The sequence below is a fragment of the Bidens hawaiensis genome, unplaced genomic scaffold (genome assembly GCF_021521415.1).
Source record: "Bidens hawaiensis isolate Kalapana, Puna unplaced genomic scaffold, B.hawaiensis_p1.1 tig00007049_1, whole genome shotgun sequence".
In the NCBI taxonomy this organism is placed as follows: Eukaryota; Viridiplantae; Streptophyta; class Magnoliopsida; order Asterales; family Asteraceae; genus Bidens; species Bidens hawaiensis.
In genome coordinates, this window is record NW_027491485.1 from 322,481 (window position 1) to 394,569 (window position 72,089).

The following is a 72,089-nucleotide window of genomic DNA, read 5'->3' on the forward strand; positions in this document are numbered from 1 at the left end:
CATTGCAAACATTTAAGAAAAATAAAATTTCCATTGCGCATGAAATGTCTAGTACAAAATACACTACATTGTTTAGAATTACATAAAAACATCCAAGTATGAAAATCATTGAAGATTTCCGCGCCATATCCCCTTACGTGGCGGGAACATCCGCGCGCGTCGAAGGGATAGAACCAAAATCTTCCAAAAAGCTAATTTTAGATGTTCTGCGTGAGGTGCTCTATGTGTGACTCCATGCGCTACCTAGTTGTCTCCTGAAAGACACGTAAAAACATTTGAATCAGTATAAACTGAGTGAGTTCACAAGTTTTAGTAACTTGATAAATCGTATTGCATCATAATCTTGATACAACCATACTAAAACATATTTCTGATAACATCATAAAACACATGCTTTGTGAATTCGTATTGAAACATAGTTCTGATAACATATTCCTGATAAAACCGTTCCGCGGGTTACGCGCGAACATTTCTGGAAAACGTGCTCGTCTATGCAAAGTGGCGCTGCCACTACGAGCAAAATAGAGTAATACCGTCCCGCGGGTTACGCGCGGACATCTCTGAAAACCGTGCTCGTCTATGCAAAGTGGCGCTGCCACTACGAGCAAAATAGAGTAATACCGTCCCGCGGGTTACGCGCGGACATCTCTGAAAACCGTGCTCGTCTATGCAAAGTGGCGCTGCCACTACGAGCAAAATAGAGTAATACCGTCCCGCGGGTTACGCGCGGACGTTGTGCCGGAAAAACAAGGCGCTCGTCCATGCAAAGAGGTGCGACCCCTACGAGCGGGCTCAATCCCATAGTACTGCCCCATGACCATACTAGGCACTCGTCCATGCAAAGAGGTGCGACCCCTACGAGTGGGTTGATCAAACCAGCAGTCCCTACCCTTAGAGTTCCAATGGTAAAGTGATCACTTACTCGAATCTTGCGCACTTACATCGAAAACCATAGATAACCGTTTGCATTACTCGTAAATATACCATGATAAAACATAATTTAAACACGTGTCCCTCGCCCCGAAAACAGTTTTAAAATAGTGAAAATAGTGAAAATAGGGGCTGTGAGACTCACCTGTGGTTCTTGTTAAGAGACTAATCGAGATTCGGGTTTCTTGGTGTTAGGCTCGAAATTGAAAGTCTAGAATATGATTAAATAACAAGAAATACATATATTATGATCAAGAAATCGGAGAATATAAGGGTTGGAAAGTAGATCTCAAGGTTATAATCTCGGCTTACCTAGTACAGGAACGGAAATGAAACGGATGCTGATTTGCAGTTTTAAGAGTTTGTAGTGTGTTTGGGTGATAATTTAGGTTACATATTTATAGGCAAACTCAAAGGAACACAATCCCTTGCTTTAGGGGATCGTAATCTTTTCATATCTAGGTGTAATGATGATAAAGTATGGAAATTATTATTATAAATTTAAAAGAATGGAGGTGATTGGTCCTAGGGAGTGGTTAGAAAGATTCTGATTGATTTTGACAGGACATGCAGGACTGTGGTTGGTGGGAGTAGGTACGGCTGACAGCTGACATTTCGTGTTACAGTATACTTTTCCTGGTACTGTTGTCAGTGTGCAGTCAAAAGGTAAAAATCTCTGAAACACGTAACTGGTTCCTTCTGGGCGGGGGAAATCCCCATACATTTGAGAAATAGACTGTGTTTTGTGCGTGTAGCCTTGCGCGTATAGCCTTCTGCGTGTAGGTTATTTCTTTGCTGCGGGTAGGTGTGTAACCTTCTCGCAGTCAAGTTTCATTTGTAGATTCTCCATGAGGCCTTGGTATTTCAACATAGTGATCAGTTATGTTGAAGTCAATTCCATCCTGGAGCTTCAGACAAACTAGCTCTCAATGTTCCCGCCATGCGGGGAGGTTAGTTCCCTTTCCGCACGCGCATAAATGATTTGGGATGCACCCGCCTTAGCATCAAGCGGAGTGGTCAACCCATTAGACTATGAAATTAAGTTATGAAAACATAAAGCCAAAACATTCGCGCATGGCGCATATAACATATGCCCGCGCTGATTCTAACATGGCGCGCTCGCGCAGGGCGCATACAACATATGCACGCGCTGATTCTAACATGGCGCGCTCGCGCAGGGCGCATACAACATATGCACGCGCTGATTCTAACATGGCGCGCTCGCGCAGGGCGCATACAACATATGCACGCGCTGATTCTAACATGGCGCGCTCGCGCAGGGCGCATACAACATATGCACGCGCTGATTCTAACATGGCGCGCTCGCGCAGGGCGCATACAACATAATTACCTAATAATTAGGTTGATTACTTGGTTTATGGGACTGGGAAATTACCGGGTGTCACACAAGTCACCCAAGTGATGCGCGTCACAGAAAATCCTCACTAGCGTTCTAAAACAACAATGAGATTTTCTAAGTGTTGGAACTACTATCGAGTCTCTAGACTCGGCACATAACACCTATGCATAAGATACGTTTCGTGTTTCGTTTGTGAATTGTGTGTGTCTCAACAAACACATTGGTGATACGTTACATGTGTGAACAACTACTTACGTGTCAAGTATTAATATTGTACATTACTAGCAATTATCCCCACAAGGGCAATTTAGTCAAAAACATAGCAATTATCTAGCAACAAGCACGTTTCATGTATTTTCATATAGTTCAGCAGCTAGTTCTATCAAGACAGATTTCTACTCGAAAGATTACTCTATTCAACAGATCATAACATATCAATTAATTCACCAAAAATCGTCACAGAAGCACACATGAGTTAGGTTTCCATAACTATTTTTATTCCACATAGTTTACTCACAATGATCAAAACATCACAGTAAACTCACAACAGTCAAAATCATGCGCAACAGAATGTTTTTGTTATTCCCATTAAATGAAAAATCCAATTAATGCAAGACCAACTAGGTTAGGTTCTTAACTCAACATGTTAACTTCCAGAAGTGGAACCAACCCATTTGGTCTTGTAGTTCATGAGATATGATAATTACAAAACAGCCTAACAGCAGGTCTCACAATTCAGATTTGCACTTCAGTTTTGTAAAATAATAAAAGTTAACTTTTACCCGTCCAAAAATTACAAACTTGGACTTTATGGAAACTAGACTCAACCCAGTATACTGTAGTGTTAACAATCTCGACCAATTACCACATTAACATTTAGTTACAGTTGTCTAAACATAACTTACAATCTGTCCAGTACCAGTTTTGAACTTTGATCACATTTAAATCGTTTGAGCAACCAAAACACCTCCAAATCAAGCGTGGTTGGGTTTTCTGGAAACTAGACTCAGAGTACTACCTTTTAGACTCATAAATAGCTCAGTTTGGTTTTATATTTAACAAGTTACATGTCGTTCAAGTTTAACTATCTCTGCTGTCAAAACTCAGCAAGCACAAACAATCGTCTAACATGCATCCTAAGCATACGACATATCTCCAAACATGCAATAAACATAATTATCCATAAAATCAGTAGTAAACCCTCTAGGGTTTATAAACAATCAATGATCTAACAATCTTTCACCGTTCAAAATCACATATGATCATCTAAATCAATAACCGAAGCATAATCAATCATCATCTAATCAAAACAAAGCATATGAACACTTAACACATGAATTACAAAATTAGGGTTTTATGTTTATACCTTAAAAACGCAAAAACGAGCAAAAGGAAGATGAGAGATGCCTAGAAACAAGTGTGAGATGCTCCGATTATGAAAAACAAGGCCAAAACGGAAGTGATATGGTGGTGGTGATGGCTGCCGTCGCAAGAGAGGGGGGGGAAGGGGGCCGATCGGGTGAGAGGGAGAGGGAGGGAGTTAGGGTTTTGTTAATATTATATAATAACATGTTACACAAAGGCCCCTCAACTTCTAATTATTACTTTTCTAGCATAAAGTAACTTGTTTGCATCTTAAGTTAATGTTCTATACAATATTATCAAATAGCACATAAGCCTAACACATAATTATCAAATAATTATTGTTTGGATGTTTTTCGTTTATTCACCAATGGTTTGCGTCAACTCGTTTGCGTTTCGGTGCAATCCCGAAAGACTACATATGTAGTGATTGTCAAGCGTCATTTAAAACCCTAGTTTAAATGTAATGAGATGTGCATTATAGATCAAGTGATCTTAGGTTTGAATTGACAGAGTTTGAATTAACGGAGTTAACCTGAAATTGACGAGTATCACAGTATGTGTGTGTGATATGTTATGTATAAAGGGAATTGTAAATATTTTTAAAGTTAATTATGAAAGTGTTTGTGTAAGAAATTAAATAGCTAATGAATAATAAACGAGCTAAGCACGAGTTTGGAAAAATATTCACGATCCCGACACGAGTTATGGGGAAAAAAACTCTAAACAAGTAGAGCTCGAGCTCTCTTAAATGAAAATGCGTTGAGCTTGAGTTTGACACTTTGACTTGACTTGTTTACGCATTTAAATATGATTGTCACTATACATTTCTAGTATCTAAATGAAACTGATTCACTTTTATTCATAACAACGTTTTGTATATTTTTGCTTTCAGTAAGTTGATATTAAAAATAATCATCTTAAAAGGTACTTGTGAACATAAGAATTTTACAAGTTAGTTTCTTCATGCTAAAATAATTAATGATAATAAAAAAATGATCAAAATTGTTGAATTCTAGTCGAAATAATACATAATTAAAAAACACAATTTATGTTTTCATTGGCAGTATTAGTCATAACGAGAACACGAAGACTTAGAATTAGGCATATTGTTAAAATTTCCTATATTAATAGAAATAAATAGAAATTAAGAATAATAAAATCAATTATTATTGGAAACTCTTATTCAAAACGACATACTTTTGATGGTTTTGCATGTAAGCTTATATGTCTAACGGTCCCATATTCACTTTTCCCTTTATATAATTATAATAAATCCCTATTGTGCAAATAAATTATAGATGGAACCATAAATTTATAGCTAAAAATACAACAAACAATTTTAGATAAGAAAAACATAGTGAAAAAGAGGAATTCAATAGCCGTAAAAGAAGGTATCGTTTTGTTGTTTCTGTTTGAAACTTTGAACAACCGTATTTCGCATTTACGCCAACCATCCACATTATTTACTCCATTGGAAAGTAATATTATCGTTTCTAAAAAAATCAGCGTAATGCTTTACTTTTTATTGCTATTTTTATGAAAATGTATTTATTTGTTGTTTGGATAAGTATAACTACTTTGACGCGTCAACGATACTTGTAACCATTAGGTATTCCAACCGGAAAAAAGTTACATTTATTTGTATATATACTGCTAAATAGGCTAAACATTAAAGTACGTACATGTAGACCCTCAGACTCCGTCATGTATTTGAAACATTGATGTACAAAGTTTTAACTTTGCTATACTATTATTTAAAGATTCAAAATCTGCTACTGCTAGAGACTACCAAACTCAATTTTGATGTTCAGATATTTATGATTAGTAGCAATTTACTCTTGATTTTCATTTGCTACCATTCATAAACATGACTGACAAATCAGTTTTCAAACGATTTTTCGTCAATGATACGAATCCTATGAAACTTCAAAACAACTTTGCATTTAATAAGCGAGACTTCCATCATGGGCGTTGCCCCTAGACTTGTAAATGCCAGAGTGTGCAAAGTGCAAACTCCTTGGTTTCAATAGTACATACTGGCCTAGTGTTCTTATAAAAAAACAATAAACGCGTCAAAATAAGTATATCATTTAAGATTTGTAATAAACTAATAATTCTAGTATCATATGTATTTATACTATATGTAATAATATAAACTTTAGTAAATTCAGTATAGTTGAATCTTGTACTTGTATAAGTGTTTTGTGTGATCCATTTTTTTGGTTATGATATAGAGTTACTGAAATATATGCTAAAATTTAGTTATGACTTATGGTTCATTTTTTTAAACAACACTTTTAATCGTGTAAGGGTGTTAATAAAATATTAAAATTTTCTCTTTTTAAGACTCAAACTAAGGAAACCACTCAAATCACCAATTGTGGTTTGGTTTTAGTTATGACTCAGCTCGGAAAATCAGTAGAATGATGAAAAATGTCAATAGATAGCGTATTAATAACAAACCGGAGAAATGGGTTTCGACGTCAGTGTAAACATGCAAATGGAAAGTAGAGGCAACTGTTCAAACACAATAGGTAACTTTTGTGGCCTTTGTATTCCCAGCATTTATTTATCTAGAGAAAAGGACGGAAATAAAGTAATTAAATAAAAAGTATGTTTATATCTTTTAAATTAAATATATATTTTATGTGTTTTTTACCTTAATTGACATTAAGCTTTGTACTAGAAGTAATGTGTTCTTTACAAATTAAAATTTTTTAAGTGGAAATTGTGATTTATGCAAATCAAGTTTTCTTTTTTTCTTTTTATTTTCTTAACGACAAACAAATTGAGCTCGTAGCTGACAACTTTGCATCCAATAGCTTTTAAATTCTTTATAATATATAAGGCCTAACCAAACAGTCTTTGGCTTAATAATATTAAGGTGTAATGTAATGTGACTTATTCTCAAAAAGTTATAAATTCTAGTCTCATGATGAACACATTGTATAGATTTTAAACGCGTGTAATTTCGTTGTAAAATATAAATACATCATAGGTTTCTTTACAAACCTCCATGTGCATTATAAAAGATCATAAAAGCACAATAATTACGTTAATCCATAGATAATGGATTGCCACTTGTCATAACTATTAGCCAAATAAACTTGGCTTCCATTCCACACTAAACCTTAATTTCCATCCCACATTTATTATACCAATAGACCTCACCTAACTAAAGAAACACTTACACCCATGCACTCCACAAACTCTTGTATAAAACACCACCACTAACCACCATCTTCACCACCAAAACATGGCTACATACTCCTACCTTTCCTCTAACACCACCACCCTTTTGCCACTAGCTGCCATCCTAACGGTAATTCTACTACTTGTAGCCTTGCCAAATAAGGCTCATGGAGCCCCTGCTTTCTTCGTGTTTGGTGACTCGTTAGTTGACAATGGCAACAATAACTACCTCCTCACTAGTGCCCGAGCCGACTCGCCACCCTATGGCATTGATTACCTGACCCATCGACCCACGGGCAGATTCGCTAATGGACTTAACATCCCCGACCTTATTAGTAAGCTATTTATGTTGCATTTGTATTTTTGTCACTTTTGTCACATTATGCTTTTGGCATACGTAACACAAGTCATTATGGTTATATTGAAATGTTATAACTTTTGTTTTTGTAGGCCAAAAGATTGGGGCCGAACCCACTTTGCCGTACTTAAGCCCGGAGTTGACCGGAAACAAGTTATTGGTCGGAGCAAACTTTGCTTCCGCCGGGATCGGTATACTCAACGACACCGGAATTCAGTTTATAAGTTGTTTTTTTTAATTCAACTTTTTACATGAAATTCACCATAAAAATACAAAAGTATCAATGTTTTCATAATCGGACATGTTAGAAACCGTCAACCTTACTGGTTCACTAGTCGAAATGATTATAAAACAAGTTAACGCCATAAATAATTATAAATATACACATATAAGTATATAACGAATTTCAAATAAAATATAACAGTACATTAGTTAAATTATTTTTTTTATTGAATTTACAATATTAATACACACATACATTATAACGTTGTAAATACTAAATAGACACAATATAGAGTGCAACGTACTAAATAGATCACCAAAATGATATTTTAGAAAAAAAAATTAAAATAATTATGATTAGCCAACTGGCTCAAATGAAAGCGATTAAAATACACAAAACCAGACCAGTTACTTGTGTTATTTTGTGTCCGATCCTGAATATAATGATCTTTATCAAAAGACAAAAGGACATCTTACGGATGTTGACCTTTGACTTTGATCATTTCCACTAGATGTCATTTAGATGTCCTTTTATCATAAGGCTGCAGAATTCTATTGCATGGTTATTTTGTTAAAGAAACATGGCCAATACGACATTACGTGATAATTAATTAAATTCCAATTCAAGCATACAATTATTTTATAAAAAAAAGTAAAAGGTTATTTTGACCTTCACTCATATAAGCTTTAAAGGCACTCACTTAATAATGTGACGTCCTTTTTTCATAATAACCGTTTTTGGGCAGGCAAGTATTATAAGGATATCTCAACAACTACGAAATTTTCAAGCCTACCAATCTAGAGTAAGTGCATTGATTGGTCCGGACCAGGCTCAACAGCTCGTTAACCAAGCTTTGGTTCTCATCACACTCGGAGGCAACGACTATGTTAACAACTACTTCTTGGCACCTATTACCGCAAGAAGGCTACAATACACCAATCCTCAGTTTACCAAATACATTATCACCGAGTATCGCAAGATCCTTATGGTAAAACGTATATCAAACACTATTTATGTTGAGTTATAATTCACCGTTGGACACGCAAATACGTAATGTTTAAGAGAAAATAATCAAAATAGCCATTTTGACCAATAAATTTTAATTAATAGCTATGATTTTTTTTTTACAAAAATATTATTTGTAAAACCTCAACTTTGTTATACAATTCAATCTTACTAACTATTAGTACAATGAACGTGTAAATACGTAAAATTTAACATGCCACATTTTGTTGTGTTGCTCAACAAATTTTTTTTTGTCATAGCACAATAGATTTTTTTAATTGTCACAAGAAAAGAATCTATTGCGCCAACAAAGAAATCTGTTGTGCCAAAATTAAAATATGAGGGAAAGCTTGTCGTACTATTTGGAATTTAAAAGAAAAACTATTTTGTTAAAGTCATTGGTCAAGATGGTCACTTTAGTGATTATCTTGATGTATAATTACTAATGGCAAAATTTATTACAGAAATTATTCAATTTGGGAGCTAGACGAATCCTAGTGACGGGATCGGGGCCTTTAGGATGTGTGCCATCCCAACTAGCCGCGAGGGCAGCAAACGGGCAATGTGCATATGAGCCACAACAGGCTGCAGCCTTATTCAACCCTCAACTAGTGCAAATGATCCAAAGTCTCAACCAAGAGCTCGGGTCAGACCACTTTGTCGCGGTCAACGCAATGCATATGCAAAATGACTTCATTGATGACCCTAGAGCCTTTGATGAGTTCCAAACATGAGACTCACATATGCACTATGTCTCTTGTTTATGAGTTTAACTTTGTTGACCTTTTAATTAGGTTTCATAACATCAAAAGTGGCGTGTTGCGGACAAGGACCGTATAATGGAGTTGGAATTTGTAACCCGACATCAAATATCTGTCCCAATAGAGACTTGTATGTGTTCTGGGATCCGTTTCATCCAACTGAACGTGCAAACAAGCTCATCGTTGAGACGATTTACACTGGTTCCGAGAAGTACATGCATCCGATGAACCTAAGCACCATCATGGCCTTGGACTCCATGGTTTAGCACACCAAGCTTAATTAGTATATCTTAAGATTTTATTAATTAATCTAATTATCTGTCCTAATCAAAATGATTTGGGTTACCCGTGGCCCAAGTTCATGTCAGGAAATTGTAATTGTGGTTGTTTAGTAATTATATTGTAACTTCCTAGCGAGAAACATATTCTTAAATGAAGGAACATATGATGTTGTGACATATGTTGGCCATGTTATAATGTGGTTGACATATGTACGATGAAATGCCATCATAAAGTACATCACATCACATGATTTGAACTTGACTTTCGGTAATGTAAATTGATGCAAGGTGACATGAAATTAAAGCACAATACGATTAGTCATAAAAGTTGGTACAATGAAAGCTTGAGGCCCACGTTTCCCTTTTAGGATAGAGAGGAAAATCTAAGTAACATGGTATCATAAATGCATGTTTTCATACATAAGTTGTGGTTGATCAAATTAAATTCGTCAAACGTTAACAAGAAGACGATAAAATTACGAATGTGTCCATTTTTCCGGCTCAGCATACCTATGTAGTCATGTTAAAAATCAACTACGCTTATAGCTATATGATACACAAATCTATGATCGCGTATTAACTTCTGGTCACGTATTTCTTTATTATGACACCGCACAAACATAACATGAAATTCATTATTTGCTATTTTTTCGTGTTAACGAGTGAATACATGTACGTATAATGTTTGTGTGAATATGTGGCACAGTTTTAAGGTTCTTGTAGTATAAAATTTTTGTGTTCATATGTGGTTTGACACGAAAAAACATAAACATGTGTTGAAATTATAGCATCATTAAACAATTTAATACCCATTTATGATACTAGCAAAAGTGCCCGCGCGTTGCTGCGGGTTCACGCAAATTATCTTCTCGTATTGGTTTGCAGTGTTTGGTGTTGTGTGTAATGGGCTATCCGTGCGAGCGAGCTGCCACTTGTGCATATGGTTTGGTGGATTTTTTTTGGGAGGGGTTGCACACAAAAATTTGAACATATCCATACGCATTGGATACATCGTGTTTTGTGAAATATTTGCTAATAAAGTAGGTTTTTATTAGTTTTGTGAATTTTAATCAACATAAAGGATTAAATGTGTGTTAATTGGTGAGTAGTTAGAGTTGAAATTTAATCGGCAGATAAATAAATGCCAAATTAAGACCACTAAATTGTCGTCAACGAATTGTAAAAAAAGGTAAAGTGGTGGGCATATGTGATTTTATTGTGCACATGCATACTGGCATATGCATATATATTAGATCAATGGTGTTATGAATTACTGGGTACTTAGGTTCTAGAAACAAAACTTTTTATTTGGGGCATCACAAACTGACAAGTAGGAATGTGATGAGAATTAAGAAAACGATATGATATTAACAAACTTCTATAGTGTGAGAGACAAGGGTCTCAGTGAAGATTGCCCCCTTTTCGCCCGTAAACCAATTAATGTAGTAGGTCTTCCTAACAGTTTGTTGACGATCGCAATCTCATATAGTTTTGTTGTGCCAACCATAGCAAACAATTTATGTTTGTAACGTAATGGGTAATGGGGATCCAAGAGTGCAAGGATATATAGATGCGATTGCGGGGGTTGTGAATATGGGGGTCCACTTATCTCGAAGTACGGACCATAGGTTGTACGATATTTTGTGCCTTCCCAGAGTATAATGGAGTTGTCAATGTTTCCCAAATGGGCCATAAAAGTTGATTTGATGGAACATGAGGGAAGACCATCTCTTTAACTTGTTTCATTCTCGTTTGAAACTTAATAACAACATTCATAAACACAGACCAAGCCTCTTAATCGACGAAGTGCAACGCATGTTGACATGGAGTTTCGTTTCCCACATAAGTCGTTCTTACATGTTCCCTATCTGTGTTGAAGGGCATTTGTGTTCATGTTGTTGTTTGTGTTAAATAAATGTGTCCTGTAAGGACACCTGTGATACGTTTAATATGCGAAACTCTGTGTCATTGGAATGGTCATTCTATAATCCCAAAGGGTTTCTTATAGTGTTATAAAGGCCATGAGATTCATTTGTTGGTAGACGTTTGTATGCCATGGCTGTGGGTTCTAGAGAAGCAACTCATTGGTTTGTAGAAACGTATGACATAGCAGGTCATCCAAGTGTGCAAATATATTGGTGGTCATGGTTAGTGGTTGGATGGGAAAGCAAATTATTGATCGAGGGCTATAATAAGTTGTTTGCATCAATCAGATAAGAATACCATTCATTCTTGCGTACCAATGCATTGATTTAATCTCATCAATTAAAACCTTATTATGAATCTAAATGTTGTATTGTGATGCTTCAAATGCAAATAAGTGGCTAAGTTTTTTTCAAATTTCAAACTGATATTTTAGGGTTTTTGATCGACATAAGAATACGAGTCGATTGATGTAAACCTTACCTCAAAACGGCGATCCAGTGAAAACAAATAGTGTGAAAGTTGAGACCAGTGACAACTATTTTCAAATTTGGGATTAATATTGACCAACTGTATTGATTTAAGATTATTAAATTCCAAGTTTCCATACTTTTATTATGTTATGTTAATAATTTGGATGGTTGGATGATGGGTTTAAACTAAGCCTGGTAAAACATTCAGGTTGAGTTAGATTGCTTGACTGGTTAAACAAGTTTATGTTAAAACACATTTTAACAAAATGAATTTGGGTTAAATTGTATAATTTCAAAAAGTTTAAATTGTTTTCATGAAGGTGGTGATTTTATTTATATATATAAAAGCACAACTAAATGCCAATGTAACATTTGTTTTATTTATTTATTTTTGTCACAAAATTTTCTAGATGTTTACATTAGCCCCACCAAAGTTTCATTGTTTTAATTTGTGCTCTCTTCATCATTGTTATATACCATTCAAACTTTTCATGGTTTAATTTAGGTTTATTGGATTTTAATAATCCTTATTGACTGGTATTGGCCGATAATAACCCTTATTTATTTTATCACTACTTACGGTCCCAAATTTTAAAAAGTTGGCCCCCAATGGTCCTCCGTTAAAAATGACTTAACGACGTTATACGTTTTCCCGAATTTCAAAATTATTTTTAGAGCTTTTGATCGGAAGGAGGATACGAGTCAATTGATGTAAAATTGATCTCGAAAAGGTGATCCAAAACGACTTGATTTTTGTTAATTGAAAGTTTAAACACCCGAATTAATGCACTGTATCGTCATTTTGGAAGACCCTTTCAAACTAAGTTTTACAACAATTAACCTGTATTATCATTCTGATCGAAAGCCCTAAAACATGAGTTTGGAATTTGAGTATGATGAGTTATTTAATTTAATATGACTTTAAGGCATAAATTTAAATACATACGAAGTTGAGAGTTAAAAATCGTAAACCCTCCATTAAGAGCAAATAGAAAATAAGTGTGAATTATGTATTATCTTATTATCCATTTTTTAAATACTAAAAACATGGCACTTTTGGTATCATATCCTTTGTTTTATTCATATGATCAGAAACTCGTGGTTGTTCGTTAGCTTGTTTAAAGGTGAATCTTATGGCTGCTCGTTAGCTTGTTTAATAATTTGCATGCGAATAGCTTACAATCATATTATTCGAAGTTAAAAGTGAAGCAAGTCTACCTAAAACATATTGCATATTCATAGCATTTTGTGCAACATTGTTCTTTTGTTTAGATGATTGATATTATAAACTTTGAGCATGTTACCTTGTCATCTACATGTTGCGTAGCATTGTTCGTACATATTTAACTTCAAAGCTCAAATGTTTCAAATACCTATAACAGATGTATATTATGAATTGGTTAGTTAAGACAATACAAACTAAATATCAAGAATTAAAGGTGTGCATGATTTACTTTTATTCATTTTTTTGCTAAAATCGAACAAAATATCGGTACTTCGGTTTTTGAATTTTTGAAAACCATTCGAGATTGGTTTTTCGATTCAAAAATTTTGGGCCACAAAAAAGAAAGTTGGCCCAAAAATGTAAAGTTAGCCTAGATCATTTTGTTAATTGATAACTAATTGATTATTATACATTTATGCCAAAGTATTCGTGCTACATATTTGTAATATAATTCTTTTAAATTACTTAAAATAAAAAATAACAACTAAAAATTGAAATCATATGCTGCCATTAATGGTGACATTTATTTAACATTATTGGTACCAAAAATATTTCCTGCAATTTTCTAGAAGAATTTATGCAAGCCGTTTATGGTGGCCGATAAAAACAGTTCATCTTTTGAACCAAATTGAACAGTTGCATTACATCTATGTACAAATGATTGACCTACAATCACATGTTTAAGGGAAAAACAAATTTACTATAAGTGTAACAAAAAAAATTGGTGTTTCTCTTGGTAGTGACAAAGTCCAGGTTTATTGACTTTTTGACAAATAAAATTACAAAACATTAGTTGAAGCATTATTTGGTTATTTTTTATTTTTTGGACAAAAAGTGTCAAATAATTTGTTTTCCAAATTTGTTAATGTTATAATGTTGGGGTAAATGTAATCGGTTTGTTTACGGGTCACGGATCGGCATCTTATCGGGTCACATAGGTTAGATGGGTCAACCTCATTTCGAGTCATCGGTGGATAAATGTGCTAACACCAATTAAAGGAAAAAAGGTCTTGTCCTAATATGTTACTAAAAACTTATATATATTTAAAAAAAAACCGTACTCAAATGCTCATGATTTGCTACAAGATTTGTATTTTAAACAAACAACGATGTTTTGTCTAAAATTAAAATGAAATTAAAATTTTTCCCTTTTAAAAGTAAAAAATGATGGAAAGTAACATATACTTTGTTAAATCCAAGGTAAATAAAATCAACTCAGGATTTGGAAGGAGTAATATACAAACTTTGAAAAGAAAAAATATTCTCTTATATTCAAATCATTGTGTTTTTATTTTATTTGTTTATTACAAAGAAGATGTTTTAATATAAGCTTTTAACAATCTTAGAATTTTCAGTAGTGCTCGTGTATAAAATATATGATAAATAATTAACCAATTACTTTGACCAAATCTTACTTTAGAATTTTATATTTGTCTTACACTGATTTCGTTTATTTTCAAATATTAGTTTTTCAATAAATTTTGATAGTTTCGTATATAAATTCATGCTCTCCTACAGTTTTAGAGTAAATTGAAAATTTCGTACTTATTCATTAAGCATATTTCAAGCTCTATTCTTTAGCTAACGTATTTATATTTTATTTTTTAATCGATTTTTGTCCTTATGCCCAGTAACATATCCATAAATTTGTTCATGAGGGTGCACTGTTTTTATATGCTCCAATTTCAAGGAATCGAATATAAAAAAGTTGGGTCGGTTTTGATGGTTCGTTTTGGTAAGGTTCATCACATAATAAAATTACGAATGCATCCAATTTGATTATGAATTTTTTTAACCGACAAATCCTTCAGAAACCTAGATAACGTTTGAATCTTTTTAAACTTGGACTAAACTAACAAATAGAACCATTATGTTAAAAAAAACATCATAGTTTAAACAAAACCTAGTAACTATTAAAAGCCACAACTAATTAGAAAAGTGTTTCTATTAACTTTGTTACCCTATATATAGTGGCGTCTTGTGCTTGTATTAGACATACATACATACATACATACATACCAATGAATAATAACCTCTCTTAACGGATCGTCAATTGAATTAGGTTTCGGTCATCTCTAATCCCTACCTCATATGTTGGTCAACTTAGACTTCTTACACACACATGTCATGTTAAATATTTGATGATATCACATATACCAACCGATGACTCGGAATGAAGTTGACTATCTGACCTTGTGACCCGATAAGATGCCGATCCGTGACCCGTAAACAAACCGATTACATTTAACCCAACATTATAACATTAAGAAACTTGAAAAACAAAACCTGGGAGTTAAGAACGTGGATAGTCACCATAATAATAGCATATTTAAATCATAACCTTTTGTTTTTTAACTTATTTAGACTCTTTATTTATTATAGAAATCTGAATTTTATATTAATAATCATAATTACTAAAACTATATAAAATCTGACCTTGTGACCCGATAAGATGCCGATCTGTGACCCCTAAACAAACCGATTACATTTAACACAACATTATAACATTAAGAAACTTGAAAAACAAATCATGGGAGTTAAGAACGTGGATAGTCACTATAATAATAATTACATATTTAAACCATAACATTTTGTTTATTAACTTAGATTTAGACTCTAAATTTATTATAGAAATATGAATTTTATATTAATAATTACAATTAGTAAAACTATATAAAATCTGAACATATATTGTGGCTGTTATTACTCCTTATGCCCAATTCATGTTACGATTTGTATCAGACTGCGGAGTACTGCCCAGTCCCTTGCTATATAAATAAAAATACATGAAAAAGAAAATTTAACATTATTGTCTTTTAATTTCGTTGTGTGGTAACGTGTTATTTATCATGCAAATTAATTCTTTTTTTTTACTTTGCACTTTTGAAGTAAAACCGTCAGCATAAGGTTTGCGAGAAGGATAGATGTAATGCATGAGTTCCTCTTGAAACAAAGTACCATCCATCGGTTGTGCTTCTCATTAAACGTTAAGCAGTTAATGCGGAAAAATATCGGATATCGGTCAAGGGTCGATATTTGAGATATCGGTTATTGCGGTGGTAATTCGGTGAGATATCGGTAATTTTAAATCATGCGAAATTTATATATATGCAATGTATTAATAATTAGGAGGTCATCTTAAAGTTATGTTAATAAATATTATTAGGAATTAAAAATGGAATTTAACAATTAGGAATACTAAAAGGTTAAAATAAATTAAAAACTGAAAATTACATCTTTCCATCCACGTTCTCTTCAACAGTTTAACACTTGGGAATACTAAAAGGTTAATATTTTAACTTATTGTATTCTCTTTTCACCCGACCATCTCTCAACAATTACCTTCTTCGTCGTCATTACATCTTCTCCGACATGAAGTCCCAAACAAATTAGGGTTGCGTCCAGGTTAGTTCATTTTTTACCTCAATCGATATTGTGAAAGTTTAATTATGCATACAAGTAAAAATTGGTTTCTATTATGTGTGTTTAATGGAGTTTTTTTTTTGCCTTAGGTGGTTTGAGAGACAGACAAAATAATTGTTTATATTCCTTCAAATCCATATAAAGATGCAAACAGTTCGTTTGGTTATTGATCAACATTATATAGCCCACATTGTGATCGTGTATACTTTGTTATATATTTGACTGATCTTTTTCTTTATTTACTTTGTTAGTTTTTCTGATGAAACCGCAGCTATTATCTCTGTTCTTCAGTATTTTCGTGATGGATACAACATTAATCTTCGTTATGCTTTCTGCAATTCAAGCAGGCACAAATGCAAATCCAACATATTTGGTTAAGGTATGCACTTGACCTAAGAAGTTGACTTAAAAATATTTCAAAGTTTTCTAAAATAAGATTATTTTTTTTCTTATTATGCTGATTTATGCATCATGCACATGGGATGCAGATGCAGCTGTAAAAGTTGGAATCATCCAACATTTAGCTTTGGGCTTACTATAGAATGGTATTAAATTCCTCAACCTACCATTCCATATTCTATTCTTCATTAACTGTCAACCAAACATGCACTTAGAAGCACCAAATTTCATTACAATGCACAACAAATATAAACAACACACAAAACCGATTTATAACAAAAAGATGAGAGAATCTTGTTAAAAAGTTTGACTCCGGTACAACTTCCTTATCCAAAAGCAGATATGTGTTGCTCTTTTCAAGTAACATCAACATTATTTTTTCGTACAAAAACATCAAAACATTCTAATTTCTACACATCATTCCCCCAAATGAGAACCAACAATGATTAGTCCACCATTCTAAATCCAAATCCGGACCATGCTTTACGTTAGTTGTGGTTGTCGTTTTGAACAGTGTATAGAGAGCATAATAAGTAGAGAAAGAGAGTTTCTTCTTCATTGGTATGTGTGTATGTATACACAAGAAGCCACTATATATAGGCTAACAAAGTTAGTAGACATATAATAACACATGAGAGTTAAGAATATGAATAGTCACCATAATAATAATAATAATAATAATAACATATTTAAACCATAACTTTTTGTTTTCTAAAGGATTGAAAAGTAATGTCACAAAAAATGAAGCTTCATGATGTTGTACCAAAAGCTTTGAGAGTTGATGTATATGTTGGCAAATTACTTTTCTTGCCCTATTATGTAATGACTATTTTGTCATTGTCATGAAATTGTGAAATTACCTCCATTGCCCATCACTGTTCCTTTATATATAATATAGATTAAAGGTTTACTTCAGAAATTTGTAATGTTAAAAAGAATGGGAGGACTAAATATAACAATATTGACCAGAGGATCTTCAACCTAGTGGTATCAAGGTGTTAGATAAGACTTTATCTTTTCAAACATTGAGAGATGTCAAATCTCATAGGTGTCAAAAAGTAAATGAAAAAGTGTTCAAAACATACGTAGCAACGTTGATTTTTAAGGGACCGATGATGAATGCGTTGGGCAAAATGAAAGGATTGCTAGAGTTGAGCTGTTTGGGTTACAAGGAGTGACAATGTAACTTCATTTTGACCCAAGTATAAAAAAGAACTCTGAGTTCATCATTCCGAACATAATTCACTCTTTTTTCAGTACATCTATCAGATTTCTTTCTAAATATAGATTTTCATTCACTATGTTTCATTGTATTCTTTTTGTATTGTTGAGTTTTGCTGGAGGACTAGAAGTATCAGAATTCAGTATAGTTTTATTTTCTAGGGTCAAGATACTGTACAATAATGTCTTAACATACGATAGGTACGCGAGACGCTCAAAGGCAAAAAACAAAGGCAAAAATACTAAAACGCTCAATCAAAAATTAAAACGCTCAAAAACATGTTTCGTGAAAAAAAGTAAAAAATTGATCGATTAACGATCCAAATCTGTTTTTTTTTCAGTGAATCGATGATTAATTGGGTATGTATTGATGATTCCGATATGTTGAGATATGATTGTTGGATCAATTTCGTAAATATAGAATTCTTGTACGTTAAGGTACGTTAAAAATTATTATATTGCATCTTTTCTCTTATTTTTTTTAATGTAATCTATTTTTAAGTTAAGTTTTGATTTTAACAAATTGTGTAGAGTTCCACATCTACAATTTTTTATAACATCATCATTCACCGGTTTAGCATTGGGCTCATGTGACATGTCACACGGACTTGATTCAAAATATAACCCTTTAGCCCACAAGTAAACTGGTGGTCCCCACCCACCCCTTGACTTGACCCCCACACCACCATCTTCTTACAACTTATTATTTTCAGTCGGGTCAGAAACCGGGTTGAAATCAGCGTACCACCAATTCACTTCAACCTCCTGATCAACTGCTGCACACCATTCAATTACGATTACTGCACTCGAATTCATCTCAATTAGACGCATTTTGTTACTTGCATGGCTTAATTGAACCACAATCTTTGCAATCGGAGGTCCGTAAACAATGCGTCAAGTCCCCTCGTTGATCAATTTATGCATCGGCGCAATCAAAGATGCAATCCTTGACGGTAAATTTAATCAATTGAGGTTAAATTTTCTTAATTTTGCATGTTCAATTTTATTGCTAGTATCTGCATATTATTAATTGATTTTTTATTGTGATTATTATTATTATTATTATGAAAAGCAATTGATGAATCTGATTGTGTGCAGAAAATGGGAATATATCATATGTTTATCAACTTCCATCAGAGTTGTTTGATAAGCTCTTACCTAACTTACCTCCACTCGCTTTGCAGAATCTACAGGATGCAATGTTTGTTCTTTTCATATATAATATTATATATATTTTATTTCTCTTATTTATTCTTTTTTTTTTTGCTGATATGTTGTTATTGATATATTTTTAGGCCATCTTCTAGCTCTGATGATAGCTCGTTTTCGGATACTTGTATCGCACCATCACGTAAACGAAAAAGGTTTTTAATTTTTTTATATTTGGTTTTGAATGGTGTGTTTGTTTGAAACTTTTAATGTCTAATTTGAACTGAAATGGCGTATGGATTTGTAGATGTGAAAGCTTCGATATGATATGGAAAGAGTTGTATAAATCAAGATGGTCGATCGTTAAACAGGACGAGTTAACCACCGATTGGCAGCAGAGTTACTGGGAAAAACATCTGCAGAAGTATGCAACCTTTTTGAGTTCAAATTTATATTTATTTGTTTGATGTTCTGTTGTATCGTCTTAATTTGGCGTGTTAGCAGTTGCCTTGATGCTACGGCGGAGACGGTTTCAGTCACTTTGTTTGATGGCTTTCTCGGCGACGTCGAGATTCCAGGTAATTGTAGTTAATAATGGCGTGAAATCTCTTTTGGATATATGTTATAATTTTAGTGTTTCTTTTTATAATTTCCACAGATGCTTTGCTAAAATATGTTAGTTATGAGGGGCACATAAACAAGTCAAGAAGTTACTCAAAGTTGGCTTATCATTGTGAACGGTTTGGTCTATATACAAGGTAAAAATCTTAATTTTCATTATCTTATTAGCATAAGCGCGTGCAGTTTACACATGATTGTTTTAAAGCATTCTTTTTGGCTGTATTCAAATGCAGACGTCTGAGACTCCATAGTGTTCATTGTGTTGCGGCCATTGGTGTAAGATGACATCAGAATTATTTGCACTCATTTATTGTATTATTTACTAATGTTTGTACATACGTGGCAGTCCTTATTAAAGAATAGTCGATTGGAATATTTGGAAGTACAATGGCTCAAGTCTAAGGAACAGGTAATCAGTTTATTTCCATGTGTCTTCAATATTGTTTTATTCTTCAATTTTTAATTTATATTTCAGGTTGAGGGTCTCTGCCAACTTCTAGAACAAAACAAGGAAACTTTGGCATCTATTGAATTCGCTCATTGCAAGCTTCCTGCAAATCTTGTGACGGCAATATGTGAGTCACTGCACGAGAAGGGATTTGAGACAAATGTGGTAAACAGTTTCTCATTTAAGAGATCAAGCTTTCTAGACGCCTCACAATTTCCTTTACCTCTTGGTTTTAAGATAACCGAAGGCTTGTGATTTTTTTTTTCTTTTTTTTCACCACAATCGAAGTTTTATATAATTTACTATAAAACGATTACAATAAAGTGGCAGGCAAACAGGCAACAAGCTGCGCCACAAGGTGTGTAATGGCAACAAGGTGTGTAACCATCAGTATACATGTTTTAATACATCATTATTGTTTGTTGTTGTACACTTAATTGTTGCATTTTTGTAGCAGTGCTTTAACTTCATTGGTACTCTCCGACAATCACATGTGGTGGAAAACTGCAAAATTGGTATTTGACACACTGCTTGAAGCTGAATCTTGCTTACAAGTGCTTGATCTCTCAGAAAACAACGTGAGTGCCTTGATACATATATATGATTTCTTTTATAATATGTAGATTTTTTATTACAATTTTCAACATTTCAGATTGCTGGTTGGCTTTCACATTTTAAATGGGGATCTCCAAGTTGTATTAATCCAGGTCGACAGATTAGCAAATCATTGAGATCGTTACGTGTGCTGAATCTGAGGTATTTAAAATGCCATTAACATTTATATGAAAGTACACGGCGACTCTTAACATAAGAATAATGATGTTTGCAGATGCAATAATTTGGAAAAAGATGATGCAGATTGCCTTAAATATGCTATGGTTTATATGCCGAATTTAGAGGTGTTAAACTTAAGTGAAAATCCTCTTTTAGATGAAGGAATCAAGTCAGTACATTTTGCATTTTTAATAAATGATGACTCATATATACACTATATAAAGTCTAATCTGACACGTCGTCTTGTAACTGTAGGGTTCTGGTTCCTTATTTGGTTGAGAAATCTAAATGTGGCACTCCCCTTGTTGAGCTGAACTTGGAAAGTTGTGAGCTTACCTGTCGTGGCGCAAGTCAGCTATTAGAAGCTCTTGGTGCATTAAAGGTCCCACTGAAATCTCTGTTTATTGGTGATAATCATCTCACCAGGTTAGTGTCTTGTGAAGTAGAGGTGGAAAAATGGCAGGTGGGTAATAGCTTGTATTTCATGGGTATTGAAAATTGTAAAATGACAAAAATGCCCTAACCGAGGAAAATTGTATGTGTTTCTCTGAAGTACACAAACAAATTGATGTGGTAAAAAGCCCTAGTTTTTACTTCACGAGAAAATAACAAGTAACTGTTACTTGTATTGTATGTTTTATGATAACCTATAAGATATGCACGCCTTTTTGAAGTTCAAAGGGCGCTTCTGTTATATGGCAATTTTTTGACGGGAATTGACATAAACGAAACAAAATTGATATTTAGGTGGCATGTGTTTTTAGTTAAACATTTTGGATACTTGGGTGGCCTATTTATGCATCATCTAAAACTTATATTATTAAAATGATAAATGAACTTTTCTCAAATAAAATGATTTAGGAGGTTTTATGCATTAAAAATAACTCTAGGCAGGTATATATCCATTTGATTTATTTTCTTATAAAACTACTAATCATTTTAACCAAGAGCAAATATAACCTAACTCAATCTGTTCATTATTGCCACTTTTATCCGGACCCTTTTTAATTTAATATATGTTTAAAAGTTTATTGTGTTTTACAGCAAATTCGGGGCATCTCTGGGAAAATTCTTGCATTCAGGTATTAAAACCCTTTGTATTAAGGGAATTGGATTGGGTTCAACTGGATTTTCAGATGCACAGAAGGAAATTAGTCAAGACCTCCGTATCGTCCGCATCAATATAAGGTTCACCTCATTAATATTTTTATCTATAGTTATCATCATTATTATATTCAAAAGATACAAAAAAAAACTCACATTGATGAATCTTGCATAGTGGAAATGCCGGTGGAGCTGGAAGTGCAGAGTTTTTGTCAAAGATGTGCTCGCATGCTCCAAATCTTGTTTCAGTCGGTGCAAGCAGTAACTGGATACCTGTTGAATCACTACCCGCTATTTGCTCGTTTCTGAAAGCCGGTAAAGGTAAGAATTTTATGTCCCTTTTTGTAAACATTTTTATAAAAAATATTTTAGAAGTTGAAAATAAAATTAAAATACTGTTTAGGAATACTGGCGTATGTTAATTTGAGGCAGAATCCGTTGTGTGATAAACCCGACATTGCTTCCCTGCTGGCTGAATTTCAAGTGGATGGAAAACCAAATATCTTACTTTCATCACCTGTTGCCGCGCTTTATGATAATGATCCGTAGTTGATGTGTATCGAAAAGGTGAGATAAGTGTATGATTGTTGTGTAAATATGATTGATTTGTTATAGGATTAAATAAAGTATGGTAATGATTTGTTATAGGATTAAATAAATTATGGTAATGATATGGTATTATTAGATCTAGACTTGTTGTGTTGTTGGATTTGTTGACAAAGACATGACATATTGATTCATTAATCTCCTAAAAAGGATGGGTTGGTGGGTTGGCTTTATCATGAAGTTATTATAACCTTTCGTTTTTGTCTACACTAATAATACTCATTTTTGGATTATAAGTGAAATGATTTCGGGTGTCTACTTTATATCATCATAAATATCTAGGAATATACCAGCATAACAAGCTTTTAACCATCCGAAGTGATTTTTATTTTGTATAGTATCTATTTTACATTTTTTTAAAGCAGGTCATGCTTGTACATTTCAAAACGTTTCGCATGGTGCGTGAATATAAATGGTTCTCTAGTTTGTTTGCACATTTCAAAATTGTCTCCCTTTTGATTGTGTGGTAGTTCACAAATTTGGGTTTATAACAACATTCATGAATCTTGGTTGTTACAAAACATGTAATATCAAATGACAAATGTCGTTAAAGATATATTAGCTCTACATATTATTTTACTATATTTTTACAGTTAAAGAAATATCTATGACCCTTTTAACCACCGAAGGTTATTTATAATTTTTTTAGTTATAACTAATAGCTTTCGATGCTCACTTTTATAACCATGGACATTATTTTTTTAAATAGGGATTATTTCATAGAATAGTAACCAATTTTAAAAGTTATTTTGGAGTCTAATAACAGTCAACCACTTATCGTTAAGTTGTAATGTGATGGTTAGCCTCTTAATCTATTTATGCGTGTTTCATTGTTTTTTGAAATCATGTGAGAATATGTAATCATGTTAACATCAAATTCTTCTTTTATGCATGTCTTTCATCAATTATTGTTATTGAACATTTCCAAAACACCAAACATTTTTTATTGTTTTGCTAGTAAAGAACATCAGTTTGTCTTTTTAGCAGTGTCTCGACCAAATGCGTGTACATTTTATGTTTCGTACAAGAACTTATAATTTTTTTTATGTAAATAATTTTGTCTAATAAGTTTCATTGTACATAGACAAAAATATGATTATGTGTTGGTGATTTGTTATTGATAACATTTGGATAATTTGAGAGTCATGTTACACGTTCAGGTCTGGTCGAATTAATATGTTGGTTCGCCTAAGTATTCGATTGGATATCTCATAAGACTAGAATTACGTATGTGTTTAACAATTGTCTTTGCCAGTTTCATTTTGAAATTTAAACTGACATTAAAATGTGTCATGTTTTGACCACGGATTTCACATGTGAAAAATTCAATCTAACTTCAAGTTGAAATTGACTTAGCAGAAACGCCTAATTTGATCGATTATTGTTCGTCATGAATTATAATCCGGATGGAAATCGATGTCTGACGATTGCACATATCTAACCTAGATTTACAACAAAAGTTTTTCATGGATTACAAAAACAAGTTCTAATTACATCTTCTAGAAGCCATTAACTCGTAGAACAAGTAGATGCCATTGAAGTTGCACTTCCTGAATTAGATAAGGCTATATAGGCACAAAAACAAAGTGATTGAATTAAAAAAAGGCTAATGGTGAGATAATATTCATTAAATTTGATTATCAACAAAGCTTTACAGTTCAATTTCCTCAAGATGAAAGTAGACACATCAATTGGTACATTTTTCAAGTTGTCTTCCATTTTCAGCTTGTAAACATATAAACCCTAGGTATGTTTTACATGTAAAAGTGAGTTTTTTTATACTTGTAAAAATGTTTTTTGTGATGAATATACACTAAATTTTAAGGCTAAGAGCATTTATCCTAGTCTTAGTTTTGTTTCGTTGCTCTTTACCTTTTTACATGTAAAACATATATGGCTTACATGTAAAATTGATATGTTTTACATTTAATACTAAAAATTAGCTTTACATTTAAACTATATCGGTTTTGAAGTTAATCTGGTTAAATGTAAGTGTTTTCGTAATCCCAATATACTTTTCGTCTCGGTTTTCATCATCCATGATCATATGTATTAATGGTAAATCAACTCCAACATCTAAAGGTAGTGTTTACCTCTATTCAACATTATCCCTAAATATGTTCTAAAATCATATAGATATAAGTGTGCATTGGTGTAATTCTGTCACCCTAGATAAATAATAATAAAAGATTTTATTATGTCTAGATTCCCAAAATAACCCATTAAATATGTACAGGGCCGACACTTTAGTAATATAAACGACGAGATTTTTCAACCAATCAAAAGTTAACATGTGGAAAGCATCTGACATTTCTGACGGGATTTTTAAAAATCTCGGGGTTTCCGTCCATATTTTAAAGTTAAACCATTTTTTAAAAAACAGTCTCTTCAGACGGTTTTTTTATGTTTGTTGTCTAATCCGTTCAAATTATTATTATTCTTGACTTCATCTTCATCTTCTTCATCATTAATTCTTTCCAAATTCATAAACCGATCTTAAACGGAACTTCCACCACCGAACAACTCGCCTTAATTCATCAAAACACACTGAAAATCAAAACTTTAACCAAAATCGTAGAATCTTGAAACCAAGAAAATTGAACAAAACAGTAACTTACATTAAGAACCCTTGAAATCCCAAGTGTTTTAAGCAGCTCTGACCGTGAGGCGTTGTCATAGCTGCCAAGATACAAGAACTCCGGCAATATTTCCGACTGAAAGGCACTAATTTGGACGGTGGTTTTCTCAACTCCGACAGCCGGTGGCCACAAATCCCACAAACTTCACCTTCTTCATACTTGTGATAGTGCCCACAAATCCCACATGGATTTTCTCTCTCTCGCTTCCTCGTGCTTAAATCTTGAATCTTGATGCAAGTTTTCAAGGGTTTTGATTGAAATTGGTGAACACCCAGATGGGTATGAACTGGGTAAGAGTAGAATAGTAAATAATAATAATATTCACTTTTCTGAAGAAGTAAATCAGAAACAAATATAATCCCTTTTTGGCATTACCGAATGATATTGAGTGAGGGTTTAATTGGGTATTTATTTTGGCAAAAATCTAATCTTTATCTTCTTTATCTTCATCTTTAATTCTCCTTAAATTCATAAACCGATCTTAAAGATGAATGATAAAGAAAACGATGAAGAAGATGAAGAAGGTAAAGTTAAGAATAATGATAATTTGAACGGACCATACGAGAAATATAAAAAAAACCGTTTGGAGAGACGGATTTTTAAAAAGTTAATTAAGTTAAAAATATGGTTGGAACAGACGAGATTTTTAAAAATCTCGTCTGGTGTGTCAGAATCTTTACACGTGTCAACTTTTGTTTGGTTAACAAATACCGTCGTTTATTTCTCCAAGATGTCGCCTAAGTACATATTTTTTGGATTGTTTTTGGAATCTTGACTTAAATAGGATCTTTTTTTTCTCTCTTTCTCTTCTTTAGGGTCATTTAGGGAATTTTCTATTTTATTATTATTATTATTATTGTGTGTTATTATTTATTTATTTTAAATAATTTTGGTTTTGAAGTAAATCTGGTTACATGTGCACCCCACACCTCCTCGCTTATTTGATGAATATTATGATACACATTGATTGACAAGTATATCGAATCACACTTAAATATATCTAACATTATGAACGTTAGATTCTCTCAAAACATTCTTGCTATAACATGTATAAAAGTTTCTATGCCATCATATACTATTTTACCATTTTTCATTGAGCCAGGTTGCCTCGAAAGCATGCCAAGGGGGCAGACTATTTTAAAAGTTGCTTTATGCAATATGATCAAACATAAAATGACAATCAAAATAAGTGCTTATTCCTTTTAGATTTGATACTTTAGGGTTTCTCGCGTTTAAGGCTGTGGAGCTATTTAGCCAAGTTTAACGGGTCATACATAGTATTGTTATGACTTCAAGATCAATCAATATAGTTTATTAATGCCTTGGTTTTACAATATAAAAGGGATTGCACAATTTGGTTTTGAAATTACCACATTTTATCTTTTATTCTTTATAAAATAATTTGAGTTGAATATGTTACCCTTATTTATCATTTCAATATAACTATGATTACACGTGCTTATAATATTCTTATTATTTTTGTACAAAACAGTTTCTTAAAAAAATAACACATTGCTTATACAATTTGTAATTTGTAACAAAACTCACTAATAAACGTCATATACAATACAACTCTAGTCGGCTCCATGCCATGCCATCTCGTATATTTATTCAAGTGCATGTTCCACAAACTAATTATGTTTCATAATTGCAACATAAAGAAAAAGGTAAAAAAGAAAATGTTTGTTAAAAAAAGACTATCAATTATTGTAACTAACATTTGATACGATGGAAATCATGGAATGTTCAATCATTGTACAAACAATCATATTAGTATGTAGCTTATCATTCTATATTCCATAAAAATACAATAAAATCACAAACCTCAAAAGATACATTATCCCCTTCTTCTACAACTATTCACCATATTACAAATTTCAATTTCAACTAAAACATAAAAAATAAACTCTTAACATCATATTAAAAACAGTACATAAATAACACACACTTACGTAAGGATCTTTCATGAACAAGAACTCAAGAAGTAGTGGGCTTTAGCTATCTAGGTTTTATTGCTGCGGGCTTTCGGATGACACGTTTTACAGTTGGTTATATGATAGTCTTTTACCATTTGTTTACCCAAACATCCAAACTTTATCCGTTCATCATTTACTAAAAAACAATACCAAATATTTCGATTTTGACTAAAACATATTGAAAAAAAAAACTCAACAGACAATTGAAAAAGTTGGTCTAGTGATATAGTGGTAAGAGTAAGAGGCTTGCCCTCTTAAAGTGGTGATGCATGTTTGATTCTTCTTTAGACCAGCTTGAAAGACATATAAATGAATGGACAAGAGTTTATAAATTTCATCCGGTTTTTACGTATAAGAAGATACAATCTCACTACGGTCGAGAAGTAGAAATTATAAATAACCTTGAAAAATAAAAAAAAACTGTGACATAAATCATAAATGTAACATTTACGTAACAATATATTCAACACCTCTCTTGTCCGTCGATCTAGCGAAAAGCTTTTCACGGTTCTCTCTCTTCTCCGCTGTCTCCGTCACTCTCCATCCAATTCCAACCACCACCGGAGTTGAGAGGCTTCACGAACTTCTAGAAGCTTCCAGAAAGAGTTTAACTTCCACAGAAGCCACTTCGCTAGTCGATTGCTGCCTGGATCTCTTGAAGGATAACAATTTTAGGGTTTCGCAAGGCGGATTACAGGCGCTGGATTCGGCTGCCGTGCTGTCTGGTGAGCATTTGAAGCTTCATTTTAATGCGCTTGTTCCGGCTACTGTGGAACGGTTAGGTGATGCTAAGCAGCCGGTTCGGGATGCCGCGAGGCGACTGCTGCTTACTCTCATGCAGGTACTGTGTCGGTGTGTGTAATTTATTGTTAATTTGAAGTCAAATTTAATTATATTATATTGATTTTATGAATATTGATTGTATGCCAGAATACTCTAGACTGTGAATTGCCCTAATTCATCATTTAGGCAGGTTTATTTGGGGATGATTACTATTTAACATGACTTGCGGTTAACTTTTGGCAAGGTTTATTTGTGCTTATAGGAGTGGATTGATAGATATATTAAGGTTAGGTTAAGTCACGATGTACTATTTTGCTCATGAGGATCTGTTGATTCGAGAGCCGTATCTATATTAGTACTTTTCGTGCTTACAACTTACACACTGTTATCTTACACTAACTTTCTTACATGTGTAACTATTGAACTACATCGAGTTTGTTTGCAAAGATTGTGCTCTTGTTTTGTTAATTAGCTTAAGATGTAGAATACTGAGTTATTGGATTCTTCTGTATCCTCAGTGTAGTTCATTTGCCCCAACTTTATAGTGTCTATGTAGTTTTTTGTTTCACAGTACCTATTGTAGATTTGTAGCTAGATTAGTGGTACAGGAAACAGACAGCTGAAAAAAGTTATAAGCATGTAATATTGGTTGTGTTGCAGGTATCTTCTCCAACTCTTATTGTTGAAAGAGCTGGATCTAATGCTTGGAATCACAAAAGTTGGAGGGTTAGAGAAGAGTTTGCAAAAACTGTTACATCTGCCATTGGTCTATTCGCATCCACGGAGCTACCGCTGCAACGTGCTATTCTTCCTTCTGTATGTTTTCTGGCTAGTGTTTGTTGAGGTTTTCTGTTTTATAGTTTCAACTGTGAAAATCATACTAATTGTTACATTATCTCTGTCTCAATTTCAAATGTCAGATATTAAAGATGTTATATGATCCTAATCCAGGTGTGAGAGAAGCCGCTATTTTATGCATCGAGGTTAGTGAACTGTTTATACTATAGTATGTAAGTGTTATGAAGTGCATACATTTAAGTTGGCATTTCAATTCTGCAAATTTTGATGTCTTGTTGTTGCGTACTTGTATAGAGATTGAAGTTTAGTCTCTCTTTTTTTGTGTAAATATTATTTAAATGAGTTTTGTTTTGAAATTTCTTCTCTGCTGCAGGAGATGTATGCACAAATTGGGCCTCAATTCCGTGAAGAACTCATGCGCCATCAGCTTCCATCATCAATGGTGATTATATTAGGGCTAGGATTTCCATTCATTTCTTATATTTGTTCTTCTACACACCATGTATCTTGATTATGTGTGCAACTGTGCATATAGCAGGGCCTGTTTTGTTATAGTCAGCAGACAATATCTTTTAATATTTGACTATATAAGCAACCATGTTATGGCATTATATAACTAAATTAAAGATCTACATGAGATGGGGTGCACGACAAAGTAGTTTTTTTAGTTTTATGGCACTTCTGATAAAATGTTGAAGTTTTATAAACAAATTCCTGTTTATCACTTTATTGACATAAAAAGGCTGGAAGATATTTTATGCTACAGTGTTTTCACCTATCTATTAGATTACTATTCTGCTAATTATTTTCATCTTTATGTTTTGGTTTGAGTTGATTTCAGGTAAAGGATATCAATGCCAGACTTGAAAGAATTGAACCCAAACAACGTTCTTCAGATGTTCGAGAAAATACTTATGCTCCTGCTGCTGTCAAGCACTCTAATCATAATCCCAAAAGAAGCAGCCCAAAAGCCAAGACCTCCTCTCGTGAAGGATCCCTTTTTGGAGGTTTGATATTTTTATATCTAATGGAAAGTATCATCGGCAAAATTTCACTGATACTGATAATTATATATTTCAGGGGAACATGATGTTACTGAAAAGCCCATAGACCCAATCAAAGTGTACTCAGAAAAGGAATTAATCCGTGAGTTTGAGAAGATCGCTTCAACCCTTGTTCCTGAGAAAGATTGGTCCCTCCGCATTGGAGCCTTGCAAAGAGTTGAAGGCCTTGTTCTTGGAGGTACGCATCATCTTTTATTTTTTTAATTTTTGTACAAAAATACACTTTTGCTCTCATTCCCTTCATTGTGCGACATCAGGTGCAACCGATTATCCCTCTTTTCGTGGACTTTTAAAGCAGCTTGTTGGTCCTCTAAGCACACAGTTGGCTGATAGAAGATCTAGCATAGTTAAGCAGGTATGCTGCAATCCTGTTAGAATAAGGAATTAAGGATTGAATTGTTGGATTATAAAAACAATTTGATTTTTTTTGTCACTACTGTTGCTAGGCTTGCCACTTATTGAACTTTCTATCCAAAGAGCTGTTAAGAGATTTTGAGGCGTTTGCAGAGATTTTCATTCCTGTGAGTACAAAGCTTTATCTTATCCTTTGAGAAATCCATATTCAGCACCTTTCTGACACATGATTTGACCTTCAGGCCCTTTTCAAACTTGTTGTGATCACTGTACTTGTAATTGCAGAGTCTGCAGATAACTGCATAAAAACGGTATTTACTTATTTACTCGTTTTGTTAATTCTTTATTCTATTCCTTCTGCAAGTTTATTTCTTACACACTATTTTATGCAGATGTTGCGTAACTGTAAAGTTGCCCGGATACTTCCTCGTGTTGCTGAAACTGCAAAACATGACCGAAGCTCGATTCTTCGTGCCAGGTTCTAATTTCAACTTCTAAGCAAGGTTAATTCAGTATATATCATATATTGGCGCTAATATCACGTTTTAATTCTATACAGATGTTGTGAATATGCATTGCTGATACTGGAATGTTGGGCTGATGCACCTGAGATACAGCGGTCAGCCGACCTTTATGAGGACCTTATTAAATGCTGTGTGGGAGATGCAATGAGCGAGGTTTATTATTGTTATTGTTAGTCTTATTGTTATGATTATACATGTTTATGGCTATAGGCAATTTAACGTGTAATCGTATCAGGTGCGTTCAACTGCTAGAGCATGCTACCGTATGTTCTCAAAAACGTGGCCTGATCGTTCCAGACGTTTGTTTTCATCGTTTGATCCTGTCATTCAAAGGGTATGTTTTCTCCTATTTCTAAATTCTAACAGTAACACATAAAAAATCAATAATATCGCTAATGTGGCAATGCTGTATGCACAGATAATAAATGACGAGGATGGCGGCATGCACCGGCGGCACGCACCGGCGGCACGCGTCACCCTCACTTCGTGACAGGAATCCACAAACATCGCTTAATACTCAAAATCCATCTTCTTCAAGTTTAGCCGGATATGGTACTTCAGCCATTGTTGCAATGGACAGAAATGCAAGCTTACCATCTGTTACCTCTCACTCATCTGGGCTGTTTTCTTCACAATCCAAGCCCGTTAACAAGAGTACAGAACGCAGCTTAGAAAGCATGTTGCATTCTAGCAAACAAAAGGTCACAGCCATTGAAAGCATGCTTAAAGGTTTAAATTCTGGTAGAGTTAGATCATCAAGTCTCGATCTTGGTATAAGTTTTGAAATCATTATACATAATTTTTTTAATTTTCTTTGAATGGCTGACTTTATCTTTTATTACCCCTAGTACAGGAGTGGACCCACCTTCATCTCGTGACCCGCCATTCCCTCTTGCTGCGCCTGCTTCCAATAGTCTCGCCAGTTCATTATCATTAGATTCAACCGCTTCTGGTATTTCAAAACCTAACAATCGTAATGGTGGTTTGGTATTATCTGACATCATCACTCAGATTCAAGCTTCACGTGATTCTGCTAAAAACACGTATCGTGGTAATCTTGGAAATGAAACTCTGTCATCACATTCATCCTACTCAGGAAGACGAGCTCCTGAGAAACATCTTGGAAGAAGCTCGTTTGAAGATCATAATGAAATTAGAGAGGCTCGAAGATCGGTTAATTTGCATACAGATAAACATTATCTAGACACACCTTACAGAGATTCACATTCACATAACAGTCATCATGTACCCAATTTTCAGAGACCGTTATCAAGAAAGAATGTAACTGGGAGAACGGCTTCAAGCAGGAGAAGAAGCTTTGACGAGAGTCAATTTTCACCTGGTGAAATGTCAAGTTATACCGAGGGACCCACTTCTCTAAATGATGCTTTAACTGATGGTCTTAGTTCTGGTTCTGATTGGAATGCGAGAGTTTCTGCATTTAATTATCTTCGTTCGTTACTCCAACAAGGTCCGAAAGGCGTTCAAGAAGTTACACAAAGTTTTGAAAAAGTAATGAAGTTATTTTTCCTACATTTAGATGATCCACATCATAAAGTGGCACAAGCGGCTCTAACATCACTCGCTGACATCATCCCAGCTTGTAGAAAACCGTTTGAAAGTTACATGGAGAGAATATTACCGCACGTGTTCTCTCGGTTAATTGATCCAAAGGAGTTAGTAAGGCAACCGTGTTCATCCGTTTTAGAAATTGTCGGTAAAACATACGGCGTTGACTCTCTGTTGCCAGCTTTGCTTCGCTCTTTAGATGAACAAAGATCCCCTAAAGCAAAACTTGCTGTAATCGAGTTTGCAATTGTTTCGTTTAATAAACACGCTGTAAACTCTGAGGGTGCCGCGAATATTGGGATCTTGAAACTATGGCTTGCTAAATTAGCACCATTGGTTCATGATAAAAACATGAAGTTAAAAGAAGCGGCTATAACATGCATCATATCTGTTTATACTCATTTTGATCCAACATCGGTTTTGAATTATATTCTTAGTTTATCAGTTGAAGAACAGAATTCTTTAAGACGAGCACTTAAGCAACACACGCCTCGTATCGAAGTCGACTTGATGAATTACTTGCAGCAGAAGAAAGACAGACAACGTTCAAAATCATCACATGACCCGTACGATGTTGCCGGGACATCTTCTGAAGAAGGATATATTGCAGTGTCGAAAAAGACTCCTATGTTTGGAAGTTATTCTGGTAGTTCTGTTGATAGTGATGGTGGTAAAAAATGGAGTTCAGGTCCCACCCAAGAATCGGTCCAGATCACTAGTGATGATAATTTATATCAGGGTCTTGATATTGGCTCCAATAATGGTGGACATGGTTCAAATGCTAAGGATACTGTGGCATCATGGTCCATTCGATCAGAAAATTTGGAGGGAAATAGTAACGTGGAGATTGTGTCAAATTCAACACCTCGGCTCAATGGACTCGTGAGCTCTGATAACAACCAACTGGATGGTTCAAGTTCAACACCTGATTTGGAACTTAGTCTTTCAAAACTTGCAGCTTTGAAGATCAGTTCATCTCCTGATGTTAAACCTAGCATCCCTCAAATCCTTCATCTAGTGAGTTCAAATTTTATAACAAGACTTGGTTTACTGTTTTCATACACTTAACATTGTTAATAATATAACCCCATGCTCTTATTTGTTTGATTAGATTTCTAATGGGACCGATAAGCGTACTGCACTTCAGCAGTTAATTGATACTTCTGCCGCCAATGATTCTTCTGTGTGGACCAAGGTTATTTAATCTGTTATTATTAATGCATGGAATTTAATTAGTATCAAATGGCAACGTGCAGAAGAAAACCATTTACTGATATAGTTCTGGTGTTTGGTATATGTGTGCAGTATTTTAATCAAATTTTGATGGTTGTGCTTGAGGTATTGGATGATTCGGACTCATCAATTCGGGAGCTTGCTCTTTCATTAATAGCTGAAATGTTGAGGAACCAGGTATTTTTGTTTGATTTTTAAACTTGTGGTGTTCTTTACAAACTGGTTTGTTTGACTTTTAATTTTTCTGTTTACCGTTTGTTACAGAGAGATGCGATGGAAGATTCTGTTGAGATTGTAATCGAAAAGTTACTAAATCTTACAAAGGACACAGTCCCAAAAGTAAGCTTCTGTCTAATCATTATCTTTCAATGAAGATTCCCAATATTATTGTCAGATTCTTGTCCTTTTTTTTCTAAAAAAAGATTCTATCTACATATGTTAAACCTGTGAGTTTTAAATGCAGGTGTCAAATGAAGCAGAACATTGCTTAACTGTTGTTCTGTCTCAGCATGATCCTTTCAGATGTTTAAGTGTAAGTTCTTCTATAGTTCGATGCCATTTTAATCAAATTTCACACTAGTTTATATATTTGCATCATTTCTTATTCATCTCTCTTGTTCTAACCTTGTAGGTTATTGTCCCATTATTGGTTACCGAAGATGAGAAAACTCTTGTTACGTGTATAAACTGTTTGACAAAGGTATATTCTCACTAAATCAGATGTTCTTACTGAAAATTCCATTTTTGTTTTTATACACAATCCAATGCACACAAATGTTGTGATCTGAACTCTACTGACCATGTCCTGTATTCTTCAGCTTGTGGGTAGGTTTTCTCAGGAGGAATTAATGGGCCAGTTACAATCTTTTTTGCCTGCTCTTTTTGATGCTTTTGGCAACCAGAGTGCCGATGTTCGCAAGGTAAATTCATAATTATTATTACTTTTTTAGCAAACACCAAACTGAAATGGTATTTTGTTGGTTGGTACTGGCAGACTGTTGTGTTTTGTCTGGTAGATATCTACATAATGCTTGGAAAAGCCTTTTTGCCATATTTGGAAGGACTTAACAGCACACAGTTGCGGTTAGTAACTATTTATGCAAACCGTATATCACAAGCAAGAACTGGAACTCCTATCCAAGATTAGTACTGGCATAACGATGAAAGATAAAGAGCGTGATTATTTTGGCTGTGAATCTTGTATATTTGTATGGCTGTGTGATGTGTGCAAAGCTTGAGGCTGGTTTTCTGTGTGGCTTTAATTTGTTAAATTCTTTTTCTAACACTTAGTTTTGTTGGAGTCGAGGCTAAATGTGTGTTTTTATATTCAAAAAATGATTACAACACCAGTGATGTATCTTCTGAGTTTCTTGTGTTCATAATACATATTTTGGTTATTGCTGATTGATGCTTCAAATGGTTTATATTTATAAGATTTAGTGTTAAATCCAGGCAATATAATAAGTAACAAAGATTAAAGTGTATGAGCTGAATCAATTGATTCTATTTTAAACCCAACTGCTAATAGTTTGTATGCATATTTAATGCTATTGTTGGTAAATAAGAATTTGCTCTTAGTTTATTGTTAATTGTATTTAGTTAGGGTTTTAGCCCATATAGTTGGCTAAAGCCCATAGGCCTTTTATGGGTTGTTAGCTAGGGTTTAGTTGTGTATATATAGATGTTGTTGCTTATGTATTTCTTACACCTTCAAGTAATAAACATTACTTCACTACAACCATTTCTTTACATGGTATCAGAGCTATGGCTCTCGATCCAAACCCTAGCCGCCACTTAATCTGAACCGAACCAGCCGGCCCTAGATCCGAAACCGAACCCGTCTACCTCCTGTCCAGATCTCGTAAGCTTCGCACTATGTTTCCACCCACTACTGATTTGAAGATTCAGGAGGAGCGAAACGCCAAGATGGATGTCATGACCTTCATTGCCGGGATATTACCTAAGTATTCAAGCGCCCGACCCCTACTGTTGAGCAACTCCGCTGCTACATCTTCAGTTGCATCAACCTTTCACCTGTTACGGGAAATATATGGTCCTGGTGCAACTCTACCTCCTACTGATACATCGGCTATGTATACATCTACTGGTCGGGGTACTGGTCGAGGTTCTCATATGACCCACAAAAAGAGTATTGGACGGGGCGGTGGTCTTGTTTGTCATTATTGCAAGGAACCAGGTCATACGAAATGAGACTGCCCGAACCGCCCTCCTGGAAGTCAGCCACCTCCTTGTCCCAAAGCTCGTTTGGCTGCCGCTGGTGAGACTTCAGGTCCAACCGCCACTCCCACCTACACAGTTAGCGAAGAAGACTATTGTCGTCTCCAGCAGCTTCTAGCCTCTCAGACTCCTGCTCCTGTTCCTGCTCCATGTGCCAATACGGCCGATTCAGGTACGCTTCCTAGTCCTTCTTCATCTTGGATTATTGATTCGGGTGCCACTCATCACATGACTGGGAACTCGGGTATTCTGTCCAACCTTAATAAAATCTCCCACCAACCTGTTCGACTGGCTGATGGGTCTTCCTGTCCTGTACTGGGGGTTGGATCCATTAACACCTCATCCAACTTAAACCTCTCGTCTATTCTATATGTTCCTAAATTTCCCGATAACCTTTGTTCGGTAAGCCAACTTACTAAACAACACAATTGCTCTGCTAAATTTTATCCTACTCACTGTATCTTTCAGGAACTAGGGACGAACCGTCTGATTGGCACATGTTTTGAATCTGGAGGCCTCTACCGTTTAATCTTCCCGTCAGGTCCTACATGTTCTACAGCAACTGCCTCAGTCAAGGAGGACCACTGTCGATTAGGTCATCCCTCTACAGCGGTTATGAGGCAAATGCGTCCAGATTTACCACTTTCGTATTTTAATTTTCATTGTGAGTCGTGTCAACTTGGTAAACATACCAAGCGTCTTTATCCCCCTAGAGTGTCTAATCGAGTCAGTTTTTGTTTTGAACTTTTGCATTCTGATGTATGGGGGCCTTGCCCTACCAAATCTACTTTGGGTTTTGAATATTTTGTTAGCTTTATTGATGACTATTCTCGCACTACTTGGATTTATTTGATGAAATCTCGTAGTGAAATTTTTTCCATATTTCAAGAATTTAATGCTTATGTTCAAAACCAATTTAACACCACCATTAAAACTTTCCGATCCGATAATGCTAATGAATATTTTTCCACCGACTTTTCTTCGTACTTGAAAAACAACGGTATTATTCATGAATCATCATGTGCATATACATCTCAACAAAATGGTGTGTCCGAACGCAAAAATCGTCACCTATTGGATGTTGCTCGCACACTCATGATCCAATCACGTGTCCCTCATCGTTTTTGGGGAGATGCCGTTCTTATAGCTGCATATCTGATTAACCGTATGCCCACACCCGTTCTTCACGGTAAAACACCTTTTTCTGTACTATGTCCCACTGGTACTCCTTTTCCTCTCGCACCTAAAGTCTTTGGTTGCGTTGCCTATGTTCATGACCATCGTCCGAAAACAATCAAACTTGATCCCCGAGCCCTTCGTTGTATCTTTGTTGGTTACTCACGGGTTCAAAAAGGGTATCGGTGCTATAGCCCATCTCTTCACCGATACTTTACTAGTGGCGATGTCACTTTTAATGAGCTCTGTCCTTACTTTCCTGAGTGTTCCACTCCTGTTTCTGACCCATTTCCTGACCTCGATATACCCACATCTCCCTTCATCCCCACCATTCCTGTGTCAGTTCCTTCTACCGATCCAATCTCTACTGATTCTGACCTACCGACAGAATCTCCGCCACTGCTTTTCACATATGCTAGGCGAGGTAGGGGTCAAACATCTGCGACTCCTGAATCACACCCTGGCCACGACCCCGAAATACCCTCCGATACTCCGCCTACATCTGAGCAATCCACACTTCTCACTACTACATCCTTACCCGATCCACCAACCTCTGATACACCCGTTTATGATCCTCCTGGTGCCCCACTTCCCGATATACCTATTTCCTTTCGCAAGGAACCCCAGACATGTACTCGTTACCCAATTCAGGACTATGTTGCCTACACCCACCTATCTCCTGAATCTCATGCGTACACCACTACCCTTGATTCCTACCCGATTCCCAAAAATGTGACGAGCGCTCTCGCTCACCCAGGATGGAGACAGGCTATGGAAGATGAAATTGGGGCTCTAAAGTCCAATCATACATGGGATCTTGAAACACTTCCTAAAGGAAAGCGTATTGTTGGTTGTCGTTGGGTGTTTACGGTTAAACTACACCCGGATGGCTCCCTACACCGCTTAAAGGCTCGGTTGGTTGCAAAAGGGTATTCTCAGGCATATGGCATTGATTACGATGAAACTTTCTCTCCGGTTGCTAAAATGCCATCTGTCCGTATTTGTATCGCTCTTGCTGCCATTAATCATTGGCCGCTCCACCAGCTTGATGTCAAGAACGCCTTTCTTAATGGTGTTCTTGAGGAGGAGGTATATATGGAGCAGCCCCCAGGGTTCGTCGTTGAGGATGAGGCCTCGAAAGTTTGTAGACTACGTCGTTCTCTATATGGTCTTAAACAGTCTCCCAGGGCATGGTTTGGTCGATTCTCTAGTGTTAGGGGACAGTTTGGGATGACTCGGAGTGCCTACGATCACTCTGTCTTCTTTAGACACCAGAAAGGGAAGAGGATTATCGTAGTTGTTTATGTGGATGACATTATAATCACAGGTGATGACGAGGTCGGGATTTCCGAACTCAAGCAGTTTCTTCAGTCTCAGTTTCAGGTCAGCGACTTAGGTCGATTGAGGTATTTCCTTGGCATAGAAGTATCCCGCTCTCCACAAGGAATACTTCTCTCCCAACGAAAGTATGTTCTTGATATGTTAACTGAATGTGGCTTACTGGGTTGTAAACCTGTTGATACCCCAATGCTTCCTACAAAGAAACTCCTCCCAAAGGAAGGAGATCCAATGAAAGATCCTGAGCGATACAGACGGTTGGTTGGTAAACTTAATTATTTAACAGTCACACGACCGGATATCTCCTTTACTGACAGTGTTCTGAGCCAATTTATGGCTACACCATACACCGGTCACTGGGATGCTGCCCTTCGTGTCTTAAGATATCTTAAGACCTCACCTGGCTTGGGTATATTATACTCCGATCAGGGTCATTGTCGTGTAGGTGCCTTCACGGACGAAGGAGATGGTCGGATATCAGGGTTCTCAGATGCAGATTGGGCAGGTTGTCCAATTTCTCGACGATCTACCACCGGATATTGTGTGTTTGTTGGAGGAAACCTTGTATCATGGAAGAGTAAGAAGCAACACACGGTTTCCCGGTTGAGTGCCGAATCGGAGTATAGAGCCATGGCAGATGTAACATCAGAGATGACATGGGTTCGTCGTCTTCTCAGAGAGCTCGGGGTTGTTTCTAATGACTTGATGAGGTTATACTGTGATAATCAGTCAGCTATTCACATAGCCAAGAATCAATTATTTCATGAGAGGACAAAACATATTGAGGTCGACTGCCACCTTATCAGAGATCGGGTAGTAGGCACACAAATTGATCCTCCTTCCATTCAACCAGTTCATGTGAAGACAAATTTTCAGCTAGCAGACATTCTAACTAAACTGCTCCAGAAAGCTCAGATAGATTTTATTTGTAACAAGTTAGGCATGATTAACATCTATGCTCCAACTTGAGGAGGAGTGTTAATTGTATTTAGTTAGGGTTTTAGCCCATATAGTTGGCTAAAGCCCATGGGCCTTTTATGGGTTGTTAGCTAGGGTTTAGTTGTGTATATATAGATGTTGTTGCTTATGTATTTCTTACACCTTCAAGTAATAAACATTACTTCACTACAACCATTTCTTTACATTTATTAACAGAACAAAGTATGATCGGAATGGTTTAGTAATATACTAATCTTGTTTGAGTAGTTGGCTTTGCATTTGTTTTGTCAGATAAGATGTGAGTATTAACCTTAGCTTTTGCTACACACTTGACAAGTCTTCAACTGATTTTGCTTTGGTAAGGACATTGGTTTATAGCTCGTCTCTACTTACAGCGCTTGATCTTCACGAGCTCTTTCTCGACACATACTTGAAGGAAGTTGACTAAATTCAGGTGCAAGGGGTTTGTCAATAAGATGGAAGAATGCATGGGTGCTTGTGATTGTATTATTACATAACTAAATAGTTACTTCATATTGCTTACAAAAAACAATCCCCTTGTAAATCTCGCAATATTTAAATTTGTTAGTTCACTAATCAAATTGTGATGGCGATAAAATAAGTATTTTTTTCGTCTATAGAATGGCCGATTGGAGGATCTCCCATAAGGGTGTGCGTAGTGGGCGAGGCATCTGGGCGATAAGGAGGAACACTAAGAGAACATGGTCGGAGTCACACGTCTCATGAATCACCATGACTTGCGTGACATCCTTAATACTTAGAAGTGTAACCATATTATTTTCACAAAGAGAACATGGTCACGTTGAAAACTTAAAGTTGTGATTCATATGGCGTTTAAGGTGGTATGCTTTGGCCTAATAGGTTTCACGCCCTTTCCGAACTCTTCAGGTAAGCAACCGGGCCCCGCGTCTAATTGAGATTTATACGCATTACTTATCCTTAGGTTTCAATAACCTTGGTGTCAAGAGTTAGGAAAACAAGCACGTCCCCCTTACTGTTACTATATACCCGTCACATAGAACCATCTTTAAGAAGAAAAACTATCGGAAAACCGAAAAAAAAATCTATTATTGAAAATCTTTGTGTACATGAGGCGTAAAATTGATAATAAAATAATAAACAAGCGCATTGAACAATCAAATAAGGCCCACATAATTTCTAATCATGCAACCTAAATAATTAAGCAAATAAACTATAACTAACTAGAACACTACGTCTAATGTCCTATCATATAGTCACGGCTCTGATACCCGTCTGTAACACCCCGGCTTAAGCGGAAACGCCTGAGCGTAACGTACAGATTGCTCAAAACACATGTGACACTATTAAGTGACAATAATATCATAAATTCATTCAAATCTCAAGTACACAAGTTGATCAAATAAACAAATACAAAGAAAGGAAATAAAACGAACATCAACTTTGTTTATTATTTTGTTGGTACATGATGTCAGTAGTTCAGTATATAGTGTCTGTAATCGAGTTAGTATGTTTTATATTTTGTATTAAGCGAAGTTAGCTCACAAGTTCGCTTATATAGGCGAACTTGTGGAACAAGCGAAGTTAGGGACAACTTCGCCTAAACATGTTAGGCGAAGTTGTCGTCTAATATAAACATATAGCTGCGGCTAGGTTTAGAAATCGATAGTTTACGAGTTGTTTAGAGTTTGTGTAATCGGTGATCAGAGAATCACGTGTTTCCAGTTGCAATACAACGTGTCTTTGTTTATTGTAACGTGTGTTTGTTTGTGTGTAATCGTGTTCTTCGTCTTCTACACCATAAACGAGTCTAGGAGGATTCCGCACTCCTAGACCTCGTGCGGATCTCGTATCGATCAGCGACGCCCCGGGGGGACTTACAAGTGGTATCAGAGCCTTAGGCTCTTATGCTATGGTTCGAGATCTGCGTTTTGGTGTTTCTGGCACGTTTCTGATGCGTTTTTGGCCGAACAGCCGCCGCAGGCGAAGTTATGGGGTTCAGGCGAAGTTGTCGCTTAAATTTTAGGGTTTAGGCGAAGTTATCAGTCAGGCGAAGTTATGGACAGGCGAAGTTAAGGAGGGGCGAAATTGACTTTTAGGCGAAGTTGACTTTTAGGCGAAGTTGACTTTAGGCGAAGTTAAAAAAAAAAAATTGTTTGGAGTTTTTGTCTGTATGGCCAGGTGTACACGATTATTGTGAGACCGAAGACGTTGTTCCGTCAACGAGTGAAACTTGTTATCTCTTGGTCTTACGTGTGAACAAATACGTGTCAACTCTGGATATGGAGTTGAGGTTGTGAATGGGATATTGATTGAAACTGGATATTGACACATATTTGGGTGTTTGTGGGCAATGAAATAGTTGTTGTTCGAGGTTGACCAACTGAAGAAAGTCAAATTGAACTGAAGGTTTTCGTCATTACTGGATTGCGGTCAGAGCATATTATTTATGTTATTTTCAAGGCGTTCGAGAATTGGATCCTGAAACGTGATGCTTATTTATTAAAGTGAAAATTCTGGAACAAGTTGGATTTAATCGGGAATTAAAGTGTTTATGTTCTTGATCGTTATCCCTGGTGATTGAAGATGCTTCGGATTAATTAATGGTCATGTGTGTTAGATTCTGTCAAGGTGGTTTTGTGATGAAATTGATCACTTGATGTTGAGTAGTTGAAGATTAAACCTTATCGTATGCCGACATGTTGGTGAAGTTAGAAGAACTTCACGTGTTGGTGAAGTCAGAAGGACTCACGTGATTGGTTGAGATGATCAATTAGGCACGGGGATGCATGCATTTCAAAGACCTCAATCTATATAGTCGGAGAAGCTTACACTGAAGGGGAGATCTGATATGGAAGACGCTGGGTGATTGGTAGATTTGTGAAGCTACAAGACAGTTTCAGACACGGCTGGTTGAAGAGCAAACAGAAGATCATCAGTTAAGAGGGAGTCTGTTGGTGCATGTTTTGTAACAGATGATCTTTTGTGTTTGTTAGAATTGAGAGCAACGGTCAAAGGGGAGTCTGTTGGTGCATGTTTTGTAACAGATGATCTTTTGTGTTTGTTAGAATTGAGAGCAACGGTCAAAGGGGAGTCTGTTGGTGCATTTTGTGACCGTCGCTATGCAATTCTGATCAGTGGAAACGAAGTACGAAGTTAGCAACTTCGCCATAGGCGAAGTTGTAACAACTTATGCCATAGGCAAAGTTAGAACAACTTCGCCTTAGGCGAAGTTATAACAACTTCGCCTACAGGCCCAAGCCCAAGCCCGCGAAGTTGTGTATCTATATATAGGTGTGTCTTGTTTAGAGTTGGGAATCCAGAAAGTCAGAGTGTTTTGTGATCAGTTTAATTGTCTAGAGAGAAACCGAGAGGGAGAGTCGTGTGGGACGGCCCGAGGTAGAGCTCACCTCGGGTCGGACGTGTTTTGGTTTATGTTCGGTTTGTAACGTGGTTTGATTATTATATAAAAGATCTGCAGATTCGTTTATCCCATTCGTGTGTTTGTTCGTGTGTTTGTTTGTGTAATCCCTACGTAAGACGAGATGCGGAATCCCTACGTAATATCTCGTGCTACGTAGGTGCGGAATCCCTACGTAAGACGAGATATTCCGTGTAGATCCGGCTGGGAACCTACAATTGGTATCAGAGCTTTTGCTCGTGATTGTGTGGTTCAGGATTATCACGCGGGTGTAGAAATCGTTCCGTTCGACTATTCGAGGGACGAGTTTACCGAGTTTTTGTGTCCTACTCACCTCCCACCATCAAAAACAACCCATTACACCTTCGCATACCTTGCAAAACGTCAAAATCAAACCTGCAAAATCATCGTGTTCATCAGGCGAAGTTGCCGCTACTGTTTGTAGGGTTTAGGCGAAGATATAAGGTTAAGAGAAGTTATCCACAACTTCGCCTACCTCACAACTTCGCCTATATAAGCGAAGTTATCTACAACTTCGCCGATTCAGGCGAATCTAAAAAGAAAGCGAAGTTACGAATTCAAGCGAAGATAAGACTTAAGCGAAGTTAACTTTAACTTCGCCTATAGTACTGTTAAGAATAAAATTTTTATTTTTCAGGGTTCTATTGTGTTTTCGTTTCGTGAAAGATGACTTCTATAAATATTACGGAACTGGTAAAGATGGAAGTGGAAGCAGGTTCAGCTACTAAGGCACCGAAGATGCTTAAGGGAACCGATTTTGTGGCGTGGAAAGATCGGTTTGAGCAGTATGTTAAATATCAAGACGCTAAGATGTGGGTGTGCATTCAAGATGGATACATTCCACCAACTGCTTTGTATGAGGGTCGTGAATAGATTAAGAAATACAATGGGATGGAAGAGGAAGAGAAGAAGATGTATGAGGCTGAAAGCAAAGCTCATGCTGCGATAACAATGGCTCTTCCACAAGAGATTCTTCACACCTTCAGGAAATATAAAACTGCTAGAGAGCTATGGGAAGCACTTGAAAACCGATTTGAAGGCAATGTGGGGATTCGTGCATCCAAGATTAAACTACTCAAAACCCAATTCTCGGTGTTCAAGTATTTGAAGAATGAATCACTTGATGATATCATCACGAGATATTATCACCTGATGACCGAACTCAGCAATTATTCCATTGCTTACAAAGAAGAGGAGATCGTGGAAAAACTCCTTGATGCTCTCCCACCGAAATGGGAGATGTACACTGTCTTGATGAGAGAAGATAAAGAGTTTGCCGACTATGACTTGGAAACAGCAGTCAACAAACTACGAACTTTTGAACTTAACATGGTTCGAAAAGAGACACCAACTGATCAGGTTCAGGATCCGGGAATGTATGGTGCGAAAGTTAAATCAAGTTCAAGTTCGAAGTCTGAATCATCTGCTTACTACTCTAAGGGAGACTCGGGCGCTAACTCAACACATGAAGGTCATGTAACTCTCAACATGGATGGTGATGTGTGTTTTGTAGCTGGTGGAACAAATGCTTCTAAACCTCAAGCAACCAAGGGTAGTTTCTCTTCAAGTGTTCCGAACAACTACTCTCAGATGCCCATGAGTGTTAAATCTGCTGAACAGCAGTTTGCTCTTTATGCATCTTTCATTGCTTCGTATGAAAATTACATTAAAGGCAAGATTGTTGATCCTGCAACTTTAGACGAAGACTAAGATCAGATCGATGCTGATGATCTGGAAGAGATGGATCTGCAGTGGCAGATGGCGATGATTGTAAGAAGGGTTAAAAGGTTTATGAAGAAGACTGGTAGAAAGTTTGTTGGTGAAAGACCAGGCTTTGATAAGTCAAAGGTGCGGTGTTATAACTGTCAACAGAATGGACACTTTGCTAAAGAGTGCACAAATGAACGTGTAGAACGCAGTCAGAACAGGTCTACACAACAGAGTGGTGGAAGTAGTGAGAATAGGGCGATGATATCCAGACAGAACGGGGAATACAATTGGAATCTGCATGTTGAGGAAGTGTTCGAACAGGCCAATTTGGCGAACATCAAAACTGTAGGAAGTGAGAAAGTGACTGGAGAAAATCAAGCTTACATGGCAGAAGTGACAGATCAGCTCTCCGAGGTAAGTACTAGACTCCCTTGCACGAAATGTGAAAATCTGTCTGAACAATTGACAACAATAACTGATCAGTTTGTTAGTTTGGATGCTCAATTTAAAACATTAAAAGAAGATCATCATTACACTAAAACTAGAGAAAACAGTTACAAGGTAAAAATAAAAGCTAGTGAAAAAGATATCAGAAGTCTTAAAGCCAGTCTAGCTGAAAAAATACAAGTAATTGATCTTAGCTATGAAGTGTTAGAAGAGAAAACCAAACTAATAGCTGAAAGGGATAAACAGATAGCTGATCACCAGGTGAAAGTGGTGGAACTAAACAGAAAGCTTGAGCAATTTAGAAATTCCTCTGCTATACTTGATCACCTTGTAAGTGATCAACGTTCCCCAGTTAAAAGGGGAGGAATTGGATATAATGAAGTTCCACCACCTTATAATCATAACTATACTTATGATCCTAGTAATCAGAAATTTGTTGATGTTGAAATTGGCCAGACAGTTCCTGTTAAGGTTACGATTAAAGATCCAGAAGTTAGTAAAGGCGAAACGAGTAAACCTGTTTCGAGTGTTAAGATTTCTGTTCCTAGTTTTGTCTCATCAAATTCGGACAAGTCATCCGAGTCGAGTGAGACAAAACAAGAGGCAGTGTTACCAAAACGTGGAGAGGAACATAAACCAAATGAAAAGAATTCTCCACTAAACCCGTATGTCCTACCATATGTTAGACAAACGGGCAGTAATGCAGCCTCAACATCTAAAACAACTGTTGATACGAAAGTTGAACACAGGAGTTGTTTCAGATGCAATCAATTAGGACACCTGATTGCTGATTGCCCTCTGAAGCAGAGATTCAGAGGTATGAGGTCTTCGAAAACTGAGAATAGAACTAACAGTAAGTACTATAATGGTAAAAATGAAAACTCATCAAAGTTCAGACATTCGACAAATCCAGGTTTTCAAAGAAATCGATCTCAGTTTTTCCCTGTTAACAACCAAATCTTTAGTAATAAATCATTTAATTCACGATGGTTTGGATGGCCTCATAGTCAATCTACAAGAAGGTATCCTATTAGGACTTACAGAAATCATTCTAATACTAACTTTGGACAGCCAAAGTACGGGATGTATCGACCCAAGACCAATAGGTCTTGGGTCCCCAGATTTTAATCCTCTGCTTTAATCGTGCAGGAACAGTTGAACAGGGCTGCAAACAATCTATGGGTTGTGGATAGCGGCTGTTCCCGGCACATGACGGGTAACAAGAATTTGTTACACGAATGGAAACCTGTTCAGGGAGGAAGAGTAAGTTTTGCTGGAGAGAGTGGTGGAAGGATTACTGGAATTGGGACGGTGACTAATGGTAAAATAATGTTAGAGAAAGTGAATTTCGTTGAAGAACTGAAGCATAATCTGCTGAGTGTATCGCAGATCTGTGACAAAGATTACACTGTGCACTTTACCAAGAATGAAGCGATCGTACTGTATCCTGGTTTCAATATACCAGAGGATTGGATAGTAATGAAGGCTCCAAGGGAAAAGAATACGTATGTTATGGATATGAGGTCGACTGAGATGGCAACAGAAGAATCTTGTCTTCTGTCAAAAGCAACTGAATCGGAGTCCGAGTTATGGCATCGAAGAATGGGGCATATTCATCTTCGGAAAATGAACTACATTGTCAAGAATGGGCTGGTGCTGGGTGTTCCCTTGAAAAATTTCAACTTTGAAGACCAATGCTTATCGTGCAAAAAGGGAAAGCAACACAAGAAATCCCATCACACCAAGAAGGTTAATTCAATAGTCAGTACCCTAGACCTACTTCACATGGATCTCTTCGGTCCTGTGAATGTAAAAAGCCTAGGTGGAACATCATACTGTTTGGTGATCACTGATGATTTCTCTCGATATTCTTGGGTATATTTCCTGAAGACAAAGGATGAAACGGTGCAGATGGTAATAAATTTGATTACCAAGGTTGAGAATATTATGGGGAAAAAGGTTAAATACATCAGGAGTGACAATGGGACAGAGTTCAAAAACTATCAGATGGAGATTTTCTGCTTACAGAAAGGGATAGACCACCAGTACAGCGCTCCGTATACTCCGCAACAAAATGGGGTGGCTGAGAGGAAGAACAGAACGCTAATTGAAGGAGCCAGAACTTTGCTGGCTGATTCGAAACTTCTTGTGGTGTTCTGGGCTGAAGCTGTTGCTACAGCCTGTTATATCCTTAATAGAGTTTTAACTGTTAAAAGATTGAATAAAACATGTTATGAACTTATGCATGGGAGAAAGCCTAACTTGAGTGGTCTCGAACCATTCGGGTCCCCGTGTTCGATATTAAAGACGAACTCAAAATTTGGTGAAATAGCCGACGAAGGTATTTTAGTCGGATATGTTGTTGGGACTCCCAACAGACGAGTCTTTAATACATCGACCAGCAAGGTTGAGGTGGTGTGTAACGCTGATATCACAAGTTACAAATCACCAAAACCAAGCACGGGACCCGCTGGGGCTTTCGACTATGATAGGCTTTTTAAATCTTTTAACATGCCTTACTTGGATTGTGCAGAAGTTGATGAGAGAATAGCTACGAAGATGCTTTATGATGAGGAAGAAAATGTTGTGCAAAGACCGCTGTACGATGAATGTCAACCTTCCTCGTCAAATGCTGTCGATACCCCTGCTGCCTCTACAGAAGAGAAATTCTTCAATCCGTTTCACTCTCAACAACAATCACCCATTGATGAGCTACCTTCGAACCTGGAAGACAATCTGCAAGTCAGTTCGGTTCCGACTACGAGAGTTCACAAAAATCACCCTTTGGAGAACGTGATAGGTGATCTGTCCGACGGTGTACAAACAAGACAAAGCTTGAATGAGCACACCTGTGTTTACACAAGCATTAAAGATACAGGCATCATTAACAAATGCTTATACACCTGCTTCATCAGCCAGATTGAACCAAAGAACTATCAAATGGCTCTCAAGGACAGTTCGTGGGTCGAAGCCGTGCAAGAAGAGTTAGCCCAGTTCAAGAAGATGGAGGTATGGAATTTGGTTGCAAAACCGAAAAATGTGCATGCGATTGGCACAAAATGGGTTTTCAAATGCAAGAGAGATGAAAAATGGATAATTATCAGGAACAAGGCGAGGCTGGTTGTAAAGGGTTTTAATCAGTAAGAGGGGATCGACTACAATGAAGTGTTTGCTCCTGTGGCGAGATTGGAAGCGATTCGACTGTTTTTGGCATTTGCTGCACACAAGGAGATGAAGGTTTTCCAGTTAGACGTGAAGAGTGCGTTTCTTAACGATAAAGTCGATGAGGTTGTGTACGTTGAGCAACCTCCGGGTTTTCCTGACCCAGACTTTCCTGATCACGTGTACAAGCTAAGTAAAGCACTGTATGGGCTACATCAGGCCCCTCGTGCTTGGTACGCAACTCTATCCGATTACTTGCTTGAGAATCAATTTGAAAGGGGAAAGATCGATAGCACACTGTTCTTTAAGAGAAAAGGAAGCGACTTTCTTCTGGTACAAGTCTACGTGGACGACATCATCTTCGCTGCATCAAAAGTCGCCATGTGTCAGGTTGATCAGAAGAAAGATGGGATGTTCATTCATCAGACTAAGTATGTCCATGACGTTCTCAAACGCTTCAAGATGGAGGACAGCACTCCATTTGATACTCCAGTTTGCGTCAACCATAAATTGGGTGCTGATTCAGACAGTGATGCAGACGTGGACCCCACCCAATATCGAGCAATCATAGGTTCTTTAATGTACTTAACTGCTTCTAGACCTGATATTATGTTTGCAGTTTGTCTTTGTGCACGCTTTCAGGCAAACCCAAAGGAATCTCACTTGAAGGGTGTGAAGAGGATATTGCGGTATCTCAAAGGCAAGCCTAAGCTGGGGTTGTGGTACACGAGAGGAGGAGACTTGGAGTTGGTCGCCTACACAGATTCTGATTATGGAGGATGCAATCAGAATCAGAAGTCAACAACAGGTGGATGTCAGTTTCTTGGAGGCAGATTAGTGTCATGGCAGTGCAAGAAGCAGACCTCAGTCGCCATTTCAACCTGTGAAGCAGAATACATGGCAGCATCGAACTGCTGCTCCCAGGTTCTTTGGATACAACAGCAATTGCGCGATTATGGTCTGAATTTCACTCATACTCCTATTTGCATAGATAACACTGCTGCTATCTCAGTAACTAACAATCCCGTAAAGCATAGCAAAACTAAACACATTGACATCCGTCATCATTTTATACGGGATTGTGCTGAGAAGAAATTGATTGTGCTCGAAAAGGTTGATACGTTAGATAATTTCGCTGACTTGTTTACTAAAGCGTTTGACAAAACTCGTTTTCAAAACCTTGTTGAGCTGAATGGGATGATCAATCCCGAGTAACCGTGTTTTTCGTCTTTGTTTAAAAAAAAAAAAAAAACACGTCACTATCGCTTAGAATTATGTCGGTTGCCTCAGTTTGAAGGACATATCTTCGGATATGTTTGGTCCTCATTTCTACTTGTAGAATATAAGGATAGCCATTAACCAGATGACTGAAAGTGACCGGGGCGGTTTATGATGTGTTTTTAATTCTTTCGCTGAAAATTAGTCGTTCATACATAGTTAGAGGGACACATACTTGTATGTGGTCGGTCCAGCTGATCCATTGGATCTTCAGGATAGCCGTTTACCAGAAAACTTCGACTTGATCGGGGCGATAGAAGTTAAAAATTTTTATGGGAGATGAAATTATTTTTCAAGTCTACTATTTCGTAAGAAGTTCCTTTACTATGTTTAACAGAAAATTGATCCAACCTTGGAAAGTGATAGATATACTGATTCTGTGTGCTTAACAAGTGAAGTTATTAGGCCTCAAAGACTTTAGAACAGTCATTGTATGTCATGGTAGCTTTTTATGGTGCGTAAAAGTAGAAGTGATACTAACTACATCTCCTCGATTTTACGTGGAAACTCCTTAAGAGTTGTGCATGTTTCCATATATATCTTTCCGAATGATTGGCAGAAAATCGATTACCCAGTCATACACGAGCCCGTGAGTGTTCTGATTCCCGAGAAGATGGTGTGTCAAGAAACTGCAGTGATCCAGATTCGGAACTTGCAGTAGTTTACTTGAAGCTGTGTAAATATTTAAAAAAATAAAAATAAAAATAAAATAATAAAAATAAATTATGTGTTACTGAGACATTCTAGAGCTTATAATGTTAATACTTCTCAATCATGATGTAAGAAAGAGAACGCGAAGAAGAGTCTAAAGATCGAAGAGTACTTACTATTTAATCAGACACTACGGGTCGAGGCCAACTCGGGGTGACTTGGGGAAAGCCAAATACGCTTTGAGAATAGATAGGAGACATCACAATCTCTGAGGTGTTGCCCATTTAAGTTTTGAGCTTAATTGAACCTAACCCGTATCACAGAAGCGATGAAAACCATTTTAAGTTATTTACCTGCTTACAACCTGTTTCTTTATGTCATAATACAGCTGAACATGGATCTGTGTGACAGTCACTTAATTAGTATGATTCCTGTTCGGATCTTTTCTAAAACGTGGTAGTCCCTGTCGAGACTGAAATTTGATCCCGTGTACTTTATTTCTAAGTTTTATTCTACTTATGTCGTTTTATAACTTTATATCTGGTTACTTGGTCTTGATCGTATCATTTAACTCTTTAAAGGATGTTTTAAAACTTAATTGCAAATTGTTCAAATTATAGGGGTTTGTTTTGTAAAGTTTAATATCGGCGAAGTTATCCATAACTTCGCCTGCAATAGGCGAAGTTATCCATAACTTCGCCTGTATAACCTTGACCCTATATAAAGAAATTTTTGGTAAAATGCTCGGTATTGTTTTTCAAAATCCGGCGAACTTATACTCAGAACTCTAGGCGAACTTATATCTCGAATCAAATCTGTGTTGTTTTTCTCGTTTCTAATCCGATTAAAGGTGTGTAGGGTTGTTGTATCGTATATTCACTGACAATGGCGTTAATCAACGGTCGTTTCGACCCGATTCCCGACCCCGTTTATTCGAAACCTCAACACCCGATTTTCAAACTTATTTTCACGTGGTCGTAATCATATTGATCGTCTAGATCTCCATAAAAACATGTGTTTAAGAGTCCACAATCTCCAAAATTGACCAAATCACTTCGTTTAAACATCTAAACTGTTGCCGATTCATATTCAGGCGAAGTTACAGTTTAGGCAAAGTTATCCTTAACTTCGCCTGAGGTTTAACTTCGCCTGATAATAAATTATGTAACAGTATATGAGGCGAAGTTGTGGATAGGCGAAGTTATCATTAACTTCGCCTGGCCCTTCTTAAATTTTATTAACTGTTATAAGGCGAAGTTGAAGTTAAGGCGAAGTTATTCCCAACTTCGCCCCACCCCTAACTTCGCCTACACAGAATAAATCATAACTTCGCTCATGGTAATAGGCGAACTTGTGATTTGCTTCGACGGTTCTCTAACTTAGACTGTTTGTTGCAGAAATGGCAGCTGTAGCTGGAGCAAGTGGTGCAGGTGGTGACGAAGGAGGAGATAACCATCGACAGTTTTTCCCGGGGCATAACATGTACATCACATTGGACCCGGATGCGAGCGGTGTTGATGATTTCCGCGAGATCATCACGTTTCTACTCCGCTCGCGTATCTTCCACGCAATTACTACAACACTGCTTATCTCTTTGCCAAACATAGAAGACTTCTGGCAGACAGTGGAATATGACTGTCGAGTCGAGCCCCCGGTTATGCGTGCAACGGTTAACAATCAGATAGTACAGTTCTCGTCTGAACAGATCAGGGTGGCTTTACAGTTTGGGGATGAAACGAGAGACAATCCTACAGACTTCGTGGCTCCATTCAGAGATGGTGCGTTTCTGAGAATGGGATATTCTGGTCCCTTGGGGGATACTCAGAGACGCAAGGGGTTCTTGCTAGACCAATGGCGCTTTCTCATGCACGTGATGATCGTGTGTATGTCGGGGAGAAAGGCTGGTACAGATGGAATGGGTGCGACCATGCAGTCGGCGATGACTGCACTGACTTACAATAAGCGTTATAGCTTTAGTCAGATGGTATTCTACGAGATAGATCGTCAAAGACGAGCGGTGGCGCGTGAGAGATTTCTTATGTATCCAAGATTTCTACAAATGATCTTGAATCATGTTGCTCCCACGTTACCTCAGCGCCGCCCGATTAGATATGTGGAGAGTGTAAGCAAGTGAATACTCGCTCAGTGTAGAACATCAAGTGCAAGAAGCAAGCCTGAGCTCCGTCCTCGACATACTCCATTATTTGGGTACTTGATCAACCCAGAGTATGTTCCAGCTCGTGGGGACGAGTTTTGGGATCCAGCACCACAACAGGCTGGAGCACCTCAACCACCTGAGGTACAACAACCTATACCTGCTGCTCCTGTTGTGGCACCGGAGGAAAATGTAGACCTTGATGCAGCGTTTGGCGGTCAAGGATTTTTTGATATGGAGCGTGTTGATCCTGAGGAAAATGTGCAAGTCTCGGTTGCACTGGTTACTAGTGTGAATGTTACTAGGGCAGCTACGACGGTGGCTGATTCTGATTCGTCAGATGATGATGTGGCTGAAGCGAGACGGATTTTAGTAACACAAGAAAGGATTCATGGGAAAAGGAAGAGAGACGATGATGACAGTGAGTCGGACTTTGAGGAAGATATACATCAGTTGGTCCGTAGATCGAGAAGGGAAAGGACAGGTGCAGGTTCGGGAGCTGGTGAGAGCTCAAGGGTGGTTCGTTTCACTCCACCAGCACTGTCTGGTATGACCATGGTTCCTACACCATTGCCAGTTACAAGGCCAAGCGCCACGGACGTTCCCGTGGTGGCTACCTCATCCTCATTCGGCCTCCCACCCACTACATTCCAACACTCGGCTCCGGAGATTGTATCTTTGCCACCTCCAACTCTTACTCCATCGGAGGTCGTCGCAAGATTTATTGAGTCGACAGTTGTTGCTACTGCAGGGTTGTCGGTTACGATACCACCTGCGGTTACGTTTACATCTACTTCTGAGGTCCCGGTTACATTGGAAATCCCTCCTCAGTACACTCAAGATATATCACATCTGAGGTTTGATTTCGATGCAACCTTATCAACTCGGAACGAATAGCAGCGCTTGAAAGGGTCGTGGCAGAACAATCAAGGGTAAATCTTATCCAGACCCATGCTATTCAGCGCCTCGTTGCAGAGAATCAGATACAGTCGTCCCTGCTGATCGAACATGGAAAAATAATTGATGCTTTGAAACAGTTCTTGGCATCTCAGGGGGAGACGAGCTGTAAGGGTGATGAGCTGAGGACTAAGAAGCGTAACGATCGAGACGATGATCCCAATGCATCGAAAGATGCAGGTGGAGAGTTGCCAAGAACTGAACAAGCTCTTGGGACTTCCACATCTCAGGGGGAGTCAACGAGTGCAGCTGGCGGTTTAGGGGGTGATGAGGTGGTGGTTGTGGATGCTGAGGAGATGATGGATGATGATGTTATAGGTGATGACGATGTGTTACCGGTTGAAGAGATAGAGAAGATTGGTGCTGAGATTGTTATTGATAGTGAGATTGAAGAGGGAGAGATTGTAGAGGAAAACGTTGAGCACGAGATTCCGGAAGTTGATAAGGCAGATATGGGTCAAGATATGGGAAGCGATGAGACGGAATGGGAAGAGCAGCCAAGATGGAAAGAAGGCTATGCTCAGTGGTTCGTAAAAACTAAGAAACCGGCGGTCCCTACTATGTTCAAGAAAAGTTTCAACATCAGGGGTTATGCTGAATCGAGAAAGGGGATTATATGCTGGTTATATGATGAGCAGTTGAGGCTCTTTGTGATTAAAAGGTATGATGGGGTTCAGTACTTCAAGAGACTGTTGAGATCGTTGAATACATTGCCTGAATATGAAGTGAAGGACTTAGCCATATTGGGGTTGATAAACAGGAGTGATGATAACATGGCTAGGGTCATTGGAAAGATAGTCTGGAAGGAAAGCATAAAGGAGAAAAGGTTCGAGCTGTTGAAACCACAGAAAGGAAAGCTCGTTGAAGACAAAGACAGAGGAATGAGAGCAGATGGCAAGCCTTGGATGATAATGAAGTATAAGCCAATCCGGTGTTTAAAAGAAGTGCCGATGAAACAAATGCCCAAGGATGTGCTCAAAGATCTGAAGTGGTGGTACGTTGATTGTGAAACAGCTGAGGCAGTAATGGAGGATGAAGATGAACAAGAGCTGATGAGAGTATATGATCCTATGCATTTAGTGAACTTGTCTCAAGCTGATCTGCAGGTGCTGAATGAGAAAAAGATATTTTATATTCCTGCTTGGAAAGAAGACGCGAAGAAATATCAAAGAGTTGTTTCGGTTTGTGTACGAGAAGGCGTTCATGCTTAAAGATGAAAGATACAAGATTGTTGAGATTACAAGACACGTGCTTAAAGATAGAGATATGAAGCTACTGCCAAGGGGGAGTCTGTTGGTACATGATGTCAATAGTTCAGTATATAGTGTCTGTAATCGAGTTAGTATGTTTTGTATTTTGTATTAAGCGAAGTTAGCTCACAAGTTCGCTTATATAGGCGAACTTGTGGAACAAGCGAAGTTAGGAACAACTTCGCCTAAACATGTTAGGCGAAGTTGTCGTCTGATATAAACATATAGCTGCGGCTAGGTTTAGAAATCGATAGTTTACGAGTTGTTTAGAGTTTGTGTAATCGGTGATCAGAGAATCATGTGTTTCCAGTTGCAATACAACGTGTCTTTGTTTATTGTAACGTGTGTTTGATCGTGTTAACGTGTATCGTCTTCTACGCTCGTATCGTCTTACGTAGGGATTCCGCACCTACGTAGAACGAGATATTCCGTGTAGATCCGGCTGGGAACCTACATATTTAAATAACCTAACTTCTAGTATCTTCGTCATTTCATGCTCTAATGAAAGTTCTTGTAGCATACATTTAAAATAAAGTCAACTAATTGAATAGTAGGTGATTTCACACAAGTTTGTTATATGTACATAAAAATCATACGATTCCAAGAAACTTAGTGTAGTAATACCTCAAGCAATGTATTTTTCAATTGGTGACAACCAATGTACTCGTATCAGGGGTCCCCTTTCCACTCATAACATCGAGGTCCTAAGTGCAGGGGGGTATGATCATACTTAATGAGGAACCATGAGCACGTAATTTTTGAGCAAGTAAGCAAATAAACATACAAGTCCATGATAACGAATTGTAGTTTGATTATACAAAACGAAGTAAAACTAAGTATTTGAGTAGGATATATATGTTACCCCCAAAAGTAAAAGTGTAAAAAGGGATGTGAGAAACTCACCTTTGAGATTGAAGATAACTTGGAAAGAAGAACCAAAAGCGCGTTAAATGAAACCGAACGATCGAATCTCGCAAGCTAAATAAGAAATACGATAATTATTAACTAATTAACGGGATTATAAAGTCGATTTTATTGTTTATATATTTTATTATTAAAATATATACTTTTATTAATCTAAGGTATTTTATATTTTAACTTTAACGATAATTCAACGGTTTATTATTATATATTATTTTAATTACGAGATTAATACCAATTTTGAATGTTATAATAATTACGAAATTTTGGTGTTAACGGTTTATTTTATTTTTGGAAGAAATGAATATGTTAACGAATTATAAAGTTTACACGAGAAAATATATAAAAATTTATATATTTAGTTTATGGGTTTTAACGAACGTTATCGGGGTTTGGAATATTGGTTTTTGGATGAAAAAGCTAAAATAATTTATAACAATTTTTATTTATCTTAAAATAATTTTATTTGATTTTTAATAATTTATTTAGTTTTTTAATTAATAAATAAAGGTTTTAAAAAAATAATATATATTTTATGTTCCAACTTCATCTTCTTCCTCAAAATGCTAGGTTTTTAATTCTTTTAATCCGTTTCATGTTTGATCAAAATACTTTAGGGGTTTTATTTTGCGGCTTAACAAAATTCAAATGCATATAATACTTACTTGATTTGATGCCGGAATGGTGGCGAACGTAGATGGCCAGAAGTTAACTTTGACGAATCAATTAAGCAATATAAAGAGTTTGTTTGTATAAATTGATGTTGTAAAAAAATTTAGACGATGGCTAGGTTCCTATTTATAGTGGCAATTGGAGCGTATAATGTTTAACTCGTCGTTAATGGTTTTGAATAATATCCGGCCGTTACCCGATAAAATTCCGCGATTAAGGTTTTTAATACGAGTTAATTAGGTTGATTACATGTCTTAATAGTGGAGAAACACGTTATACTAATTTTTTGGGTCAAAGAACGAGATTAACGGGATTTGATAAAGTGGCCGGAGTTTTTTTTTGGTCGCCGGATTCCGGCATGACGCCGGAAAAATGTGACCTGGGGGGCTGGTGGGGATGGGTTAATTTTCTTTTAATATAATATTATATTTTAAATGTATTTACACTTAAACCCCTAGACTTTATAATTATATATAAGTTAATTTTTAACTTTATTTACACAATGAACCTTGAACTTTCAAATGTTATATAAACTTGATATAATTTTGTATCTTTGTATTATTTGTATATTATACATGTATAGTTTGGAGATTAATTATTTTATTAACTTTAAATCTCAGAGTTTCGTTATGTGAACTGAACGAATAGAAAATGAACGAATAATAACTATAAATCGTCGTAATTAATATTAAATGATAAAAGACAAATAAGAATACATTGAAACGACATAACGAGTCGGTTTAACGAATACAAATACAAAATACGAATACGAATAGAAATTGACAAATGTGTCACAATGTTTCGTTAACGATTGCTACAATTGTATCTAAAGCTACACAATTGGGGATTTTGCGACATTTTGATTAATTTAAAATGTCGAGCGTACAAATAAAGCTTGATGCATGAAATGTGGTGTTTTTTTAAGGGGGAGAAAACTCGACTCGGAGAAACCATATAAATATGTTTTGCAAGGTGATGAAATATGGTTCACCACGGGGCAAGCAAAATGCCAAACAACGGAAACATTTGGAATTTAACCTAAATGCATTTTTCTTTATATATAGGATTATTGGATTAAAATAATCTCACATTTAATGTGTTGGCCGATAATAATCCTATCTGAGTTATTTCCCTCTGGTAGTCTCATCTTTTCCATATTTTTTGTTTTATGATCCCCGTTAAAAATAATTAACGAGGTTAGTTTTTGGCTGATATGGCTTGATGAGTTGGCATTTAAAAATTCTACATGGCTTTTTTTTCTTTCTAGGCATTTAAAAATCGTACTTCACCTTAACCTTGCCGGACCTCCACCAACGAAAACCTAATGAAGTCACCGAAGGTTTTTTTGTCACTATTTTCAGCTTAGCCGGCAAGAAATAACGACGGTGTACGGCGGTTTTCGTCGTCGTTCTCCATCGCTTCCGACGCCTTCATCTTCTTCTCTAACGTCGTCGCTGCGTTGTTTCTCGCTTGGACTTTCTTTACTTTTTCAAACCCTCAAACACCCACATCACCTAATTATGAAACACCTGTTTCAAAATTGATATCTTTTAAACCCTAATTCGAAGAAGACGATCAACAAGTTGATGTCATTTGAACCTTAATTCGAAGAAGACGATCTGATCTCATCTGAACCCTAATTCGAAACCGCCAGTTTCTCGACCTCTACGGTGTTGGAAGCTGCCGCAACCACCACCGGACGGTGTGTTGATGACCGGAGAGTGGTAGGTGAGCGGCTGGTGAAGGTCAGGATATAAGTTGAAGACGGTAGAGTTGTCCGATGGTGGTTAGAGGATATTCGGTGTGAAACGGTGAGGTGCAAAACGACGTCGTAGCAACCATGTGTTTTGGGGTGTGTGTGTGTGAGATCTGAAAAGCCATGTAGGATTTTTAAAATGCCAACTCATCTAGCCACATTAGCAAAAAGTTAGCCCAGTTACTTATTTTTAACGGGGATCATAAAACAAAAAACATGAAAAATGTGAAACTGTCAGAAGGAAATAACTTAGGTGAGATTATTATTGGCCAACTCATTAAAGATGAGATTATTTTAATCCAATAATCCTTATATATCTATACTCTCTAATAAAAAGTTACAAGTTTTGTCACTTGTCACTATTACATTAAATCTCATCATTTTTAATAAATTTATAATACTAAAATAATAGTTATTATTCTTAAAATTTATTTCAAAATTTGTTAATTTAATATTTACTTCATATTTTTTTTCAAACATTTGATATTCATAATTACCTTTTACTTTAAAATTGTTTTAAAGTCTATTGTATAACGACTGTATTAATAGTGTTTAACGGGCTTATTGTTTCTTGTATACTGATTATTTATTAAACATTGTATTTTAAAGAACTACTCGTGTAATACATGAGCCTCAATTAAACCAGTATATAATAAAAAGATACATTCTTTGTTAACGGGTAACAATATGATTCAATACCGTTTTAAAAATACACAAAATAAATATGAAATGCATATCGAACAAACGTCTAACCTTGGTCACTAATATCACACATACCAATGATTTCATAAGTTCGTAAGGCTTTGAGCTACACATAAAACATAACACAAATTCACAAACACAATTACATACGGAACAAAATAGGAAAAAGTTCATAAGGGGAGTTTTATTGTGCTTCATAGGGTGTGGAACGTGACTAATGTAGCAAATGATATTTACACCTGAGTGATATTTACACCTTGTTTCTTTTGAGAGCTTCCAATTTCGGTACAATCCTTCTTACAAAGTAACTTTATATAGTTTCTAAACGAGCATGCAACTACGACAAAGAAGAGTGTAAATATGCATGCATACCCAATGAAGTCAAATTCGTTTGGCAAGCACAACACCAACACAAATGAGAGGGGTGCAAGAAGGGCCGTGAAATAAAAAAATACTCTTCGAGATCCTATAACATATGTAAGTAACTTTCTGTGGTCGAGCTTTTTAAGTTATGAGCTTTTAAACAAAACACAACTACTGACATATGTATAGCAATGATATACGCAACAATGGCCATGTTGACAAAAAAACTGTGTGTTTCAAAAGGAGAACGAGCTTTCTTTTGAAACTTGAGATCGACAAGTGCTATCAACGATGGAAACATGTAGAGAAGCATCGCGGCATACACAAGATAGAATATTCCCACGTAATTATAAAAGTACCTACGTGAAACATTAATACAAAAAGTAGACATTATTATTTTATTGTTGTTGTTGTTATTAAATATCAGTGAGGTAAAAGGATACGTCGCCAAGAATATATGATGTTTAAGACACTATCATAAAATACGTGTTAGAAGTTAATATTGACGAAAATTAAATGAAAGTTTATTATAGCTAGATCGACTTATATATAACAATATGTTTAGTGGTTGGATGACTGAAGAAATAATTACTGTATAACTAATTAAAATTATTTAATTAGTTTTGTCTATGTTAATTTTATTCAAAATATTAAACCAAAAATAATCTCTTGAAATATTATTATTTTGTGTATATTTGAATTTTTATTATTTAATTAGTATGGCAGTTGTAAAAGCTGACGCGACCAGTTGAATTAACATGTAACAAAACAACGTTTGTCTGTAGCTAGGGTGGTCATCGTTGTATTTTAAACCTCATAAAGATGTTTGAAACATAAACGCACATTGAGGAAACTAAATAAGAAGTACTTACTGTGCATGGTGTTGATTAGGGGTAGGAAATGATGGTATGATATTAATTTCTACTGCAGGTTCAGTGCTAATGACAGTATTGGGATCCACAAACCTTAAAGAAATTAAGAAAAACTTAGAGCATGAATTGACAAAATAATAATATAATAGGAAAAAAAGTCGTTTACTGTGCCGGGAGTGGATAAGGTACGTTGTTGTTTGAATTATCCATGTTTTTAATTTGGTGGTAAATTCCCGGTTATTGGTTTGTGATGGTATTTATAGAGGGGCTTCGATTACTGCCTGTGGTTACAGCCTGCACACGTAGTAAAGTGTAGTTAAGTCCACCACAATAGTTTTTCTTCACGTGGCGCTAGCTAACTCTTCTTATATATGCTTATAGTTATAGTCACTACTTTTTCTCTCCATCAATTTTGATATATAAACTTGTAATACATCATTAATTCTCATATATGCATTTTTATCTAGAGTTAGTCACTTGTATTTGACAATGTTTCGACTTTCGTTATCAATGCATCCTTTATTTTTAAGTTAACTAGGATTTAGGACCCCGCGTTTCGTGACGGAAACATTAAATCGAACAAAAAAACATAACAAAAAACGTTAAACCATAATACAACAAATTATCTATGTAGAATCAGAAAAGCCGGTACGTTACAACTACGAACCAAACAAATTCGGTATCAGCAGTATTAACACAAATTCGTAAACATATATTAGTAAGCCAATAAAAATATTTTAAAGGCAAGGTATCAAACATTGAAACATGGATATAAAACCCTGTGACGATGAAATATTTTAAATCGTGAAAAAAGTTTCGGTCATTGTAAGACGAGCTATATAAAATATAAAAGAAAAGTCTAAGGAAATCGTTTAACCGACAAATATTAAAACATGTAAAGCCCACACTTGCCCAAGTTTTGTGTTTATAAATATAGTTTGTTAAATATTTTAATTAGTTAGAAAAAAATAAAGAATATACAAACCATTATTTTTATTTATGAAATTATGGTTAATGATTTAGTAGTTATAATAATTAATAAAATATTAAAATATTGAAGAGTAAAATGAATAGTAGATACATGAAAAAGGAGAAAATACTCTATTATTATTATTATATATATATATATAATATAATATAATATAATATAATAATTTTTATAGCATTGATATATATACTAACAAAAGATATAAATAAACATAGAATCACCAATTTAGATATAAAATTTTCGTACATCGCACTTTACATCATCCAAACATTATACTTGCTAAAAGGAGATAGAGTACATGACGCGGTCTGGGATATTATACATATATATATATATCTACAATTTGATAATCAAAGTGTATGCGAAAATCGTTTATGATAACAAAAAAAAATACTTTATTTTGGACGGATCGAGCACTACCATTGCCACAACAGTATTTGCCAGCGCCCTATTAAGAGCCACATCCAAATCCAGAGAGGTGTTCATCGATTCGATAGGAAATATGTCTAACCAAGCCGAATTAGAAATGTGTCTAATTAACCAAACCAAATTCAAATGATTTATTTGGTTCGATTTTCTGAATTAAACCAGTTACCGTTCGGTTTATTTGATTAAAATATTTAACACATTTTGTTCTTTAGGTCGCAAGGTAACCATTTCGTAAAAGAATTAACTGAATATTTGACACCAGTTAATGTAAATGACGTAATATTTTTCAAATAAATAACATTTTTTGGGGTTATTTTTTTAATGTGCATCATTTTATTTGTTCGGTCGAATTGTTTGTGAGGATTTCAAAGCACCAAAGCCTTTTTTCCATGAAAAAAAGTCGTGTTATGATTTGGACATTTCCATAAAGGTAAGGCCATAAAGCGTGATAAACGGACCCACCCAATTTTGTATCACGTGTATGAACACAGTCCATATCACACACAGTCCATGCCAGTTTGGTCTTACTATAGTAACATATGAAATTCCTCCATACAGTAACGTATGTAAGAGTTCGTTTTATGTATAAAATATAAAATAGCGTTTACAATAGTAATAGACTTACTCAAATAAAAACATAAATTAAGTTGAATACCGATACTGAATGATAAATTTAACAAACTTTTCTTATAATATGTTGTCCTTTTACTGCTCAATAGTAGTTAAGGAACAATTAATGTGTTCAAAGAGCTTCCAAGTTTGGTGTATCCTTCTTACAAATGTAGTTGCTAAACGAACATGCAACTACGATCATTAAGAGTGCATGAATACCCAATCAAGTCAAACCCATGAGGGAAGAACAACACGAACACAAACGAGAGAGGTGCAAGAATGCTCGAGAAGTAAAACCCACTTTGTAAGATCTTGTAATAGATTGGGGATAGATTTTCCATGTTTGATCTTTCTAAGCGAGCTCTCAAACAAAACAAAGCCACTGACATCGGTATAGCAATGAAGAGGTAGGTCCCAGCAGAGCCCAGTTGGACCCGCAAGACTCACCTTAAACAGGGACGTCTGCGCAGAGACCAACTGGATCCGCAGGACCAACCATGCTCAGAGACGTGACGTCCTTACGCGCAGTACGCAAGCTGGTCCCGCAGGAAAAGCCTCCCAATGGTGAAGGACTCCGCCTGTCCCCGCAGCCTCGGATACAAGCCATTAGGGAAGGCCACCCGCGCAGCATGGCTACACGCACAAGGCACTTAGCTCTCGATCATTCAGTGTCACCTGAAGGAATGAGCAAAGCCGGGAGCAATCCCGCACAGAGGCGGGAGGGGGAATACTCCCGCCCAAATAAGCCAGTCTGTATACTGAAGGACCTTTTACTGTACCTGACGAGGTATGGGCGAAAGATCTGATCAGAGATACGACAGCTCACTGATACAGTATGGCGAGCAGCATGCTCCTGTACTGTATCACTATTAGCCGCTGCCTACTCACCAACTACTGTCATACCACGTGCGTAGCCGGCAGTTGGTGGAAAGGGAATAGTATACAGCAGGCCTGGTCACTATCAGCCGCTGCCTACCCACCAACTACCAGCAGGGCACGTGCGTAGGCTACTGTTGATGAACAGGAACACTGTTGCAGCCGGCCATACCTCATTGGAAACCTACCTTCGGCTATAAATACCCCAAATGGTATGATCATCTCAACACATTACATTATCTTATATCATCATAATATACCTGATATCTGCTCTAGCAATCTCTTAATATACTTTTATATTTAAAGAGCAATCTAGTCTGATTCTCACGCCGGAGGGTGGTCACAAGGAGGAACCCCCCCCCCCCCTTCTCAGTGACGAGCTCACGGTGTCTGTTTTGCAGGTTATCAGAAGAACCATCTTCCAAGGGTCTAACCCCTCGTGGGAAACAGCTATCCAACCCCCGGGTTACCAGTAATCTGTCAGGGGTTTGGTTTAGTGTTTCTTCATTGGCGCCATCCGTGCATAAATCTAGAACTACATTTTCTCCAGTTTTTTCAAACTTTTACAAAGATGGTTAGAGAAATTCCGGTAACCACAACCCCAGCTACTGGGGGGAATACCGGCAACACAGTTTTTACAAACACTACCCCGGCTACCAAAGCCGGGGCAAGTGAAGTAAATTTTACGAACACTACCCCACTTACCAAAGCTGGGGCAAGTGCAGTAAATGATCACCTACTGGGATCCACCGATATCCAGTTTGAGAAACGAAGACTCCCCCGCCAGACTCTCGATGAAGTTAAGGCATGGGCGGAGGCACGACAAAAGGAATTCCAGGCTGAATTGGACGAACGCCTGCGTTCCGTCCAACAGGCCGACGAATTCGAATACTTTGACTCGGAGGAATCCGATTCCGACGCGAACCCTCGCCATAGGGCAAAAGGGAAGCGTAAGGAAACGGAATCCCAACCGAAAAGGCATTTTGGACAAGCCTTCAAACCAAAAAGCACAGGTGGAAATCCACGAGACTTCTCTAAAACGTTCAGACCAAACATTGCAAATGCAGGAACGTCCAAGTTTGCAAGGGACATTGCGGAAGCAATCGCCCCAAAGAGTGCCAAACAGATGCCTAACATAGGCACATATGACGGTATATCTGATCCAGACGATCATTTGAACAGGTTCATAGCGGGGGCAACCGTCAGCAATTGGACGGAACCCACGTGGTGTTACATGTTCCAAATGACGCTTGTTGGGGCTGCTAGAGCTTGGTTTGATCGTCTACCGGTCAACCACATCTACGACTGGGCAGACTTCCAGCAGAAGTTTAGCCAACACTTCAGCCAGCAACGGAAGTATACCGAGGAACAATGGACAATCCTCAAATGCATACGAGAAGAAGATGAATCTCTGCCAAACTTCATTACTCGCTTCAACTCAAAGAAGCTAAGTTTGGGCAGTATCAGCGAAGATCTTGTTCGCGCTGCCTTCATCCAGGGCGCGCATGACCCAGAGCTCATCCGCACCCTAACGGGTAAAGATGGCATGCCATCCACATGGGATGGCATCATGACAGCAGCAAAACGCTATGCGGAAACGGAGAAGCAACTGGGTAAAGATCTCCCGCAGAGCACAAACCTCTACACCCAGAAGACGAGAGAAGACAACGTCCTCACCGCCCGACTAAATAAAAAGCGAAAGCTATGCATCTGGCAGTCAAGGGTAAACTTTGACACCTCATCCGGCTTGCAACATCGGTTGGGCGGAAGGGATAATGTACAGTCGCACCGGAACTCCAGATGGACGCCACTCACCAAAAGCGTCGCTGAGATATTCGCCACTGAAGAGCTCCCGTGGCCAAAGCCTCCAATAATCCGACATCGTCACGATGCTGATCGGAGCAAGTACTGTGACTTTCACAGGACAAAAGGCCACAACACTGAAGAATGCATAGACGTAAAGGACATGGTCGAAGCATTTGTCAGAGATGGGACGCTCGCGCACCTCGTGGCGCAATAAACGCTGAGCAGGCGGGTGCGTGTAGAACCCTAGTTGAAAAAAACGAATAAAAATTCCAGCTTCAATATCGAGACTACATGCTGCGTAAAGAACGAGATCCCGAACCAGGTGCGTATCGGCTCGATGGCGCTCCCATCCCAACATGGAAGGGAGCTCATTTACACAGTTTGCATGTAAATCAATTCCGATTTGTAAAAGGCCAAGAGCCACTTCTAATGGAAATGATTCTCTCTAGAACATCGAAGCTGATGATTTTACATTTATACTTTTCGGAACATTGGTAATGGCATTCACATTATGTGAAGTCGTTGCGTGGGAAGGCGGTTCTACCCGCACAAACCCAATAATGTGAAAAAAAACCTTCACGCAGGTCAGTTGGAGAGGTTCAGCACCCAAAATGAAAGTGCAGGTCTATCCGCACGAATCATAATGGGGAAACTGAACAATAACCTATCAACAACCGCGCGTCGAACGGTTAAACTATGCAACACTGGTGACGGCTTCACATTACATGAAGTCGTTGCGTGGGAAGGCGGTTCTACCCGCACGAACCCAAAAACGTGACAAACCTTCACGCAGGTCAGTCATTGGTAAATATTGGCTATCCCACTAAATGAAAGTGCCGGTCTTAACCGCACAAATCGTGAAAGGAAACCAAACCTATTGACATCCGTGCGTTGAACGGTTAATCTGAACTTAAAAAAGGATGAGAAAAACCTACACGCAGGTCAGATATGGGTAAAGTTTTGCCATCCTGCTAAGTGCAAGTGACGGTTCTACCCGCACAATCACGAAAGAGGAAGCAAGACTTCCTGTTATCAACCACGTTCAAAGGTTAACTTATCCTCAAAAGATGAGGAAAACCTACACGCAGGTCAGATATAGGTTTAAAGTTAAGCCATCCTACTAAGTGCAAGTGACGGTCCTATCCGCACAATCACGAAAGAGGAAGCGAAACTTTAATCCATTATCAACCACGTTCAAAGGTTAACTTATCCTAATGCCTTAGAAATTTCGAAGAAAGATAAGGAAAACCTACACGCAGGCCAGATGAAGGTTAAGTTTAGCCATCCTACCAAATGCAAGTGACGGTTCTACCCGCACAATCACGAAGGAGGAAGCGAAACTTTAACCCATTATCAACCACGTCCAAAGGTTAACTTATTCTAAACACTCGGAAAATTGCTAATTTAAACTAAGTATGCAAATCATAAGTTTATAAAGCAAGGAACCCAAAGAAGGAAATAACAATCTTAGCAAAAAGATTAATATTTCAATAATATATTACAAGAATGGCCGGGTAACTACCCGCCTAAAAGAATAAAACTATACAAGTCTATCTTAGCAATGGGAAGGGATCTTCAGGATCAAGCTTCAGGGCCGCCTCCACTTGGACCCGCTCCGTCAGAAGAACGGGGTGGTTCGAGGAACGCTTTGAGGACAGCTAACCCATCATCAGCAGCAGCTACTTCGTCCACCTTCTCCATCACTGGATGCGGGAAGGCGGCATACTGGTTCACTGCTTGGTCATAAATAGTTTCGGTATCCACATTATACAAAGGGAAGTTGGAAGGCGGGACGCCTTTCTCAGCAAACCCTAGACCAAGCAGGAAGCCGGTCCGTTCCCCATCCTCATGAGAAGCGTTGAGGGCTGCGATCATAGCATCATCGTAAGAGGTCTCTGAAAAGACCCGACGCACAACCTACAAAGAAAATACAAGTATTAGAACCTTTTCTTACAAAAGAAAAGCGTGAAGATAAAGCTAAACATACCTGAGGGAACGCTTCTCGAAGAAGCCATTGGAGGGCAGCTTGAGCTTCGTTATGGGCGCGTTCGGCTTCGCTCTTGTGAAGGTTGGCAAGTAAAACTTCCTTTGCGGCAGCCTCTTCGATGCCCTTAAGCTTCCGCTCGGTGTGGTCAAGCACCCCCCTCTGGTCCAAGATTTCCTGGAGTTTCTTGGCATCTTCCATTGCCAAGGCATCATGAGCGCGTTGGAGAGCCTCTAATTTGGCCTTGAGCTCCTCATTCTCCACACGCAAAGGCTCAGCAACGGCTTCAGCCTTGGCAGCCCTCTCGGTTGCGTTTCGCGCAGTCTCCCTGGCCAGCCGAAGCTGTTCATTCACAGCTTGGGCAGCCTTGGAGCGGGCCTCGAGTCGCGCCTGAACTTCAACCTCGAGGGCCTTGAAGGCCTTCTCCTTGTCGGCGGCAGCTGCCGCCAGCTGTTGGTTCTCCTCCCGAAGAGCCCGCGTTTCAGATACTTCCTTTGCGCGAGCTGCTTTTAACTTGTCATTTTCACGACAAAGCAGCTCGACGCGTGGCTGCATCCGGGCCAGGAGAACCCGAAGCTCATTGTTTAGCCTACCCTCCTGGTAGCTAACCATAGCTTCCCCCAACGCACCATGAGGAGCAGCGTGGCGAGCCCAGTCCACGCACTCCACAGGTGTGCGAAGGGTTGTTCCTCGGCGGATGTTCCATCGTGGAACATACACTTCATTGGAATCCGACACTGCAAAAGAAACAAAGGCAGTAAGGAAAAGATGATAAAAAACATAAGGGAAAAAGAAAGGAACCCTACGCACCTGTAGGGTCAATGACAGGCCGATAGCCGCCAAACCCATCACCTGAACCTAAGGGAAATCCATCCAACAGGTCAGGCAGACGGGAAGGTGGCAAAGATCGGCGGGAAGCCCTGCGCGTACCTGATGGTCCGGCCGTCGGTGCCGGTGGCGCAGGCATGGTGGCAGCCGCCGTGGTCGCCGTTGTGGTCGCCGCCGTGGTCGCCGCCTCGTAGTCAGCAGCAGCAGTAACCGCCGGCTCTGTGAAGGAAGCAGTAAAAATCGCACTCACGGCCGGCGGTGACGTCATCTCGGCTGGAACAGTCTGCTCAGAGGGAGCAACTGAACCAGCGGAAGCAGGTGCAGGCACCTGGGTCGACGCCTCAGGTAGGCTGACCAAGCCTACCGTCATTGGCGGAAGGGTACTCCTCTGCGCTTCACCCTGGAATGCGTCAACATCCACGCCTGCACAAAGAAGAAAGTGTTAGATAAATTTATAGTGATAAACCTACAAAAGATAGAAATTATGATTGTACTTACAGGTTTTCTTGAGCCTGAAAGTACGGACGGGCGGGGAGGAACCCGATGGAGCCGGCCTCTTGGTACCGGTCACCGTCGTCTTCGTTGGTTCTCCGGAGGTAACGGTCGTAGCCTCCGGAGCAGTGGTCTTCTCACCACCGGGGTTCCCCGCCACCTCTTCACTATCCGAGTCAGATAGAACCACCGGATCAGCTGTGGAGGCCTTCTCCTTCCCCTTCCCGCCGGCAGCAGCCTTCTTCTTCCGCACCAACGGAGGAGCATCTGAGGATTCCTCAGAAGACAGGTCAGGAATTCCAGCAGCGGGTACAGCATTGAGGGATTGAGGAAAGAATATCGCCTTACCTGGCCGCCGATGGCTCAGGATATCGTGGCCCAGCGGATAGACCTCCACGAACCGATCCGCCGTTTGCTCCAGGATGGGCAACTCGCCCTCGTCCAGAGCACGAGTACCCATTCGCGCGGGACCGTCGGTTTCCCGCGGGTACAGAAGCGACTCCAAATCATTTCCCTCTGAAAGAAAAGAAACAGTTAGAAGACAAACTCGTATCAAAATGAAAGACAAGACATACCATAGGGAATAGAGTTCAAACCATATTCGAGAAGGATGGGAACCTGAGACGCATCCTTCCACACCCGGCTCATCCCTAACATGACCATCCCGGACTCCGCAAACCGGTAAACCGGAGATTGGACCCGGGATATCTTCGAAAACCATTCCGCCTCCTGGTAGTTGGGGGCGTGAAGGCTCGGTATCGCTTGGCCATTTTTAAACTTCATGGCAAGGGGGATAGCGCGGGCAGAAATGTAGAAGAATTCCTGCTTCCACGTGCGAAGACTGCGCTCGGTGTCGCAAATCTTCAGACCCTTAATACGGGTCGTCAGGGTGTACCACCCCTGGATGCACCTCCAGGTATAGAAGGTCATCAGGCGGTCCACATGGGGCTCGATGCCCAAAATCCGGCACACCCACTCAAAATGGCGAATCTTGGCGATCGCCATGGGGTGCAGCTCGGTCAAATGAACACCGTGCCTCTCAAGGACACGGTAAACAAATTTTGTCAATGGGAATCTAAGATTCCCATAGACAAAAAATGCAGCATAAACCCCGATCTTGCCTCTGGGGGCATCGTACACGGTCTGGTGGGATTCAGGAAACTCAGGCTCGAGATGATCGAGCATGAACTTCCTGACAACATACCGGTACTGATCGCCGGGCAGAGCACACTGGCACTCGCCAGCAGTACCCCTGTCGTCAGCTATAGCTTCAGCATCACGAGAAGACATCTGGCAGAGGAAGAAGAGAACGATTTCGAGAGAATGCTCGATTGAATAAAGGAGTATTCGCCGGAAATCGCCTTAAAGATGAAGAGAAGAGTGAAAAGTGTGGATTACAAAAAACCCTCTTCCCCTTTATATAGTAATCGCAATTAATGCAGTGAATTTAATGCGGAGGAGAGAGAAATCGAATGTGCAATGAAACTATGACACGTGGCAAAAAGCAAGCTGGCAACAGCTGTTGACAGGACGCGTGCCAGTAATTTCGCGGCAACGCGCCCGAAAAATCGCGCCGACGCGCCTGAAAAAACGACTGGAATGACCATGTTCTGTCACGTCACCATAACTTCCTGCACGTCCTGACACAGTCAGAAGAAACCGTCGCACGACGTTTCAGAGGTTTGGACTGTTCTTATCCTTTCACCAACTCTTCGAATTTTCAAAATTCAAAATTCGAAAATATTAAAAAGTAAGCGGGAAAATACCCCTCACCCCTTGGCAAGCAAGTAACCGTAAGACGGATGCGGGTACAGTGTAAATGCAAAACCCTTCACATACCTAGCACCCGCAGGGAATTGAAGTCAAGAACCTTGGCAAACAAGTAACCGTAAGACGGATGCGGGTACAGTGTAAAGGCAAAACCCTTCACATACCTGGCACCCGCAGGGAATTGAAGCCATGTAAACCTTGGCGAACAAGTAACCATAAGACGGATGCGGATACAGTGTAAAGGCAAAACCCTTCACATACCTAGCACCCGCAGGGAATTGAAGCCAAATATTCCTCGGCTACCAAGTAACTATAAGACAGGTGCGGGTACAGTGTAAAGGCAAAACCCTTCACATACCTAGCACCCGCAGGGAATTGACGCCAGGAATACCTTGGAAGTAAAGTAACCGTAAGACGAGCGCTGGTACAGTGTTAAGGCAAAACCCTTCACATACCTAGCGCTCCGCTGGGAATTGAAACCAGGAAGGATCTTCTGGGCAATACTTGCGGAAACGGAAATAACATCCCCGCATAGCAGGAACGTCGAGAACTACGTTGTTTGAAACACCAGAATGGAATTGGTGGTTTTAACATAATTGATCACTATGTTCAAAACTACCAAAACCTCATGGAAAATCCATACAACTGGGACTCAATGCTCCTGACTTGCGAGGAGGTTACAGACCTACCCGCATCATACCCAAAGACCAAGCAGGAAACTCGGGCATTTCTGCAAGTGACAAGGACTTCCGCGGAAAGAATCCCCATGGAAAACCTTACAAAACCCTTTTCAAAACCCTTTGCTTAAGTCCAAAAGTTCACCTCACTTTATTAAACACGCACGAGAAGAACATTGGACTGGGGGGACTTGAAGAGGTAGGTCCCAGCAGAGCCCAGTTGGACCCGCAAGACTCACCTTATACAGGGACGTCTGCGCAGAGACCAACTGGATCCGCAGGACCAACCATGCTCAGAGACGTGACGTCCTTACGCGCAGTACGCAAGCTGGTCCCGCAGGAAAAGCCTCCCAATGGTGAAGGACTCCGCCTGTCCCCGCAGCCTCGGATACAAGCCATTAGGGAAGGCCACCCGCGCAGCATGGCTACACGCACAAGGCACTTAGCTCTCGATCATTCAGTGTCACCTGAAGGAATGAGCAAAGCCGGGAGCAATCCCGCACAGAGGCGGGAGGGGGAATACTCCCGCCCAAATAAGCCAGTCTGTATACTGAAGGACCTTTTACTGTACCTGACGAGGTATGGGCGAAAGATCTGATCAGAGATACGACAGCTCACTGATACAGTATGGCGAGCAGCATGCTCCTGTACTGTATCACTATTAGCCGCTGCCTACTCACCAACTACTGTCATACCACGTGCGTAGCCGGCAGTTGGTGGAAAGGGAATAGTATACAGCAGGCCTGGTCACTATCAGCCGCTGCCTACCCACCAACTACCAGCAGGGCACGTGCGTAGGCTACTGTTGATGAACAGGAACACTGTTGCAGCCGGCCATACCTCCTTGGAAACCTACCTTCGGCTATAAATACCCCAAATGGTATGATCATCTCAACACATTACATTATCTTATATCATCATAATATACCTGATATCTGCTCTAGCAATCTCTTATTATACTTTTATATTTAAAGAGCAATCTAGTCTGATTCTCACGCCGGAGGGTGGTCACAAGGAGGAACCCCCCCCCCCTTCTCAGTGACGAACTCACGGTGTCTGTTTTGCAGGTTATCAGAAGAACCATCTTCCAAGGGTCTAACCCCTCGTGGGAAACAGCTATCCAACCCCCGGGTTACCAGTAATCTGTCAGGGGTTTGGTTTAGTGTTTCTTCAAGCAATGATATACGCTGCAACGGCCATATTGGCAAACACACTGTGAGTTTCAAAAACAGAATGTGCTTTGTTTTGAAACTTGAGCTCTACAAGTTCTAACATTGATGGAAACACGTATAGAAGCGTCGCCCCATAAACGAGATACAATATTCCGGGGTAATTATGAACCCTATAGTCAATAACAAAATAAAAATAAGAGAATATTAGTTACTTTTATCTTTAAATGCACAAAATCCTGATTGAAACAACCACGTCTTATAAGAACGCAAAGTATAAAATAAGGTGAAAGGAGTAGACGAGTAGTCATGTAGAGCTAAACTATGAGATATTCAACAATTATCTTGAGGTGTATATTAGAATGTGGACTAAACTAGAAGTGGAAAAGTTACAAAAGATCGATTAAAAAACAATATCCTGATTACGTCTAATATATGGGGAATTTCGCAAAAATGGACCAGCTACTAGCAACGGGTTATTCGACAAAAGTTATCTACGGATCACTCACGAGGCTTGGTGGTAACTTGCCCCTCGGATTTTACCGATAGCTTTCCGAAAACACCTGAAAAGTCTGAGCGAGAATCTTTCCGAAATCTTATTATTATTATTATTATTATTATTATTGTTGTTGTTGTTGTTGAAGTTGA

The 72,089-nt window shown here is 37.9% G+C and overlaps 3 protein-coding genes and 1 pseudogene across 4 annotated transcripts; all 4 read left to right on the forward strand.

Moving 5' to 3' along the window:
* The first annotated feature begins 6,649 nt into the window (after window positions 1–6,649).
* On the forward strand, window positions 6,650–9,460 carry LOC143634412 (GDSL esterase/lipase LTL1-like). The gene is made up of 5 exons (XM_077102502.1): window positions 6,650–7,182; window positions 7,298–7,425; window positions 8,174–8,416; window positions 8,898–9,149; window positions 9,227–9,460. Exons 1-5 carry the CDS (start codon window positions 6,912–6,914, stop codon window positions 9,458–9,460), a joined length of 1,128 nt encoding a protein of 375 aa, XP_076958617.1. The 5' UTR covers window positions 6,650–6,911.
* A 9,361-nt stretch (window positions 9,461–18,821) lies between these two features.
* LOC143634453 (uncharacterized) lies at window positions 18,822–20,612 on the forward strand. The gene is made up of 9 exons (XM_077102535.1): window positions 18,822–19,092; window positions 19,238–19,340; window positions 19,435–19,503; window positions 19,596–19,712; window positions 19,793–19,866; window positions 19,947–20,046; window positions 20,143–20,185; window positions 20,256–20,318; window positions 20,385–20,612. The coding sequence occupies exons 1-9, from the start codon at window positions 19,029–19,031 to the stop codon at window positions 20,610–20,612; spliced, it is 861 nt and encodes a 286-aa protein (XP_076958650.1). The 5' UTR covers window positions 18,822–19,028.
* Window positions 20,613–20,747: 135 nt separating this feature from the next.
* On the forward strand, window positions 20,748–22,970 carry LOC143634413 (uncharacterized). Its single transcript, XM_077102503.1, has 7 exons — window positions 20,748–20,935; window positions 21,010–21,113; window positions 21,187–21,300; window positions 21,387–21,557; window positions 22,176–22,319; window positions 22,411–22,556; window positions 22,639–22,970. The coding sequence occupies exons 1-7, from the start codon at window positions 20,849–20,851 to the stop codon at window positions 22,782–22,784; spliced, it is 912 nt and encodes a 303-aa protein (XP_076958618.1). The 5' UTR covers window positions 20,748–20,848; the 3' UTR covers window positions 22,785–22,970.
* Window positions 22,971–28,118: 5,148 nt separating this feature from the next.
* LOC143634438 (CLIP-associated protein-like) lies at window positions 28,119–35,210 on the forward strand (annotated as a pseudogene). Its single transcript, XR_013153853.1, has 20 exons — window positions 28,119–28,297; window positions 28,900–29,055; window positions 29,160–29,222; window positions 29,411–29,479; window positions 29,879–30,044; window positions 30,118–30,279; window positions 30,359–30,456; window positions 30,548–30,766; window positions 30,848–30,933; window positions 31,015–31,132; window positions 31,215–31,313; window positions 31,398–31,750; window positions 31,833–33,565; window positions 33,660–33,743; window positions 33,854–33,958; window positions 34,046–34,120; window positions 34,245–34,313; window positions 34,413–34,481; window positions 34,600–34,701; window positions 34,776–35,210. The product of XR_013153853.1 is annotated as a CLIP-associated protein-like (transcript).
* The last annotated feature ends 36,879 nt before the right edge of the window (window positions 35,211–72,089 follow it).

Coding starts and splice junctions, on each gene's coding strand:
- LOC143634453 (XM_077102535.1), top strand. CDS start 19,029: ATGCGTCAAGTCCCCTCGTTGATCAATTTATGCATCGGCGCAATCAAA. Junction 20,186..20,255: donor ATTGTGTTGCGGCCATTGGT/GTAAGATGACAT, acceptor CATACGTGGCAG/TCCTTATTAAAGAATAGTCG. Junction 20,319..20,384: donor GGCTCAAGTCTAAGGAACAG/GTAATCAGTTTA, acceptor TTTATATTTCAG/GTTGAGGGTCTCTGCCAACT.
- LOC143634412 (XM_077102502.1), top strand. CDS start 6,912: ATGGCTACATACTCCTACCTTTCCTCTAACACCACCACCCTTTTGCCA. Junction 7,183..7,297: donor TAACATCCCCGACCTTATTA/GTAAGCTATTTA, acceptor TTGTTTTTGTAG/GCCAAAAGATTGGGGCCGAA. Junction 7,426..8,173: donor ACGACACCGGAATTCAGTTT/ATAAGTTGTTTT, acceptor GTTTTTGGGCAG/GCAAGTATTATAAGGATATC.
- LOC143634413 (XM_077102503.1), top strand. CDS start 20,849: ATGTGGTGGAAAACTGCAAAATTGGTATTTGACACACTGCTTGAAGCT. Junction 21,558..22,175: donor GGTGATAATCATCTCACCAG/GTTAGTGTCTTG, acceptor TGTGTTTTACAG/CAAATTCGGGGCATCTCTGG. Junction 22,557..22,638: donor GTTTCTGAAAGCCGGTAAAG/GTAAGAATTTTA, acceptor AATACTGTTTAG/GAATACTGGCGTATGTTAAT.